The 68248-nt window shown below is 46.3% G+C and overlaps 2 protein-coding genes across 3 annotated transcripts; one reads left to right on the top strand and one right to left on the bottom strand.

Moving 5' to 3' along the window:
* Positions 1-8265: 8265 nt before the first annotated feature.
* On the top strand, positions 8266-61159 carry LOC144937558 (TBC1 domain family member 9-like). The gene is made up of 21 exons (XM_078864843.1): positions 8266-8682; positions 21598-21699; positions 31135-31253; positions 31815-32034; positions 33350-33659; positions 35769-35976; positions 36531-36740; positions 41159-41314; positions 43779-43929; positions 44460-44674; positions 45136-45253; positions 45860-46145; positions 46805-46931; positions 48229-48327; positions 48842-48913; positions 49522-49768; positions 50503-50568; positions 52055-52123; positions 54237-54355; positions 55592-56044; positions 56815-61159. Exons 1-21 carry the CDS (start codon positions 8583-8585, stop codon positions 57199-57201), a joined length of 3834 nt encoding a protein of 1277 aa, XP_078720969.1. The 5' UTR covers positions 8266-8582; the 3' UTR covers positions 57202-61159.
* A 176-nt stretch (positions 61160-61335) lies between these two features.
* Positions 61336-66288, bottom strand: RPL31 (ribosomal protein L31). 2 transcript variants are annotated; one of them, XM_078864845.1, is made up of 5 exons: positions 66188-66288; positions 64727-64830; positions 63651-63776; positions 62583-62695; positions 61336-61409 (listed from the first exon to the last, which is right to left on the bottom strand). In XM_078864845.1, exons 2-5 carry the CDS (start codon positions 64828-64830, stop codon positions 61378-61380), a joined length of 375 nt encoding a protein of 124 aa, XP_078720971.1. In that variant the 5' UTR covers positions 66188-66288; the 3' UTR covers positions 61336-61377. The 2 variants fall into 2 exon arrangements, with proteins under 2 accessions (XP_078720971.1, XP_078720970.1); XM_078864844.1 differs by lacking the exon at positions 66188-66288 and having other exon boundaries at positions 64727-64845.
* Between the last annotated feature and the right edge of the window lie 1960 nt (positions 66289-68248).

The raw sequence follows: 68248 nt of genomic DNA, 5'->3' as shown, positions 1-68248 counted from the left end.
AAGGTTTCCATCCCGACAGCAACAATGTATCAGGCAGAATCCATATTTTATATCTCCATATTTTTTCTAAAATTAATGCTATTGGTCACCCTTTACATCTGTCAATGTGTTTTACAAATATTTAACCAATGAAAAGCATTAAAAGAGCTTGGAAATTATTTTGGGGAAAAAACAGGTTTTCTTTCGTTTCCTGAAAAGTAACAGTTTTGGACATACAAGGCTTCCGTCCGACAGCGATGTTTGTCAGAGGTGGGACAAAGTCATTGTTATGCAAGTCCAAGTCGAGTCGCAAGTCATCAAATTCATGACTCGAGTCTGACTCGAGTCCAAGTCACATGACTCGAGTCCACATCTCATAGGTGGGACAAAGTCATTGTTATGCAAGTCCAAGTCGAGTCGCAAGTCATCAAATTCATGACTCGAGTCTGACTCGAGTCCAAGTCACATGACTCGAGTCCACACCTCTGATGTTTGTTCCCACCAATCGCTGAACAAGTTAAGGATACGTATGATGACGTAAGCACGTTAGTGCGAGCCCTCCCGGAACCCATAGAGAATGCATTGCAGTGCCTGCAGTTCGAAAAAAAACATCTTTGAATGTAAGTCTATGGGAACACTCTGGGCGATTCTCAGCCAGAGTGAAATCGCCCAAAAAGAGGCGGTACTCCACAGAACGTGACATGACGCTGATTGGACTATATCCAGAGGCACAGTGACCGCTAGCGTAACTCTGTGGTTGAATGAGATTGTGAATGTGATTAAAAAAGTCCCTTTCACACTTTGGTGGTGCGTCGTCCAATCGCCCTAATGAAGAAACCACCCCTGGTTGTACGGCTGCCTCGGTGTAGCATCACACAAGACGGGATGCTGCTGTATGCTTCTAGATGCTATCCACGCGCCTCCGTCTTTGGTCAGCCTGCATAACCATCTCACGTGTTATCGCGGACCATGCTTTACCATATATTATCACGCGATGTTTACATAACACGGTGTTCTTCAGGAACTGAACTACCATGTTATAGCAGAACAGATTGTTCTAATTGATGGACAGAGATAATCTTACTCCATTTCAAATAAAGATTGAATCGAACCCATGGCCTCTGGACTGCAAGCCCGATGTGCTCACCATTACATATTACACCATGGTAGCTAAATTCGTTTTTCACGGCCGGTTCTTCATATACATTTGTAATATGAGGATATATCCGGCTCACTGACGTATCACAACTCGTCATGGGGATTGGCTCTGCCGGTCCTGGTTTACAGCCAATGGGGGGAAGCCTGGGGGCGTGGCCCTGACGTGATGGAAAGATGACAGCTATGAGGATTGGTTCTGCTGGCCTTGGCCACAGCCAATGGGGAGATGAGTCAGGGGCGTGGTCCCGGGAGATGACGACGGAGCCTGGAACATTCCATGCAGGCTAACGAGGATTGGCGGAAACGTACCACATGACCCAGGTATTAAATAGGGGTGGAGACGAACGACACGTGGTCAGAACGGGAACGAACAGAGGGGGGAGGCCACGCGGGAGCGGGGCTCTGAGTTGCCACGTGGCAGTGTGTCTCTCTCTCTATATCTGTCCCTTCACGCTGCCTAGCAGTAGCGTGGAGTAACTGTAAGATAAGTTGAATAAAATACGAATTCCAGAAATCGCCTCAACGAGCTTTATTACACATTTGTAGTGACTGGGAATGTCACTGTGTGGTGCCGGGCCTACGAGGCCACAGTGGGATGTTTCCTGTTGTGTGTACACCCCGGACACGGGGTGTACTACCAGCCCTAGTGGGGGCTTGGGTGAGCGCTGGTTAAGCGCGGTGGCACTGTTGTATACTAAACCCTTCTTCCAAACTTGATATTTTTATATATTATCTTTTTACTTGATATATAATGAATGAAAACACCCCAAAGCGCAGCAAACTGCAAAACACCAGGTGTTGTTAAGTGATGAACTGGAGGAGGGCTGGGATGACAGAATTTGCAACCTTGCCTCAAGGAAAGATAAATCCAGGGTGAGTGGTCAAACGAAGTGGGTCAGCTCAAGGTTGTGTACACAGGGGGGGATGATTTAAACAACCCTGCACGGCTGAACGTGAGGGGGCCTTTGACCTGAAATTAAGAATAACACTCCCAGAGCAGAAGGTTGGATGGCCACAGTGAGACGAATAAGAGCGTTGTATATCTCAAGGATGCAGACTCAGCTGAATAACAAGGCTGCGGGGGTCACCAGAAGTTTGCGTTCGCCTAGTTAAGACGAAAAGCTCAATTATTCTGTATTGCTATTAAAGTAACGTTAAAGTCAGAATTTAACAACAGGGTAGGCTAAAGTTATTGATATTCACACCCACTCCAATTAAACCAGGCCACAAGTTACGCCTACTGAACCATCACCATCATTAAGTCAATATGAAATGTTATTTCCATACTTTAATACTTTTTATACAACTCGACCCAAAGCATATGACAATCAGAACCTTCCTAAGTCAAAATTGAATCGCACCCAGACAGGAGCGAATAGTCGATATAAGGTTGAAGAGGGAAGGAAATTAAGAGCACGGCGAACTGCAAACGTAAGCAAAAAAGCCGGGAACACACCAACCCAGCGACCCACCAGCCCAGCAACAGCGAGTCGGGCTTCGACAGGCCATAAAAGTAGAAATAATAACTCCCGGGGTCAGGGGACATCAGAAGAAGCAAGCAGACAAAAACCAGAACTGACTCCAAGGTTCAACCGCCCTCACCTACAAGGAGTGACGGAAATTAATGAGGCCTTGAGTTAACGGCGTCAGCTGGACAGCAACAACAACGGCGAGCAGAGACAGAGTGAGGCAAAAACCTGCGAGGCTATGAAATGCAACTTCATGTCAGTAAAGCCCTGACCAACAAGTTAAGTTAAAGACATCACAATACATAATATCGTACATAACATCAATGTTAACGCTATTCACCGTCAACTATATTCCGCTTATATAACCATGCAGACACCAAGGAATACGAATTCCTAGGATCAAGAAACTTACCCCTTAACCTAAGATATCGGAAATAAATTAATAATAATAAGCCTATGCATGAAAAGACAAAAGTAAAACTTATGAAAAGCCAGGATAGCGGGATAAATCACCACCAGGTCGAAATAAAATACATAATAAAAGAGCGATGTTAAAACCAGGGTCGGAGAGAAAGGGAGATCCCGGCCGTCTTTGTATCCCCGCAGCGCGGGATGGGAGTGTGTATGTGCTCGGGGAGGCACCTCCACTTGGGTCAAGCACCACGATGGGAAACGACACACCTTAGGTTACATACAGAATCATAACTGGGAAATGGTAAGGGACAAATGTTAATTTAAAACTTTTTAACCATGTCTGTGTGCGTCTGTGAGGGTCGGAGGGAGTGTGCCCCTCCCTCCAGGTCGTGCAACACGGACAGAGGCGCCTGTGAGACGATTTGTAACGTCTGTGTTTTGGTTCATGAAGAAGGCCAGACAAGAGATAATATTGCACCCAGACAGAGAGACGATTTCGAGGCAATTTGTAACATCTGATTGTTTGCTCATGGATTTTATGGAGGGAGTATGACAACGGAATATACCGTGGGTGATGCACACAAGGACACGGACGTACGGACACACACATGGACACACCTACCTACGGACAGATCCTGACACAGCAAAAATCGAAAGAAACCCCGCCTTGTGGGCAGGACCCAAAGGGATTTTTCGGCATAAAAGAAAGGACCCTGAGCATTGGAAACCAGTTCGACCAGGAGGGTCAACTCATCAGCCGAGTTCGACCAGTGGGTCGGCTCAGGAGTTCGACCAACAGGGTCGGCTCAGGAGTTCGACCAGCGGGTCGACTCAGGAGCGAGCTGCGACCAGCGGGTCGGCTCGACTCATCTTCAGCTCGACCGGGAGGGTCGACTCAGGAGCGAGCTGCGACCAACGGGTCGGCTCGACTCTTCAGCTTCTGGGACTCAGCCGAGTTCAGCCGGCTCTCGGGGCTCGACTCAAGCGGCTCCCCATCTCCTCTGCAGGCGGGCAAGACCCGCTTGACAGCTCAACTCGGCCTGCGTGGGTCAACCTCTGCCGAGTCGGAGGTCTCTGCAGCTGAAGGTCGCGGTTTGGCGACGAGGCGACGACCCAACACTGCACGCTGCGAGCGAGCTGTGGGCGCCACCTACCGACCGGGTTCCGAACTACGACAGCGTATCAACAGGCATCCAACCAATTCACCACGGTGACAGAGGAGCGACTAATACGTATGACGCGCACCGCCCCCTCACCACACGACCACCAGGCGTCTGTTTGACATAAAGAACCGACTCCGAACATTGACTATTCAAGACCACTCTTACCACTCAAACACACTCGAACCCATAAGCCATCCGTGGCTGTGAAGAAAACACTCGAGACCGAGTGATGGCCATCCGTCGTTTATAAGAGTATTCGTAATTTTATCTTTAATATTTAGTGGGCTGTACTCTTAATCGCATAAATTCCCAACAGATCCATCAATACGAATTGATTCTTGGCACCTCCTTCCGCCGAGCCACGCTCACGTGGGGAGTGGTGGCCGTGATCCAGATCCTTATCAGGTGATCTGGTCCCCAATTAGTAAACTTGATATAAGATAACGATCTTCGGAAAAGGAGCACCGTCGCAGGCCCTTACTCCGAGCCATTCTGTTGTCAGATCACCTGCCGATGTATCTGTTGAGATTGGTGCCTTTAAGAATAATAACTGTTTTTGATTGTGTTTTTTTATCGCCGTATAATCTTTCAAGTATCTTTCAGTCATAATCGCCGCACGTACTCGCATCCTCTACAGAATATTCAACTGTCCCGTGACCCAAGGTGCTAACAACGTGATAAGGGTTGCGTATGATCAATAAGGAGGGCGGTACTGCGTGAACAATATTGAGTATAATCATTCATTAAAGTTAAGGTTTTTCTTAGCATAGTATTTGCATGTTTTAACGACTCTCTCTCTCACTAACAACCATCGCGTTATGCGGGATCCATGTGCCGTTGTCAAAGTGAAATCATACAATCATTGATGATACTGTATTGATGCCGTGTTGACGTTCCGGGATTGAGAGTTCGCATACTATATCATAGTTGAGGTTGAATTAGTAATAAATTGATTAATACAGAAGTGGTTGTGTGATTCCTTCCTGAAATCTATGCATAAGATCTGCTTCTGCGTTGAGATCTGAACTTGGTGACCTTAATAAACACACATACATACTCAGTAAATGTTAAAGCGATAACGGGGTGAACCGGGGACCTAAAGATAAGCGAGAATGAGACGAACCTAGACAACGATGCCGAGTTAATCTAAGTTAATCTTGCATACTTACACCACACCTGCATAACTGCATACGATTAATTGCCTTATTCCGATCGATAACCCACCCTCGTCACCGAGGCGGGGTCTGGTTATCATAACGACTTGCATTATCATAATTACACCCACTCGCATAATTACTACGATTACCTCTCGAATTGGCATAACTAAATGTGCATAATTACATAAATTAACATATTTCCGGATAATTACACATTTGGCCAAATTTCATTTGATTATTATTATTTTCACTGAATATTCATAACCCACATATACAACATAATAATTTCACCCACTCACGCATACAACACATCAAAATTTTGATACCCAACATATACAACAGCACCACGCACAGCGTGCGGTGCGGGCTCCCATTGAGAGAGCGAGAGAGTGTCAACCATCTACGGTTACATTGGGGGCATGATACTCTGGCTGACCTGGGGACATGTGACCGGATGATACTGGAGGGGGGCCACCGGTGGTCACATGGTCCGAGAAGAACTCTCGAGAGCCTTCGGGCAAGGGTGAGAGAGATCGAGAAGGTGGGTGGGGCGAGAGGCAGAGCCAGCCCCAGCCCGGCCCGATATAAGGGGGGCCCTGTGAGGGGCTCGGGGTTCTTCCTGTTGGAGAGACAGGAGATCCACGTCAAGCTTGAAGAAGTCTCCAGCCACGCGGTCCGGGACCCAGCTTGTGGTCCGGACCGGGATAGCGGAACCGTGTCTAGTTCCGCCATAGCGTGGTTAGTTGGGTGGTCACCACCCGAGACTATGTTGTGTCAATAGCTTGGAGTATGTTGTGCTAAGAGTTAAATAAAACGTGTTGCTCCCAAGACAACGTCTGCAACTCAGTTGGACTCACTACACATTGTGTCGCACAGGGACAGCTGTTTTTGGGTACCCCATTTGGCTAGACTGCAACAGGGCATTGAAATGGTTGAGATGAGACGTAATACACTTTGAGTTGCTGAGGTATTTAAACAAGACACCCTATGTAGTACTGTAAGTGCAAATCCTTGTTTTTAGCTTACCAGGGCTACCTGGTGATTTAATCACATGCACCTCCACAGGGTTTGTCAACCTTTTAAATTCCACTCTCAAGCTTGCTCAGTATTTAAGGAAAACACCGTTTTCCCAACTGGGCACGCGCGACCGAGGGACTGCTGCGCATCCACAACCAATGGAGATGGAATGCGGGAGTTGTTTGGAGGATCGGCCACTGAATGGCACGGATAGTTCTTTCTTTAGACTGGAGGAATCCGATGAGTTATGAAGCTCTTTTTCACAGATGTCCAGTAGGGGCGGGTCAGAAAGGTGAATTCCTTTGCTTTAATTCCGACAATACCGGGACTGTGGCATGACATGTATTGCTTTACGTTCGATTCCTTAACGTGTGTTTAATTTTCACCAATGTATTAGCAATATTTAAACATATTGGCAATATTTAAAATATATTGCCATTTTTAAATATATTTAAAATATATTGCCAATAATTAAACATGCATTGCCATATATGTTAAAAGGATATTTGCAATATATTTGTGAAAATTACACAAACACATATGTATGAGCTACAAATGTCATTCTATGGGACCTAATTTTCCAGTATCAAAATTATGAAACAATAAGAGTAGGTTTTTACCTGTTCTGGCAATAAAACAGGTGTTAAGGTGTTCAAACACCAAATCTATACCTTTTGTAAGGCATCAATTATGCATTAACCACACGTACCTGTGGAAAAACATGCAAACCAAACACGCTCTAAATAAGTAATATTAAAACAACTTTTATTTTAACACGCTTTCATGAAATATACCGTACTCGTAATGGCAGAACTCCACGACTCCAGGAAGTGGACCCGAAGCTTGCCATAACGTAAGGGACCGTGGCCAATTCCAGCCAACGTCATTTGAGCGTGGACAATTAGACCCAAGCCGAAACATAACATATACAAAATAATGTTTAAAAATAGAAAATTGTATTTTTAATGATATAATATAGTATTGTCATCAGTATGACATAAGTATACCAAGTTTGCAGTCGATACCACATTGGGAAGTTGGTTAAAATTGAGTTACAAGATTTGAGGATACAACAGTGAGTTAAATGAAAGCGTGTAAAAGGGTCACGGCGAGATGTTAACTACCTCGCCTGGTATGCGGGAGGTGGTGGGATCGACCCTGACGCCTGTTTATTTGGAGTTTGCTTATCTCTCTCCCCGTGGTCGCGTGATTTTTTTCTCCGGGTCCTCTGGGTTTTTCCCTTCCACATTTAGAACCAACACGCGTTTGCAGTATTTGGCTTGTTATACACTTCCACATTGATAAGCCACTTCGTTGAGCTATCGTTTGTGATCGCTTGTCGCTTCTGAAAACAGAACTACATAGCTGAGCGGGGGCTTTAACCTGGTAAAGAAAAACAAGTGTAGTTTTAGTTTCATGTCATTCTGTTTAACACGTAGGCTTTCGCGACCAATATCATCCATAATACAAGTTTTCTTGGGTTAGATCGAATAAATATGTAAATATGTCGTTACATCTTGATTTGAAGCTTTCGTGGCTGCAGGAATCCATACTCTTTGGTTCTTTCGGTAAAGTCATTGCAGGAATTTTATTTTATACCAACGTGACTTTACCGAAAGAACCAAAGAGTATGTGTCGTTAACCCCGCCACCACCCGACAGCCAAGTTCGTCAGGTTTGTCACGTAAACAGAACGTGCCAATTCGTGACGAGCACAGCACACGGGTGGTGACGGGTTCAACAACAAATGTTTATATTTACGCGATGTAAAAAAAACCCTGTATTATGGATTCGTGTAACTCATTGCGACACAAGGAGGCACACGTGGAGGTGCCATGGGCATTGGGCCCCCCGCCCTCCACGTGGCCTTTACGACACCAACCGCGCGGCCGTAAAGCGTCGCGCGGCGGTCACGTGACGCGGCATGTGCGGAGGGGAAACGGCGGAGATCGCGAGTAGCAGCAGCAGTAGCCCCAACAACAACAACAGCAGCCACAACAACAACAAGAACAGCAGCCACAACAACAAGAACAGCAGCCACAACAACAACAGCAGCCACAACAACAACAGCAGCCACAACAACAACAGCGGCGGCAGGGGCTGCTGGTTTTCTCGAGTTTAAACGACGCCTCGAGTGTGGAGAGTGAAGTTGTTTTCTTCACGCGAGGCAGAGAAAGAAGACGGTGGGGAGGAGGAGGAGGCGGCAGTCCTCTCTCTCTTCATGCCATGTGGACGCGACCCGAGGAAGCGTCGACAGGCAGCGCTCTATGGAGCACGGAGCGCCACAACGCCTTCTTCAGCCTGCAGAAGCGACGCGCTCTGGCGGGTGAGCTCCCCTTCTCCACATCCCACACGTCCCCATCATCATCACCACCTCCTTCAACCCTTGACAACGCACCAGGCACTCACTCGAGGCTGAGTCGACCTAGGGGAGGCTCAGAGCCGGCTCGGGTAATCGCCACCGGTATTGGTGGCCGTGAGCGGGAATCGAACTCGGGTCGCCGGGTTCGTAGCGCAGCGCGCTCGCTACTGCACTACCGCACCCCCCCCCCCCCAATAACAGCACCACGGTCACACACAGAGGCTGCTGCTGCTGCTGTTGTTGCTGTACAACTTGTTGGCGAATTGGACCCGGGATCGAACTGCTGCGATATCGTTTCGCCCTCTCCCCTCCTTGATCAATACGAAGTTCCACTGTGTACGTACGGCGGCAGTAGTTTGCGAGATCGCTTGACGCGATGTTCCCGACTTTTGATGAGAGTTACTCAACAGAACGTGGCGATGTTGACGGCATCATTGATTATCGCCACTGTAAATTCCGAAATCAAGTCGCACAGTGCTTAACAAGTACTAACACAGTGCTTAACAACCTGAAGATCATGCAGATATTGACGACGCCCGACAGCTTTTCTGTCACGCCGTACATTGCCACCGATAAACTACCGTGTTACTTTGCTAAATTACAATAATTTTCCACGATACATCTCAACGTTACCCCCACTGTCCTGTACCAAGGTGTGTTTAGACAGTACAGTACTGCAGTACTTTTGTTAGCCACTATCACCGCCACACCACTGTACAGGGCCATACACAGACTAGCCATAGTGGATACATTCATAACAATATAGTGTTATAACCGTCAACATGAGCACTACATTCCAGTACTGTACTGTGTTATATGACCACTGCATTTGATTGTGTCCTGTGGTATGAAAGTGTGGTGTGGAGAGTGACCCCCACAATGGCAAATGAGGAATTCCCACCGTTTGCTCATGGAACGCCGGTGGTGATGAGCGTCCACCCCCATTCATCGATTTGGCAGGGCTACGACCAGGCAGGGCTACGACTCAGGCACATGTCCCCCCTCGTCATCTGGGGTGCCACGGTGGCGAAATGTTAACGACCTCGCCTGGTATACAGGATCCTGGTCGTGGGCTCGATCCCGACCCTGACGCCTTTACATTTGGAGTTTGCGTGTCTCTCGCCCTGTGGTCGCGCGCATTTTCCATTGGGTCTCTTCGATTTTTCCCTCCACATTTAGAAACATGCATTTGGAGTATTTGGCTGCTATACATTTTCACGTGATAAGCCGCTTCTGAAAAACAGCTATTTAGCTCAGTGGGACTTACCTGGCAAAAAAAAGTTTAAAGCGCAACTCTCTTTTCTATTGCCCATTCTCTTTCCTCCCCTCACCTCCTCCACTTCTTCGCGTCCATCCCTTAACCTTTCGTGATTCTTCTATCGCGTTCACTCATTCCTCAAGCCTTCTACGCCCCTGCCACCTAAATCATTATATTATGTCGCCGGCATGTGAGCTATGTCACGGATCTTGACTGAATGTGCTTTATAAATTAGATAATTATTTCAGGGCCCAATTGAGATAGAAAGTTTATTTGCAAGGGATACCTGCTTGGAGTTAAGGGCTCAGGGAGGAGGAGGTGTAAATACGTAACCATCACCATTTCTTGAGATGGCAAACGTAATGCTACCTGGCCCATGTTATTGGCCTTTTGTTAAGCCATGAAGAAATGTCTTCTTGAAAGCTTTGTTTACTGTTCCCACTGAGAGGCTGGGCATTCTGTCCACCTTTGAGGTGCGAAAGAAGTTCAAGATACATACTGAGTATCGATTATTCTGGGTACTTATCATGGAAGACCACGTGGAGGCTATTAGCAGAACAATGGAGAAATTACATCATGGGACCTCCTTTGCCAGTACCAAAATATGAGAATAGGTTTTCCCCCTTTTTCCTGGCAACAAAACAGGTGTTAAGATGAGAATAGGTTTTTTCCCCTTTTTTCTGGCAACAAAAAAACACACCTTTTACAAGGAATCATGTCTGCATTAACCACAATACTTGCGACCGTCTTCAGGTGAGAGAGAGAAAGCTACTGAAACAAGGTGTTATATTGGCCTGAGATGGTACAAATTGAGAAATCATTGGAAGGACGTGATTAACCAGGTAAAGTCTTAACCTGCTGTGATATCTCCATCCTTCCTGCGATTTTAGCCGACTCTGAGTTGCATTATTAGGTTGGATGTCTCTGTATTGACTGGCTGGATGTCCTTCTCGCTCAGTCACCGATGCTGCGACATACTAAGCTCGTGCTTTGACAGGCTAATCTCTCACAATGCAATAGCCACTTCCACAGCCTCAGTGAGACCATCTCTAGCCCCGACCTCTTACCCTGAGGCTGCACCCATCTCAGGCCTATCTAAGACCTTGTTTCAGTAGCTTTCTCTCTCTCACCTGAAGACGGTCGCTTGTGTTGCGATAAAAATGTCGTGATCTATTAATTTTCTATCTACGTGACTTTACCGAAAGAGCCAAAGAGTATAGTGTTTCTCAACTTCAGCCTCCCACCTTTTAAGGCTATCTGGCACGTTTCTGATAATTTGGTCATGTTAGAATGTATGTTACTGCATTATTAATACACACCTTTAAACACCCTGGCACAAATGTCTTCTGCAGGTGAATTGTAACTTATTATTACAATATTAACGTTACACTATTTTTCTGAATTACTTCAATTATTGGTTTCTTTCTGATACCAATACAGGGACAGTGTGGCTTTGCGTTGCTAGCCGGTGATCCCACACATTATTTTGTGTATCAGCATGTCATTGTCGTACAATTATTTTTGAACATGAACTTATTTTAAATATCCTCAAGCCATCCATTGTCTTATTCATGTTGAAGCAACTTGGCTGTGGCCTGGCATGTGCATACACTTTGGTTCTGTGCACCTATGGAGTATTGGTGTTTATAATTTTAAGCCCTTTGGCAGAACACGTCTGGATAAAGGCTTTCCCACACCACGTTGATCATGGTACAGTTGTGTGACCATACTTGATGCTGGTCGGTGTGGGTTGTTGAAGCTGGCTAGCGATGACTGATTCAGATTTCACTCACCACTCGTGTTAACTTAGGCCAGTAATCGAACTTGGCTTGCTGGTTGGATAACAGTACCAACATCACTGTGCGACCACTTGCGCTGTGGTGGTGAGATGTTAACTATCTCGCCTGGTATGTTGGAGGTTATGGGTTCAATCCTAACTCTGACGCCTGTATATTTGGAGTTTGCACGTTCTCCCCGTGGCCGCATGCATATTTCTCCGGTTTTCCCCTCCACATTTAGAAACATGGGTTTAGAGTATTTGGCTGCTATAAATTGTCACTGTTGAGCTATCATTTGTTGCCAGGTCGCTTCTGACAAGGAGCTATATAGCTCAGTGGGCCTTACCTGGTAAAAGAAAAACATTTGTAGTTTATTGGTGTTAAATTAACTACAATAAAGTACCGAATACATTCTTATATTTTGGCTCCTACAGAAAATACATTTTCTTTCTAGAACACCCTCAATCATTACATATGTGTTGCGTATTATTAACTAGTTTTACGAAGTTACACTGGACCTTTTAAAAATCCCATGATTGCTGCTATGGCAAGCAGAACATGCACTTGTGATTATTTCACAAGAGGCAGTGTATGGGCCTGTTTGTGTCTGCATGGTCACAGAACAAATGATCCATGTTCAATCCATATGGTTATTAGGACATGTATGCTGAGCCAAAACCGGATTTCGCTTACATTTAAGGTATGGTGTGTGGTTAATCATTTATTCAAATGCCAGCCAGAAGCTATAATTCTAGTTGTAAAATATTAACTAGACTTGAAGATGCGTATTTTGATTCACTGATTAGTAATGCCTAAATGGCTGTTTCCAAGTTTGAAGGAGTAGTGGGTTTTTTCAATATTTGAAAATGTGTACACTTGAAATGGGCCCTACCTCCGGTGAACAAAATAAATTATAAAATCGAGAAAACTACGTCTTTGCTAGGTGAGTGGAGGATTACTTGGGATTTAAGTAAAAGATAACAAACTGACAAGCCAATCAATAGAGTATTGGTTTTGTTGTAGGATTCGATTACACAGGGAATACACAAACAATCATGAAAACGAATGCTAATGTCGGAACATGCTGATACCCGTTTGCTTGCATACTAATGCATCCCCACTAATTGTAAAGGTGCACAGCATAAATCTTATTTTTATTTTCTATATGTAGAAATACCTTTTGAAAGTTTCATTGTAAACCTTGCCCTAATACTACACAGACCTAGGCATTGATATTGGCAAGCCACGCGATATGCAGGAGACCCTTGAATATCGTGGGGGGGTTACACGTTCTTGGAAAATGCTGCAAAAGCCAAAACCGCAATATTTATCACGTAAGCCTTACCTAAATAATGGGGTTCGGCACATGGCAACCAAAAATAGGCACGTCACAATTTAATTAAGTACTGCACTTTATGCCTAATAAACTAAAAACAAAGCAATAGAAATAAACATGTAAAAACGCTATAAAAAACATTCTGAGACAATAAATATTTTATTTTATACCTACGTAACTTAACCGAAAGAACCAAAGAGTTTAAATACTCTACTTACGGATGATGATGATCTGCGTGTCTGGGTGTTGGTCTGCGAGTGGCGAGCGGTAGTGCTATGCTATGGTTAGCGCACTGTGCTACAAACCCGGTGACCCGAGTTCGATTACCGCTCATGCCCAACACCAGTGACGATTATCTGAATCGGTCCTGTGCCTTCCCTAGGTTGACTCTGCCTCATATGAGTACCTGGTGCTGTGTGTAAATGTTGCCACTGGAGACGCAGGCCACCGGGCATGGTTCTGGCCACCCCACCCCCTTGTGTGCTGTGCCGGCCTTCATAGGTGCTCGCGAAAAGCACTTGCCCCAACAGTGTTAATAGCCTATACGGGGGTCTTTGTCTTTGTCCTCGAAGGTTGCCTCAGCCCATCATCCCTCTAGGGTCAAGAACATGAACACCACTTTGTGAGGATTTGAACGGTGTTTGTACTATGGACAGGAATGGTGAAACTGTCCACCTTTGGCTCAGGGCTGGAAACAGGACTTGAGCACCACCTCATTGCTCGTTTGAGCAAGACATCACTTTGACATCTTTTTGGAGGGATGACAGGTCTGAGTCGACCCAACTGAGATTTGTACTCCCATTCCTGTGACCTGCAAGTTGAGCAACCGAGACATCGTGCCACATGGGCAGATTTTGGGGTTCAGGCTGTGAGAAGGTGTATGGATGTTGAAGCAGTGTGATCTCGTCGATTTGCAATTTCTGTTGTGGTCTTTTTGACGGAGGCTCAGCGTGATGGCATGGAACCAGCAAGGGATATTTTTCGTTGAAGTTTTGCCTCGGCATGGCGATGAGAATATAACGATGTACGTGAATCAGAGGTTTATGATTTACAGCGGAGCGTGCATGATATATATGAAGAGCCTTTCATCACTCTGAAGTGTCCGTTATTTGTGTTGGCTCTCCGTGGCCTTGCAGCGTTGTTCCTCGCCTCCAGGGATGGAATTGAGTGCGAAAGCAGAAAAGCAGCATGCGTCAGCAGTTCGCTGGTTTAATGAAGTAATTTCTGTACGAGGAGGGGGTTTTTGTTTTAATTCCGCAAAAAAAAATCTAAAATTACATGGCAAACAGTAAATCATTGTCAGATTGAGTGAACATGTCTTAATAGCATTTTCATCATCACAGGTTGTGTTGCTAATGTATTGTTATCGTCAGAAGTGCTGGATTCATCAAATGAAGTTATGCTAGAGAAATGGCGTAATCTTCTTGGTTCTTTCGGTAAAGTCACGTAGAATGGAAATAATAAAAATAAAACATATTTTTATTACTATAAAAATAAAACATATTTTATTATTTCCATTCTACGTGACTTTACCGAAAGAACCAAGAAGATGAATCCCTGCAGTCACGAAAGCTTTAAATCGAAAAATGGCGTAACGTCTGCCTATAAAGCTGATATGGGATTGTTTAAAGAGTTCCATCCACCCCAGTGTTCATAATTGCGACCCTGGTGGTGTGTCTTCACGATTCCACTTGCCAGTCCCTGGGGGAACCTGGTGCAGCCGAGGGGGGGGACCGTGGAAGTGGAGGTCACCGTCCGTTGTCTGCGTTGCGACAGAGGAGATTTCATTTGGGGTGTTATATTTTGTAGAAGTCAAGAGTCTGGAATGAGATTGTGCATCTGACTGGGATGTCATTGTAATTAATTTCAGCCAGAACGGTGCAGAAGGCTGTTCCGGGGAATAATTTTGGCACTTCACATCCATCTCCGCCTTATGTTGCCCTCATGATACTGTCGTTTTGTGTATGATATTGTGCAGAACAAATCTATGCAGATAGTGAATAGTGCTTTGGGTTACGAGATATCCTGAAGGACAAAGCTTAAACGTAATTTGTCGTTAGTAAGATAAAAGTCTGATTAGTATGCACAAATGTCCGTGACTTCAAATCATGTGAAAAATATGAGGACTGCATTGCATAAAATATTGAGTGACAAATTAATCCGTGGCTGTAATTACTGGTCAGAGACAGATGTTGATGTCCACTGGCTGGTGGGTGTGGGTCGTTGACAGTGTCTGTGTGGGTGGTGATGTTGGTGATGTTTTTGTCCCTCTGCGATGCTGCTTGTCTTGCATTTGGTGGTGACACGTCATGTTGCTTTTCTGCACTTTCTATTGTTTTTTAAGGTTTATGCTTGTTTTGTGTCGATTAACATTGTCAGAGTCCAAACACACAGCCAGAGGTTGTGTTAAGAAGGTTGTGATACAGTGCCCTCGTCGAGGAGGCCGCTCTCCTATCTTACAGTTACATGCTAATTTCTCACATTAACATCACTAGCCCCGGCCACTTCTTTATGACCCTTGAGCTACACCTATTTCAAACCTTTTGAAGCAGTCTGCCTCAGCAGCAGACCATGCTTTCCCACCTGATGACGAACGCTTGTGTTGCGCCCGAAACGTCGTGATTTATTTAATTTTATACCTACGTGACTTTACCGAAAGAACCAAAGAGTATGAGAGAGAGAGAGAAAGCACTTGTTTGTTTTCGCAAACGGAAATGCCTCCCTCCCATTGTCTTACAGCAGCATGAAGTATGTTTGCCTCGTTTTGTAATTACAGCAAATACCTGCTTGGTGTTGTATAATGTGCGAAATTGTAGTACATTGTAATGCTGCCTCGCATCACGCTGGAGCATTGTAGAGTGGTACCTGACATTGCAGTGCTCTGTGATCCATGTGTAATGACGGTAGAGTCTACCTGCAGTGTGAGTGGACTAGTGGCCACGGGAGGTAATGACAGGGGAGTCAGCCTACAGTGCGAATGGACTAGTGGCCATGGGAGGTAATGACAGGGGTATCAGCTGTGAGTACGAAGGGACTGGTGGCTCCGGGAATGATCGAAGGGGAGCGTGGTCAAGTGGCGGAAGAGGCGGTAGAGTCTGCTGTTGGAGCGAGCGTCCAGTCGGCGAGAAGGTTCGGGAATGGGGGCGTGGACTCGGGGTTGTTGCAGTGAGGCCTCTGCCTGTTCAAGTGAACGTGTCTTCAATAAAGAACCATCTCAAGAAAAGTGTGTCAAGTCGTGTTTAAACATGGATGAAGAGCGCTATATTTATTAAATGTATTATTATGAAGTGAGCACGGGTTTGTCAGATTGAAACCCACCAATGTGGAGCAGTTATTCTACATTGTTAGAGAAGCTTTCCGTCTGCTTTATTTTGCTCATCAAAAAGACGGTGACATCACTCGTAAGAAGACGTGTTAATCTCATGAAACGCAGCCTATGTATGTTTTAATGTAGTCATGGTTCGGAGGTCAGTGACGAGTTGCTGAGGACCTAAGTTCGAATCCAGGTTTTATTTGCCCAGATTTAAACTGTGGCCTCAGCCTAGTCACCAATTATGGCACAAAAAACCCATCAAATAACATTTTGGTTTTACGGTTGATTTCATTTAACTTCCATCCATGAAAATTTAAAAAAATAGGATTGGTTTGGCTGATATGATCAAGTCTCATAGCAGTGCTTGTGGGCCCCTATCTTGATTTAAAAAAAGCCCACTCGGAGTAGTTTTCTGACTTCTTGTGTTGGTGGTCTATTGTGGCACATTGGTTTGGGGGGTGGAGGGACACTGCCCTGCCCTATTTCGACAAAGATCCCGCGGCACTGCATGGCAATATGCCGATAGCACCACTGAAATACATTGCCGGAAAATAAAGACGATAAAAAGTCACAACTGAATGAACGCACATAAATTCAAACTCAAAACTATTTTTTATTTTACAAGGTAAGGCTCACTGAGATATCTAGATATTTTTCAGAAGCGACCTGGTCACAAATGATAGCTCAACAAAGTGGCTTATCACGTGGAAATTTGTAGCACCCAAATACTCTAAACGCACGTTTCTAAATGTGGAGGGAAAAACCAGAAGACCCAGAGAAAAATCCACGCCACCACGGAGAGAACATGCAAATTCCAAAGATACAGACGTCAGGGTCTGGAACGAACCCACGAGTCCACGACCTGAATACCAGGCGGGGTAGTTAACATCTCGCCACCGACACAGCTCTAAATAATGGGACCTTGTCTTGTGCTTGCTGCAGTAATAATGTGCAGAGCAAGTAAACAGCTTCCTCTGTGAAAATGCCGCAAAGGAAACGCAGTAATTGGATTGCAGAGTGTGAAGGCGTGAATAAACGTAGGGCTGTGACAGCTCAAGGGAATGAGTGCTTACTTGGCAGACAGTAATTCCCGAATCCAAGTCCCGTCACTCTATCAGCCCTTGTGCATACGCGCGCAAGGGATCCTAAATCTCTCGGGATTTGCCTTGAAGACGGTTTGTAATGTACGCCCGCTATGGAGTACTGTACTGTGTTGCACAACTGCTGAAAAATGTGCATGAGTGGTAATCTAATACCTCTAACATAAGCAGTGCCGTGAAGTCACGGAGACTTCATGCATTAAACAGCGCCCGGCGCAAGGTGATGCAATAGAGGATCGGTGGCGCACGGTGAGTTTCGACAAACGACTGTGAGTTCTCATCCCATGATGTGTTTACTACTTCATTCCAAAATAACTTAGTTTTTTTTGTTATTTATTACACTTTACAGTGTAGACATAAACAAACGTTTTGGGTTGGGTTTTTTTTGCGAAGTGTGATATGTTGTAAAGTGACTTGACGTTTGGCGTGTAATGAAAAAAACACGTGTGCGTATGCATGGTCATTTCGCACCTGTCCCTTTCAACAGAGAAAACGTTTCCTCAAGGGGGAGGGGGGGGGAGAAATGTTAAATTTGTGCCGGTCCCATATGGCCTTGTGCCGGTGTTCTAAAAAATCGTTATTCTGCTGTTGGGACTTTTCATCATGGAGCGCGGACACGCGAGCGCTCACCAAAGCACCTTGCGCTGCTTTTGTTTTTTTTCCATTACTTTTCCAGCCAGGTTTCAGCTCAGGCTCACATTGCTTGCATTTAAGTTGGAGTATGCTCGCACCTTGATATGTTTTTAAATGTTTCGCTGGCCCAGGTGCCTCGGTGTGTAGAGTGCTCGACCTGCAGTTGGTTTTATGCAAGTTCAAATACCAGCCTGGGATCGATTCTGCCCATTGTTCTTCCATGGTGGACAAATGGACTGTCTCTTTGTGGTAAGTCAGCAGTGGTCCTCCTATAGTTTGACTGACTCCTGCCCTAGAAGTGTGGAATTTCTACTGCTGGCTTAGGTTTACCTATAAATGAATATTGTCACATCGCTCAATTTAACAGAAAGACAGTTGGCTTTATTTATATTTACTCGTATGTAATAGACCTGCAACATGAATAGAATGCTGTTACATACCCAACGTAGACATTGTGATACTTATTTTCCTTGAATTATATTTTACATTGCGTTTGAACAATCAAAAAATGATCGTTTGAAGTGAAGTTGTACACTGTTGAATTTGATTCTCAGGACTGTGTAAAAAAACAAGACCTAAACACTTAACTCAACTCAACATCAGTACCATCAACCCAAGCTGTGTGGGCACATACTCTGTGTTTGCCTGCGGTGGTCTCTGACCTCTGGAGAGCATTTCTGGATTCGTGGTTAGGCACGAGTGTTTGTGGGCACCCCAAAGTTTTAGAATGTATGCTGAGATAATTATGACCATAGATCATTAATCTCGGTAAGTTTTTATGTTGTTGACATATTTACAAAGGGAATAACGTTTCGTGGGCTGCCACACACACACTTTTGCAACACACTTTTGACGTATCTTCCCTGCCCCCCCTTCCAAATCTGTGCAATTGACCAAAGTGATTTAGGATATGTGAGTAGAACTTCTCACATAGGGCCCGCCTGGGACGTTAGATTAGTTGGCGTGTATGAACCTTTAATTTGATTTGGCCGAGTCTGCGGTTTGAGATTCGCCATCTCCTTCACGCTTGTCATGTGGAGGCTAGAGATAGCATCGCCAGGGGCAACGCGCAATGGGTTTTGTCTGCAAGAGAAGGGCCTGCTGGCTAGCTGCACGCCTTTATATTTGTCACACTGTTGCCACCAACGTTATGAGGCTCTTTTATAGCCACCACACCATATCCATCTTGTCCTCCTCCCTAGTGTGCCCTGATGCCATTGCTCTGCCATGCCGTCGGTGTCCCCTGGCAGTGTTGCGGAGTCACGTGTTACAGATAACGCGTTGGCATTATTAGACTCCCCAAAGGTTCTAGTTATCCTGTACTATTACTCTATGTTTGCTGTAATCGGATTACCATTGCTTCGTATGTGCCCTGTGATTACTTTCCTCCCAAAAAAACTAGTGGAATTGGGAACTTGTCATGTCAGCAGCTTCAGTTCATATGAGAGCAGCAGCAGCCAATGTGTACGCAGTGGATTATACCACACAGCTTGCTTGTGTTGTGTTATATCGGAGTTTAAAGAAAGCTGGCATGTGTTAAATTTAATGAAAACTCCCAAAAAAAATCTGATTTCAAACCTCTCTTGGATGCCTTAGCCCGAGCGGAGGCCACACATCCCGCTTGTTGCTAGAACTGTGATGACATTCTGAAGGTGGTGTCCCTGACGCTAGTGCAAAGCTGATTTTTCTGCCATCCCCTGCGAATCCCCAGCAAGGCACTGCGAGCGTGAGATAAGGGGACACAGGGAGAGGCGTGCCTTGTGACCTGCCGTGCCACGCTGCGAGCCAGCATGGCCACAGACGCGAGCTGGAATATTGTTTAGCCAATGGCGGACGTGAAGGTTGCGGTGGCCTTCTTGACAGTTGATGCCATCGATGTCCTTCACTGGGCCTCTGGGTCAGTAGGAGCAGCTGTGGTGATGCAGCACACTTTGTGGCAGAGGAGGCCACGCACGGATGGTCTTGTCAGTGATTTATGCCTTTTGTGCTTCTGCCATTTTTGAAGGGAGCCGGCTACTTTTTAAAAAGATTTTCAACTCGACAAGCTCGAAGACGAGGGCGTCTTTCTTTACTTGGGGTTCCTTTGAATTAATAGGAGGAGAGGTACTTGAAGCTTGGAGTCCTTCGCTAACTTTTCAAACTGTAATTCCAGAGGGGCACTTTCCTGGGGGGAAACAGGAGCAGAGGGAAGCCTCAGGGAGAGGGCTGCGGACAGGGCAGACCAAAACGTAGACCAGGGGTCGGCAACCAAAATAACAAAGAGCCATTTCTTTTCGAATTTGGTAAAAACCCGTATTGCAAGAGCCGACATGCATGCGGGTACGAGACTGTGGTCCTTAATTAAAAGAGTCACCAAACAGTCCTTAAAGGGCCCCATGCGGCTCCGGTGCCGCAGATTGCCAACCCCTGACCTAGGTGATGAACAGTGACGGGCCATCGGGAGCCCCGAGTGTGGAAGCAGGGGCGGGCCTGAGGCATTTTGCAGAGGCATGGTGCCAGATGACCTCAGTTCTGTGATTCTGGGATGTGGTGCAGAATGGTTTTAAGTTGTCGTGCAGAGCTTCTGAACCAAGAAGAAGAGAGGTGAAATCGGAGCTCCCCCTGGAGGCTTCTGGAAATTGAGGCTGTCTTGGTTGTTCCTGAATCATAACGGGGTTAGAACATCTCTTAAAGATGGCCGAAACGTCGTGAGAATTATTTTATTATGTTTTATATTTATTATTTTATTACTTCCCTTCTACGTGACTTTACCGAAAGAACCAAGAAGATGTATCAGTACTTTCACCTTTAAAGCGAGTGGTGCCAATGTTCCTGGAAGAAGTGTCCTACAGTACTTTAAAAGGACAAATATACAGTATTGTGTTGTATGTTTTTAAGAATATGAACATTGTAATTGTGGCTGTCAAATATATTTGGAAATTTTAATGCAAAAGTATAATTGTTTCTATATATAATTCATTAAATGTTTGAATGTGATATGGACTGTAAAACCAGAAGCATTTCTGGTCCACTCTTGCACAAAGGCGGTGTGCCTTTTACACATTTCCGCATGCTATTAAAAGCACAGCACAACCCAAAAGCACGTCGGAGAATTACACCGCGAAAACTTACACAGCAGTACTCACTTATTCAACCCCAGGGGAAGTGATGGGCGGATTCCTCCCCTAACCAGGATTTGAACCTGAGCCCTTCCAAATGCTGTGTACGGTTACAGTTGAACGCCGTAACCATACTGAGCATCAGCAGGGCACATAACGCCAGTGCCGCTTATGCTGTACGTGGATTGCGCTGGCACTGCTGCCACTGCTGCTGCTGTCATCGCCGCTGCTGCTGCTGTCACCGCTGCTGCTGCTGTCACCGCTGCTGCTGCTGTGACCGCTGCTGCTGCCACCGCTGCTGCTGCCGCTTCTGCTGCCGCTGCTGCTCCTGCTTCTAATTCCAGGATATTGCCCTTGCCGTAGGGCTGCTGGTCGGGACGCTGGACGCTGCGTCTAGCGGGAAAGCGGCCCCCTACCGCATCCTCTACCAGAGCCACTCTCAGCCCTGCTGGTCCATAGCCACAGGTGAGACAGTGTGAATCTGGAGTCACCACCGCTTGTGATCCTGTACTTGGGTTTAAAATAAATATTGTTATCATTTTCATCCCTTTTGTTGATAGTAGTACGGTATGTAAATGTACTGGGGTGTTGTTCTAAATTGTCAACAGCTTCGAACATATTCACCGGTAAAGAGGGGCTCTCTAAAGCTCCCATGAGTGGAGGTCATTTTACCAGTACAATAGTGGCGTGTTCATGCGTTGTGTCGAGGCTGCAACCTCTACCTTAACCCCGCATTATTTGGTGATGCTGCTGCAGCGTCAGTGGGGTGCCAGCACAATTAACAACTTGATACATTAATCAATAACACTGCCTTCAATAGGAAAAGTATACAACAGGCAACGTTTAGGCCGATGACCCTTCTTCACAGCACATAGAGACCATAAAGGTAGTAGAGTGGATACGAGCTGGTGACCTGGTAATAATTATATGCTAAAAGTAAAATTCCTGATGAACTATTTTTACATCACCAACTTCGGGATGCATTTCCTGGGTTACAGGTTCCTAATGCACCCATCCCCCACCTCTCCTGCCCAGTAAGCTAAAGCAGACGTAGATTCTCACCAATTTAGTTTTAGCAACATTTTATTGTGTTTGTAACGCATACCTGGGGCTTAAACCCACTCCCAGTCTAGCATCCGGCTACCGAGTAAATGTTGATGATGAGTAATCCCTGAGCGTTTCCATTCTACTACCTTTGCTTGCTGGGAATGGTGGCCTATTCCTATTGGAGGTGAGGTTGGTGGGTGATCCATAAATAGTCAGACTCCCAGCCTCTGCAGGTCTACTTTGTGGTCAGTACAGCCACTTTGTTGCTGCCCTATCTGTGATCAATTTCAAGTGTCGTCATCCCCTCGTGTGAATTATTATTTTGCCTCCGCCGGTTTTGTCTTGGCACGCAAAATACTCGGTAAAGAATTGGACATATCCTGGGCAGAATACGGATAAAAATATTCTTGAGACTCAACGAGGCTCTCGTAAATAAAGGACACTATTCTCTAAAAAAATTCTTACAAGTGTATATATAATATATATAGTGGAAAGTGATGGGTAAGTGGTTAGCGCACTTTGCTCGAAACCTGCTGACCTGGATTCGATTTCTGGCCACGGCTGACATCGGTGGCGATTACCTGGACTGGTCATGGCGTAGTCATGGATTGACAAAGGGCTGTGGAAGCAAATCTCAGGCTAACGAACAGCATTACCTCCAATGGATGGCATGACTTAAAATGTTAGTCTGCTATTTCTGTTTATGTAGGCACTGTGGCAAGGATGGTTGTCCTTTTTTTTCCCCCGTTGCGGATACAGGCTCTAAATACTATGATGAAAAGAAAATCCATTGCTCTCTATTGTATATGATTAAGTTGTTTTTAACAACCCAAAATTTGCACTTTACTCAAAGAACAATCATATGACCCCAAAGCAACATTAAAATTTATATTAGTCACATGGAAAATATCATGGAAACATACTTCCCCATGTCAAACCACATTTCCGACGTTCATAAAGTATGCATGCTTTTCTGCATTTAACAACACCACACTACATATACTGTGCCCATGCTTGTAATTGTGGGTCTCATCGGAACTTCATTGGGATAATTCGACAACTGCAAATATCGACCCTATTGGTTCCCGCCTACCCCCCGGCATGAAGCAAATCGTTGCAACCCACTGTATGTGCCAAGCATTGGCTGCTGGTAAAGGCTCCCATTCATTGGCATTCGGTTGCTGGGTGTACCACGTGCTCGGAGGCTTGTTGTGGTTTTGGAAAGCGTCACCCGCCGCCACTGAGTTATCCCCTCTCTGGATCTTGCCGTGGTAATGCCCTCCCGCTCGACGCCTTTTTGCCTAACAGAATTATGCCGAACCGCACCTACGATTTACCACGGTTGGCTACGTACTGTGGACATACATACATACGATGGACATACATACGTACGGTGGACATACATGCGGTGGACATACATACGTACGGTGGACATACATACAAACCAATGTGTGATGCGATGCTCTCAATGGACTGGGAAGATGTGGTGGGAAAAATTGCACTTCTTTAGTGGAATACCCATACTGCTGCATTAAAAGTCAAAGGTGATGTTTTGGGCAATGGTAATTGTTCACGGCACATATGGAGGCCAGAGAGGAAGAGAGGTCGACTCTGCTGTACTACTGTTGACTGTTAGGAAATGAAGTGGGGCACGGTCAGGACCCATTGTCAGAAAGGACGATGGGCGCTGATGCACGAGACGGGTGGGGAAATGGCAGCAAAATGTATTCCTTGTTGTTGACCACATTAAGAAATTGCAATGGTGTAAGTTATACCACGTCAAGTGGTACCGATAAGTGGGCTGTTTAGCAGACTTGAAGCAAGGTTTTATTTCCAGCCATTACAAGAGAAACTCTGTTTTAATTTTATAGTCCAAAGTGAGCTCAAACCGCAAGTATGGACGATTCCCAGCACTATTGGCAGCCCTGATCCAGTGATGAAAATTCAACATTTAGTTAGCCGAAGCCAGCTCGATGTGTAGGATAACCACAGTAGACTTGCCACTGATTAGTACTTGTTTTATCGACCCATGGGGGATGATAAGCGGAGTCCACCATTGACCAGGAAGTGACTTCGCAATCATCCGATTGGATGTTGAGCGCTCTAGCCACAGTGCCACTCACTTAACAGGTGCTTAAGGCAGCTTTATTGAGAGTAATTCAATAGTTTTGTTTACGTTAATTACAAAACATCCATTTAAAGTAACTTAAAAAAAATATCTAATTAATACGCACTCAATCCACTCCCAATGTAATAGGATCTTTGCATCTATGGAAATAGTGTTCACGGGCTATCAAGTGTCTGAGATGAGATTTGAACCTCGCAAAAGCTGAGTAGTTACGAGGCCACTGGTGTGCATCAGATAAAAAAACAGCCCATTGACCAGAAACGAACCAACGTGTCACAGCGGTTGTGCTTTCGCTAAGTTGTCCCCACCTGAAGAAGGACGCTTGTGTTGCGCCTGAAACGTCGTGATTTAATTTATTTTAATTTTTTTCCTACGTGACTTTACCGAAAAAAAAAAGAGTTTTAATCCTTGCAGTCACGAAAACTTCAAATCAATTGACCAGAACTGGAGCGGACTGACACATACAGTCATTGCAGTTACTGGGGAAGAGTTGTATGATGTACATGATCATCATTATCATCAATAGTGTATCCACAGCTGGATGAAGGCTTCCCCATGCCTTCGCCATTCCTTAGAGTCATGAGATGCCACAATCCGTCTGCCTCCCACACGCGAGCTCATCTCATCACTCCTCCTCTGCAGCATTCTACCTCCCGGGAATGATCTCTCTATCGACTGCCATTCTGTCACCAGTCTCATCCATCGACCATCATCCATTCTGGTCCTGCTCAAACCCACTTATTTTCCTTTGCCGTCAATATTATGTCTGTAATGTATTCCCTGTTCCATCTGTCCCTCTGTCAGTCAGTGTACTTCCAAACATGCATCTCTCCATGTTTCTTTTGGGACTTTTCATATTTTGATCCTTTTTCTTTGTCAATGTGCATGTTATTGATCCATATGTCATCGTGGGTAATGTGCACTGATTGAACCCTTTTTGTAGGCACATCAGAACGTTGATTTTCCAAAAGCACATCCATCCAATCGTTACCACAACATTACATCATCACCATCTTCCTTCAGTTAGATTATGTAACTGTTACACAGTCAGCACTTGATCTTGAGGACTGTCCTTAGAGCACGAACAATGGAAAATAGAGCACCGTTGTGGCGAGATGTTACCTTTCTCACCTGGTTTACAGGAGGTCGTGGGTTCGATCTCGACGCTGATGCCCGCTGTATATTTAGAGTTTGCATGTTCTCCCCGTGGTCATGCAGATTTTTCTCCAGGTCCTCCGGTTTTTCCCTCTACATTTAGAATCAACATGCGTTTAGAAAATTTGACTGCTATTAATTTATACGTGATAAGCCACGATGTTGAGCTATCATTTGTGGCCAGGTCGCTGATTAAAAAGTGCTGTATGGCTCAGTGGGCCTTACCTGGTAAAATAAAAATAGTAATAGGTTTTTACCCTTTTAACTGGCAACAAAACTGACACTTTTATACAAGGGATCATGTTTGCATTAACCACAACACTTGCGTTCAAAATGCAAAGAAAAATACAACTAGGATAGTGAATGCACTGTCCTTGAAATTGATTGGTCCACACCCGAGACAGCTTTTCTTAGAGCCTAGTCTCACATGGTGTTGGACCAGATGGCGCCAAAAGTTTAGAATGCGCTGGGACTGTGTAACCATGTAGGTTTGCCCAACCATATGTTCTATTCTTTCCAATAAATCTAATGCAGCTTGTATTTTTAGTAGACAATGGGTAAGGCTCACTTTTGGTAATGTAATTCGATCTCATTGATACACTGATGCGGTTATTCATTAGCAAGGGTTCTAATGGTTTAAAAGGCCTTGAATTTTAAGTGTTAAAATGTTCAGGAAACTGTGCTTTGCCATTATTTAAGTTATAATTCACCAAAACCCAGACAGAGCACTCCATTCCGATCAGAGTTATGAGTTTAAACCCCTGTCAAGGGATTAACTCCATCCTTTATCCTTCCCAGATGGTAGAATTAAGACTTAATTGGTGAGGAATCTACAGGGGTCATCCTTGACATGAGAAGGCGGAATTTCTACCACTGGCTCTGGACCACCAATTGTGGTGCGCCCACAACCCTCTTGTGTGGACCAACGTCATTTTGACTTGCCTGTATGTTGTATCTATAATCTGTACGTGGAACTTCTTTCGCACCCTACGTAGCTAACCGTGCTAATTGACGGTGCAGGTAGTGCAGCAGTTAGTGTGCCACGCTATGAACCTGGCATCACGAGTTCAATTCCCGCTCGCGCTCAACACCAAGGGACAATTATTTGAACCGGTCCTGGGTGTCAAATGAGTACCTGGTGCAGTGTGTAATCATCGGCACTGGGGAGACAAAGGCGACTAGGCGTGGTGCTGGCCACCCCCCCCCCCCCCCCCGTGTGCCGTTCCGGCCTTCATAGGTGCTCGCTAACTGCACTTGCCCCAAGAGTCTTGAAGGCTATACGTGGGATCTTTGTCTTGTTTGCCACTCTCACCTCTGAGGCCAAGGACAGCAGGAGGGGGGGAGGGGGAATTCAAATCCTGGCAAATTGTAATTGAATAGAATTTCCCCCACCCTGGTATAAATGTGCTGTGAGGGCTTTACCATTCCAGTATGCCATCTGCTAATGTGAGCCGGAGTATCAGGATCGCTGACATGTTTTGCATTAGTAGAGCATTGTGTCTCGTGTTCCCATGCGAGATATTTATTAGCGAAATATATGTATTCATTTTGCTTTGTTTTCATTTGAATATCCCGGCGTAATTTAAAGTCTCGCATTACGTTGCCGATGATTTGACGTGCGTTGAGCTCGCTCTAGTGTATTATGCAGTCCCATCGCAGTGCCAACAGTCAAATGAGTTTAGGGTCAGTGGGTTCAAGGTGGGTAATTCGATATTTTTCATTTGGCCTCATTTCACATACGTTGTGTCATGTGGGGCCAAAACTATACACTGCACCTGTGCAATATACACACGCACAACACTTATCTGTTATTCCATTTTGACTCTTCCATTTGTTACGTACAGTGAACACGATCTCACTGGCTGGTTGAGCTATTTTTATGGTCTTGCATTACACATCGATCTTAGGATTTCATGTATTATTTTAATAAGTACATTTATTTTCATGGATAAGATTCTGAAGGAAAAATATCACCAGCTTTGCAATTATTGTTTTTTTTTTATGTACAGAATCAATGAATAGAGGGCTCTGTGGAATACTGCGTTGGTTCACGGTGGACAGGCAAGCACCGAAACATTTGTCAGAGGCATCGATTCCTGAAACGAATGCGCTAAACACGGCACTAATTGCACACATCGATCGTGGCAAATTGCAATTGAATTTTCACGCCCATGTAGTTGCAATCGGCAGAAAAAAAATCCATCAGCGTTGATCTGTATACTTTAGCCGTTAATGGTAAAAACCACATGGAAACGTGAAGCAAGGATCTTGCTGCTGGTGCCTCTGTTTTATTCTGTTGCCCTATACGTTTCGTTGCCTTCAGTAACACACCACAATCTGGGACGTCTCCCTGTGTGCAAATTTGCAATGGAGAACTTCTCATTTCTACTCGTGGCCATGAGCCACTGCTTGGAAATGTCTGATTATTGTGCAGCAGCCAGTCTCTCAATAGGACAACTGCTGTTTACTTCTCACAAAGCGTTAATTGTTTTTTTGACCGCGGAGAGATGATGGGCTGAGTCAACTGGGAATTGCACCCACGACTTTTTGATTCCGACCGGAACGTGGTAAAACTCTGGCTCCACTGGGCTCGATCCTGGGGTTGAATCGAAGCGATCTGAAATGCACACGAAACAGTGTCCCCACAGCAGCTGCATGCCTTTGCTTCGGTATCTTGACAATCACAGCGGCAGGAAGCGGCGTTTCTTGTTTGTCAAGCAGCGAGCACTCCTGGGATTGTTTCCTTTGCAAGGTTGCTCCACAGAGCTGCAAGCTGCTCAGCTCCACTCTGAAAAAGGCGCTGTGAAGGTGCCCTTTGCAGTGGGAGTAGATAGGTGTGGGGTCATTCCGAACGGTGGGAGGAAAAAATGGGGATGAGTTGTGTCGTAAAGGGTTAGTAGCGCTTGGCCTCGGAGGCACGCACTATACAAGCAAATAATTGTCTACGAATTGGTTTGCATTGATCTGCACCAGACAAATTTATAACCACAGATAAACACCAAGTGTTTGGCTTGGTAATAAATAGATTACTTTAAAACCAGACAAGACCCAATTGAGAACACAATCCTCTTTTTAAGGGAGATCTGGGTTTATCTGATTGGAGAATTATTAAATACGATATACTTTTTAATATTTTGTGTTGACTCAATTGTCAATGTCACTTGCTCCTTTTAGACTGTGAAATATTTGACAATATTTAGCATTTCAATGCGGACTGATAGCGCATAGAAATTTATAAGTATTCAAAATGAGAAACAATTGAGTTAAATTATGATTTTTTTTTTTTACATGGGAATTAACTTTGCCATCTGTATGCAATCAAGGCAAATTTGTAATATAAATTTTCCAAAAGACAATCGCACAAATACACAGAAGGTACGAACACAATCTCAAAGGTGGAACAGACCCTGCATGATCATGACTTGATTGTGGCCATTGTATTGAAAATAATGAAATAGACGAATACATTTGAATTTGAATAGCCTTGGCTCTTGAAGGACTCTCCTTTCCTGCGTGCAATGCATGGATGTCATTTCCTGCCGCGTTTACGCATGGGACATTAATGGGGCCTTTATAAGAAGGTGTGTTGCCAAAAGCGTTTCAGTGTTACAGATGAATGTTAAATATAATTTTTACACATTTCTAGATTCAATTATATATATTAATTTTATATACAAGCGCAACCCCCGATTTTTATGAACGTTTGGTTGACGAAATGTCGCATAAATGCGATTGACAAATTATGGACACTTTCCGATTAACGAAAGAGAATTTTTGCGTTTGCGAAATTTTAACTCGGGCACCAGCCATGAGATGAAACCAGAGCCGCCCGGGAGGCTGCGGCATCCATCCACGACAGCGTCATTGTGTCCCTGCAGTGCAACAGTAACGCCGCCTCCACATCGCCTTGCCAGTCATACCAACATGCAGCAGATCTTTTGGTGATTTCCCTGAAAATGTAAGAATTTTTGTTTAAAATTATTCAATCTTTTTAATATTAATGTTATTTTTTAAATATTGTATTGTGAAAAGTGGCATTGATGTCTATTTTAGGTTCGGAGTACAGTTGGAATGTCTGTCTGAAACACATCCCGAATTACTTTCTAATCCGCCCCTCCTGGACATCTGTGAAACAGATCTTCGTAGCTGATTGGATTTCTCCAGGATAAATAAAGATTCGATTCTGATTCTATAAAACTGATGGGAAAAGCCTTTCCAATAAATTAAATTTCCTTTAACGTATGATTTTCGAAGAACGCATCCCTTTCATAAATTTAGGGACACCTGTGTGTATACATATATATTACACTAGCGGGAAGTACCCGGCGTTGGGGAGCGTGGCCGGCTCCGCCCTCGGCCACGCCCCCCTTCCCGATCCTTCGGGAAGGTCCGGGTCCCTTACCACGTGACCACCAAGCTCCCGCCTGGGGGCACCTGGCCCCCCTTCGTCCAGTCACATCCTCGATCGGGTTCACGCAGGGTGTCACGGCCTGACGCGACCTCGGTGACACCCCACCTACAGTACCCGTACTGTCTCAACACAGTAGTGACGTCACATGTCACTACACTAGTATCTCACCAGGCGAAGGAACCCTCATTTAGCTTTTCAGACCATCGCAAAAACATGTTTTTGAGTGAGCACCTACTATAGCATGGGATTGCACATGGTCGGGTGGTGTAACCCACACTTTGTCCAACCACCGTTATTTTTCCATTGTGATGTTCACACAATGCACCGGGTACTCACTTCAGGTCGAATTGACAAAGAGGAAGGCCAAGGAGAAATCCAAATGGTTGCTATTTCCATTTGCGTGCACACAACGACAAAGATCCCCTGTATAGGGAAGACACACTTTTTGGGTGAAGTGCTGTTTGCGAACGCTGAATGAAGGCCGGCACGCCACCCGACGGGGTGGGTAGCCAGCACCACGCCCGGTCGCCTTCGTCTCCCTAGTGGCGATGTTTACATACTGCACCAGGTACTCAATTTGAGGCTGAGTTTACCTAGGGGAGGGCCAGGACCAGTACAGATAATCGTCACTGGTGTTGGCTGTGAGCGGGAATTGAACTTGGGTGTGGGGTTTCGGAGCACGGCGTGCTCACCACTGCACTACTGCTCCCCCCCCCCCCTACATGCACGCATAGACAGATCCCCCCGTATAGCCTTAAGAGACTGTTGGGACAAGTGCTGTTAGCGAGCACCTATAAAGGCCGGCACAGCACACAAGGGGGTGGCTGGCCAGAACCACGCTCGGCTACCTTTTTCTCCCCAGTGGAGATGTTTACACACCGCACCAGGTACTCATTTGAGGCTAAGTCGACCTAGGGTAGGCCCAGAATCACTTCAGATAATCCTCACTGGTGTTGACCGTGAGCGGGAATCAAATTCGGTTTGTAGGGTTCGCAGCGCAGTGCACGAACCACTGCACGACCGCTCGCCCTCTGCGTGCATACATTGTCACAGGCACACTCACGCACGCACGCACACACAGGGGATTCGCTTTTCGTTCTGTCATGTGGCCTTGAGAGGGTGACGACAGCAGCGCGTGGCGGCGTGCGGGCGAGCGCAGGCACGAGCAAGGAGGAGGTAGAAGAGCACTGGCAGTGGCTGGAGGTCAACCTCCTGCACATCCTGCCCGTGTTTGAGAGCGACGGGGACATCACCGACTTTGTCCTTGGGAAAATAAAGGTGTGTGGTGGCGTGCGTGTGGATTTGCGCGAGTGAGTGATCAGAGGTGTGGCGGTTATTTGTTTCCTACTACGTGAGTGGTCACAGTTATACATGGGATGAACATATTTCAATTTGGAGTTCTCACAGCTAGCAGCGCACCACCCTGTGTCAGAACATGGTCGCGGAAGATGACGTCACATTACTTCTTCTCAAGTCACTAGGCCTCGTTTATTCACCCCCAGGGGATCTCTGTTAAGTGTCATTGCCGCAAGTCAATAGTAATTTGTTATTTTTCAGAGCTGGAATAAGCTGTATTGAGTAAAAAAAAATGTGTTTAATGAGCGATTTTTATATCTACTTGGCACATCATGAAGATATTACCCGGCAGTCCTGCTTGACTGATATAACCAAGGAGAAAATTTTGATATAGTAGTTAACAAACCTTCAATGTGGCCATGCCCAGCCATGATGCTGCATTTACCGTAGCTGGACCAATCCTTATATTCAAATTAAATCTGGCTTCGCTTTGTTCCTCGCCAATCTGTGCGTCCCCCGCACACACAACGTGTTGGCCGACAGGGGATAATTGCGGAGGAGATGAAGGGCGAGGGAGACGGCGCGGAGCGCACGCGCGGGGAGGCCCTCGTCCGCTTCCGCAAGTTCTTTGCGGCGCCCAGCACCGAGCTGCTCGTAGCCGCCGTGTCGTGCAGCTACTGGAAGGGACGCGTGCCCCGCCAGGGCTGGCTCTACCTCAGCGTCAACCACGCCTGCTTCTACTCCGTGCTGCTCGGCAAGGAAGGTGGGGCTTTGGCGGAGAGAGGCCTAGCGATGCCGGCCCTGGTGCCCGGGGGGGGGCACGCGGTCGCCGCTCGTTGCAGAGGCTTGTGGTTGGAGCCGAGCAGGCTGCTTTGGTTATTACTGCGGGTGTAATAGCCGTGATAATACTGTGCGCCGTCGGCTCCCACGGTGGACGTTTAAATATCCCCTGACATCATTTGCAAGAGGAGGCCATTGTGTGCCAGTGTCCCAAATTTTCCAAACTTGAAAATTACTTTATTGGGATTGAACGTCGCAAAAATCGCCCTCTATTGGCAGGCTTATGCCCCAGGTCACTCTAGCAAATGAGACTTTCCTGGTCTCTTGAGTTCTCATCTAGTTTAATAAATAAACTTGGACGTGAATCTTGGTGCTTGTTCTATCAATTATTGTTTCAACGCTGGCCCACGTGGAGCGGTGATTGGAGTGTTCGTCATCATTACCCCATCTTGCCTTAGTTCCTCCGTCGTTAATAAACCAGTACCACTTGGTGGGAAATGAACAATGGTTGTCATGTGGAGATTCTGGTCAGTCATGGGGAATGTGAATTTTCCACTGTTGGCTTCAGATCACAAAGGAGATGAGCGCTACGACAAGGCTTCCTTTTTCTGTCTCATCACTATAATTCTGCTGGCACCGTTAACCTAATTGTGATGTTAGAATGTAATTTTCTTGTAATGTGCAGAATTACTAAGTATTTGATTCTCAGGTACAGGAATCTATGCGTGTTTCAAAAGCGGAAGAATCGGGTTTTACTCTGAACTGCTGCGCATCGTTCAGGTCATGATTCACTCCTGGCAATTTTAAAGCAATCTTTGATGGCAAATGTCACCAGCGACACATTAACCATAAGCGGCCATGGCAATCTGGTGGCCAATAGAATTGAGTGGCATAGTTCTTTCTTGCCAATGCAGAGAGGACTTTGTTCGAAAGTGTGGCTTAAAAGTTATTGGTCAACAGATTGGCCATTAGTCTATTGCTCAAATTAATTTGCTTAGAGGCCCACCATGGCCCACCATGGCCCATCACACCACTGACTTGAGGCCGCCATTTCATAGCTAAACAGGGTCTGACGTCAGGCAGTCATGTGACCTCGTGTGTGTGATCCAACTTCCCACGAGAGCGAACTGATCAGAGTTACTTAGATAATTGGGCAATTCGGCATTTAAAGATCGCAAATGCTGCGGCAACCGTTGCCGTCGACGATTTCCGGCTCCGATCGCACTCTTAAAACCTTCCCCGGTGGATCAAGGCCGTTGGCATTTCCCCCTCGGCGCGTGTTTGTATCTGCGCCACAGCCAAGCTGGCGATCCCGTGGGTGGACGTGGTGCGTCTGGAGAAGAAGGGCTCTGCCCCATTCCCGGAGGCCGTCGTGCTGGCGACGCGGCACGTGCAGCACAACTTCTCAATGTTCCTCAACGTGGCCGAGACGCACGTGCTCATGGAGCGGCTGGCCGACGCCGCCGTGCGCCGCCTGCTCGACGGGGAGCGCGTGGAGTTGGGGGACGACGAGCGCGACGATGCGCCAGCAACGTCTCCAGCAGCGGCGCCGTCAGGCGCCGTCGGCGACAGCCCCGACAAGCGCGGCGGGGCCACGGCGCTTAAACGGTGCCTGAACTAAACAATACTCGCTCACCCACTCACTCATCCAGATGTAATGACAGCGTTACACCTGCTGGCCTGGGAAGGGATTCACGGGTACGGGCACAGAGGTAACGGCCAATCAGGGAAGGAGGTGTATCTGGGGCAAAGGTAACAGGTGGGGTGAGCCGAGATGCTCCGGGAACCTGCTCGAAGGTTTCACGAGAGGGCGTGGCCGGAGGCGGGCCTTAGCCACGCCTGGGGGGATATAAAGGGGAGCAGACCCGGAGCTCGGGGCTCGAGTGGGGTCCTGCCTGTGCCGCTGTTCACCGGCATCTCTCTCCGTCGTCCGGCCACGTGGAAGATCTCCTGCATGAGTTCCATCGCCGTCATCGTCACACCGCCAGCCAGCGGCGGAGACGAGTGAGCGCGAGGGGACCACGCCGAGTCATCGGCTGTGCGTGTAGCCAGTGGAGGTGTTATTGCCCAGAGTTATATTCAGTGAGATGAAGAACCAGTGTTGGCCTGTGTTGTGCCCAGTGTGAGCATAAAGAAGTGCCCTCTATACGATATTCGTAGAAGTCACTCATTACACATACACTCATCCACCCACTCACCCTGCCACCCACCCATACTCACCCAAACACTCATCCACCCACTCATTCACCCACCCACTCATTCACCCACTAACTCACCCAACCACTCACCTCACCCAACCACTCGCCTCACCCACTACCCACGCATATACCCACATACTCACCTACCCACCCTCACTTTCTCACCCACTAAACTAAAACTATAAATTGTCTTTATTTGACCAGGTAAGGTCTGCTAAGCTATTAGCTCTTTTTCAGAAGCGACCTGGCTATCACAAGTGATAGCTCAACAAAGTGGCTTATCATCACGTGGATATTTATAGCAGACAAATCCTCTAAACGCACGTTGATTCGAAATGTGGAGGGGAAAACCGGAGAACCCGGAAAAAAATCCCCGCGACCACGGGGAGAACATGCAAACCTCAAATATACAACAGGCATCATCAGGGTCATGATCGAGCCCACGACCTCTTGCTTACCAGACGAGGGAGATAACATTGCCACCACGGCGCCCCTTCTCGCCTGCTACGAGCACCCCCATGCATCAACCCACCACACATGTGGCAGCGGTCGCTGGCGACTTGGGCATGCTGTCATGGATTGGACAGTGTTCACATTTGTCTTGGCCGTGTCAGCATTGATTGAGCAGTATCACCATTCACTTGGCAGGGTCATATTTGGCGGTGTTAACTAGTTACATGGCAGTATTCACTTTAAACATGGGAATTTTATCATTCATCGGGCAGTGTCAGTGGTAGCATCATCAAAGGCAGTGTTCACATGGATGTGGCGATTTTCGATTTTCGCACGGCAATATTCGCCGCTGTACAAAATAATTTCTGAGCACTTTTTATTGATTCATGGGCAGTCCATAGATAATTATCATTGGGGAATTTGTCATTGTGATACGCATAACGAATGTTCAGCTACGCACACATTCGCACGTGGACATCTTCACACCACGTGCCTGCAGCGGTACGAGGAACAATCAACAAATCCGTGGCCCACAGGAGTGGTGTACTCCAGTGGAATGTAAACCACAGTCTATTCATTCACCGCTTGTATGTAATGACAGTATATGTAGTAAACATGCTTGTAGAGGTACGCTTATATTGCGCGATTTTTTTTTTTACAGCTGACGTCCGCTAACTCATTGATGTCATATCCAGAATTGCACAATTCAGAATGGAATAGCCATTTGTGGGATTCGACCACCAGTCTCGGTGGTATCATGCAGTACTAATTATGCACAATTAACCGCACCTCTGTGTCTCCGCACTTCTTCTGATGCTGAGTAATTGGGTCACGACTTAAATCCATGCTCCGGCAGCTTTGGGCTGCACGACGCTCTGAAAGTGATTAATTTGTGTCCTGGCTGGCAGCGAAGCCTTAAGTGTACGAATTGGCTCCGCTCCAGTCGCGATTCGTTAAGCCTGTGCTCCTTGCAGCGAGACTTAACCCCGTGTGTGTTTTCGCCTGTGGCGGTTTCGAGGGCCAAGCCTCCCGCTGTAACGTCGTCCATCTGTTCTCTCGCGTGCAGTGAGCTGATCGGCCGGGCGCAGAGCGCTCGCTTCAGGGCGCAGTTCCGCCTCCCGCGGTCGGAGCGGCTGGAGGTGGAGGGCGACTGCACCGTGTGGCTGCCCTCGGACAAGTCTCACGTGTCCGGCCGCCTGCACGCCTCGCAGAGCTACATCTGCTTCGCCAGCCGCGACGACAGCGTCTGCACCATCGTCGTGCCTTTCCTGGAGGCAAGTGATGTCACGGCTGCCCGCTCGGCTCGCTCACTCGCTTGTTCACTCGTACCCTCGTGCGTCAAGGGATTATTAATTCGCTCGCACATTTGCCAATTCGTCTACTCATTCACCTCCTCTCCCATCCCCCCCCTTCCCCCAATTATTCCCTCACTCGCTGAAAATGCCCACTTACTCGCTTGTCATCCTGTAGGGCAGTTACCTTCATTGCAAGGCCCACAGGCCACTGGCCACCTCTGGTGGCCTTTAGTACGGCCCCACTAACGTGCGGCCCCTAACAATACACAAATGTTGCTGTGGCCGCTCGCACGTGAAACACTCCGTTGAAAGGAATTGACCAAAAACACCAATTCAAGAGCCCCTTGAAAAAGTCTTGACACCGATTGAGGCTTTTCCGTATTCGTAAATGACTTAATCATTTTCAAGTTTCGGGGGTTCTAATTGCATTGCCTCACGTAGGCGAGTCATTGCAAGTGTGGTGGCTCATCGAAACTGCGAAAGGGGGTTGACGTTTTAACTCGCGTTATGACGGTGGGGCGGGTGGTGCGCAGGTGGTCGTCATAGAGGCCGCCACCAGCTCCAGCGTGCTGCCCAACGCGCTGGCTGTGAGCACGCAGAACCGCCTTACATTCCTGTTCGCTCACGTGCGTGAGCGCGACTCGCTGCTGCTGCACCTGCGGCAGGCGCTCGTGCGAGCCCGGCTGCGGAGCGTCGTGCGTGAGCGCTGCGACGACGACGACCGCTGCAAAGCCGTCTGGGAGGTGAGTGCCGTTGCCGCCGCTGATGTCGCCACTGCTGATGCCGCCACCGCTGATGCTGCCACCGTTGCTTCCACGGTTTCTGTACAGTCTGTTCTCATTTCACGCAATTGTTGCGTTCCTGAAGAACACCGCTTTATAATAAATAATCTATAATAAAACACTGTCCGCGATAACACGTGAGATGCGTGTGCATGCTGAACAATGCCTGAGGCGCGTGGGTGGCTTCTAGCAGCATTCATCAGCATCCCGCCTTGTGTGTACGGCTACACTGAGGCAGCCGACGTAGTTCTGTTAATGCAAATGGCGCGATATCCAATTTGCATCCGCGTTATGTGTTCTCTAAATACATTCATTGCGTTTTATCCAATTGGCGTTATGAAAACACGCGGCAGTATAGGAGAACAGACTCTGTATATGTTGAGCTTCTTTCACACGTACGTAGCCAACCGTGCTAATCGCAAGTGTGGGGGAAGGACACCGAACTTAAACACAAAAATCAAGCGATGGATCCGGCGCCGCAGAGTCGAATTTCAGGAGACTGTTACTTGAATAATTCAAGGGCCCTTGCCTGTGAGCGTACGTCGATTTACCCAGCGTTGGTTCAGGCAAAACCTGACTCTGCTGATGAGACACTTGAGTGTCAAATAGCGGTGCGGTGTTTGCTTGTGTTGAACCAATGCTGGTGAAATTAGGGCTGATGGAATGTAAAAAAAAACGTTTCATTGAAGGGGCAGGAGGCGCATTGTCAACCCTTTTGTTGTGTTATTTAGAATTCAAGGAGTCACCGTCGCTCTGGAATAAAGCCTGTTAGAGCACTGGATCTGCACGGATGAAATTGGCTCCTCAGGTTTAGCAAGTTCATGTTCTCATCCCAGTGACTGAACAAAACAAATTTCGAAATAACATTTGTTTGTTTTTTGTTTACATTCAGACTAAAGGTTTTGCTTCGTTAACAAGGCACATAATCAGAACCTTTGATTATCCTGGTGAAATCCGATGAGCTATGAAGCTCTTTTTCACAGATGTCCAATCGGAGCTGGTCATGAAATTATAACAAACAATGAAAACGAAAGGAGTTCAAAGTATGGTAAATGTAAGCAAATCACTATGAATAAATAACCTTATAACTCTACTTTTTATTTTACCAGGTAAAGCCCACTGAGCAATTAGTTATATTTGAAAAGTGATGTGGCCACAAATGATACCTCGACTCAGTGGCTTATCACGAGAAATTGATAGCAGCCAAATAATGACAGAGACCTGGGAAGTAATTTTGGGATGTCACCTGTTTGCGAATATTCTAAAACATGGTATGCGGTGTTTATTTTTCCTATCAAGGGACCAAATCAATACATGGGATACAGAGCGTGGGCTGCCCAAAAGTGCTACTCTGTTTATTGAACCCAGAGCGATTAAGTGTTGAGTCAACCCCCTCCAACTGGTGTTTGAACTCGCATCCTTCCAATTGGGAGTCGTGCCGCTATCTTCCAACGAAACTCCCAACTGCTCTATTGACATGATGCAGTGATGTGGATGAAAGTGAGTTCAATCTGGTGTTAGTGAGAAAACGATTTCACTTGGCCTGTACTTTAACCCACCAGCATGAATCTACCATATGTATATTGTGCTCCTGTTTTATTGCTGAGTGGGTAGAGGCTGTGAAACCCATGGTGAAATTTGTTACAGAGTCTAATCCCATGCCGAAAGATTCTGTTCCAGTGCGCTCACAAATTACCTTTTATCATCAGTTACAAAACACCGCAAGCTACTCCTCGCCAGGATACAATGCAAATGGGATTTGGCCACAGTTTGAGCTGTATATAGCTCAAACTTGTGGGATCTGACAGAAGGAACTAAGCCGTAGCCAGGTGTAGTATCAATTCTAGATTTGAAGCTTTCGTGACTGCAAGGCATCATATTCTTAGGTTTTTTCGGTAAAGTCACGTAGGTAAAACATCAAAATTAATGAAAATAAAATAAAAAAAAAATCACGACGTTTCGGAGGCAACACAAGTCTCCGTCATCAGGTGGGACCGTCACAGCCGAATTAGCTGCATCAAGTGAGGCAACGATTCAAGAAGTAATCCCTTATAAGTAAGTTGAAGGGGGGGGGAGAGGGGGGGGCTCATCAGAATGTGGTAGCCAATGAATGGAACGTATCGGGAGGGAGGGGGGCGGGGCTCAAAGACAGCACGGAGTGCTAAGTACAACGCATCGGGAGGGGGAGGGGGGGGGGCGGGGCCAAAACAATGGACGACGGCTTGGACGCGGTTGCTGCTGCACACGCCAACACAATAGACAGAGAGGGGGGAGGGGAGGTCTGATACACATGATAGACAAAAGAACGAAAATGCCCATGTTTATACCAATGCTGGCTGAACAATGAAGAGAGCACTGCCAAAAAATAACTGGGGATGTTAACACTCGGTGAAGTAAAGTAAAATAGTGCCTGTCAGATAAGATGGTCCAAAAAAGTGTAATTAAGTCTTTTTTGCGTGGTTGATAACATCTTTCCAATGATTACTAAGTTTGTACCCATCATCACGGTTGAAATTATGTCTGTGTTTGTATATTTGTATGGCTTCGTGTACAAACCTTTGATGGTAGCCGGGAGGTTTGCAGAGAACCTTGGTCTCGGAAAAGACAATTTCATGAGAGCCCACCGAGTTGTAGCAATGATCGGCAACGGCAGAAGAATCAGTTCTGCCGTGTTTCAGATCTGACTTGTGCTCGCGGACACGATCAGAAACATGACGTTTCGTTTCTCCAATGTAGCAATCACCACAAATGCAACTCAATTTGTAGACTCCAGGATACTGTAAGTCAGGAACGACATCCTTCACAGATGGAATCAGATCACGGATTTTATGCACTGTACTGAATCGGACTTGGATCTTATGTTTGTTTAGAATTTTGGAGATCTTTTTGGTCACGTCTGCTATGTATGGTAACGTGATGGTTTTGGTCGGAGTTTCAAGTGGCTGTTTCTGTGTGGTGGGAGAGACAGCTTGGCGGATAGTACGGTCAGAGTATCCGTTCATCCTGAGGGCCCGATGTACATGTCTTAATTCACCGGTCAGGTGGTGTTTGTCAGAAATGCCATGGGCTCTGTGGTATAGCGTTTTGATGAGAGAATTCTTTTGAGATGGGTGGTGGTGGGAATCCGGTTTCAAGTAGGAATCTGTGTGGGTGGCTTTCCTGTGGACAGAATGTCCCAAGGATCCGTCAGGCCTCCTCTCAAACAGAATATCCAAGAATGGTAGTTTACCGTCTTTCTCCACTTCCATGGTGAATCTGATGGATGGGTGTCTAGAATTGATGTGGTCCAAGAAGTGGTTCAATGCTGGGAGGCCATGTGGCCAGATGACGAAAGTGTCATCCACATACCTCTTCCACAGGGAAGGACGCAGGGTAGATGTCTGGATGGCGTCTGATTCAAACTTCCATTGTTCAGCCAGCATTGGTATAAACATGGGCATTTTCGTTCTTTTGTCTATCATGTGTATCAGACCTCCCCTCCCCCCTCTCTGTCCATTGTGTTGGCGTGTGCAGCAGCAACCGCGTCCAAGCCGTCGTCCATTGTTTTGCCCCCCCCACCTCCCGATGCGTTGTACTTAGCACTCCGTGCTGTCTTTGAGCCCCGCCCCCCTCCCTCCCGATACGTTCCATTCATTGGCTACCACATTCTGATGAGCTCCCCCCCCCCTCTCCCCCCCCTTCAACTTACTTATAAGGGATTACTTCTTGAATCGTTGCCTCACTTGATGCAGCTAATTCGGCTGTGACGGTCCCACCTGATGACGGAGACTTGTGTTGCCTCCGAAACGTTGTGATTTTTGTTTTTATTTTATTTTATTTTCATTAATTTTGATGTTTTACCTACGTGACTTTACAGAAAAAACCTAAGAATAGGTGTAGTATCATTCATGTTTTTGGCCTGGATGACATTTTGTATCTTGACTTGGTGATGGCTCACTAACCATATTGATAAAGTTGGAAGTTCCCCTATCTGTGAATTTGTAAACTGACTCGCAGTCCCCAGCGAACCTGTTGGTAAGATGTTAACTACCTCGCCTGGTATACAGGAGGTTGTGAGTTCGATTCCGACATTGACGCCTGCTGTATACTTGGAGTTTGCATGTTCTCCCTGTGGTTGTGTGGATTTTTCTCCGGGTCCTCCGGGGTTTCCCTCCACATTTAGAATCAACATGTGTTTGGAGTATTTGCTGCTATAAATTTGCACGTGATAAGCCACATCGTTTGGGCTATCGTTTGTGGCCCAAGTTGCTTCTGAAAAAGAGCTACATAGCTCAGTGGGCCTTGCCTAGTAAAGTAAAATTAGTTTAGTTTATAGTCTGTCTCATGCGGTGTCTTCCGCGATCGAGTGTTACTGCCGTCCTGCTTGAAATATCCGATAGGTAATTCCGTGCGAGAGCGACAGCCGCGACGAGGAGGCGGGAGGGCACCAGCCACGTGGGTCCGAGAAAACCAATGGCGCCGTGAGCTTCACAGGGACACAGCCGCTCCTGAACGTCTTCTATCAAGGTGGCTTCGAGGAGCCCAACATAAAACTGGTACGCAATCTCTGCTTTGAAATGGGAAAGTTGCTCGCAAGAAGATGGCGAGATGTTAACCGCTCGCCTGGTAAACGGGAGTTTGTGCATTCCATTCTGACCCTGACGCCTGCTGTATATTTGGAGTGTGCGTCTTCTTCCTGTGAGCTCGTGGATTTCTCTCCGGGTTCTCCGGTTTTTCCCTCCACATTTAGAAACATGTGTTTAGGATATTTGGCTCCTCTAAATTTCCACGTGATAAGCCCCTTAGTTGAGCTATAATTTGTTGCACGGTCGCTTCTGAAAAAGAGCTATATAGCTCAGCACTCCGTTGAAATAAAAATAGTTGAGTGTATAGTTTACTAATGTGACATCTAGGCTTGCAACACAACATGCAATGCAAGCATTGTCTTCTATTATTGATCACCGCGGGATAGCACGAGAGAGCACAGCGACTTACAGAACAAAACAGTATGGGTGGAACACGATATCAAGGACCACAAGTGGAGTTGAGTGCTTGTTTGAGAAGATGTTACGTCATTTAGATGTTTGTATTCTCTTTGCCAAAAGCAATATTTTCTTTCTCTACAGTTTGTAGTTGCAGAATGACAGGCAGCCTAGATAACTGAAATTACAGAAGTGGCTCTGGTTGCTGTGCCATTGCTTTCTGTGAACTGGCAACCGATAAGGACGTGCAGCTCGTCATGCCGTGCCCCATTAGTTGATAAGCACGTCCTGCCAATGCCAAAGTGATGTAATTACGCTGGTGTCTAATGGTTAGGCGAGATGAGAGAATTTTAATGAAATATACCAACAGTGCTGATGTTGAATTATTACCTCCGAGTCCCCCCACAATTGTCTGCAATGTTAAGTTTTCATGGCACAGGTTTAACTAATGGACATATTAGTGTCTTGTCTTTCAATGTGTCCAGCGCATACTCCGTGGGACAATCAATTGGCAGGGTGTAGCTTATCTTTGTCAGTGTGTTCTAATCAGGAGATTGAGTTCTTTAGCGATAATCAAAAGTGGTTTTCCTAATGGAGAAGTGGCCGCAGGCGGACATAAGTGAAATATTCACCACCATTTGTTTCAGCAACAAAAACACAGAAACTTGGCCCACACTGCAACCCACCTAAGACGGAATGTTCCAACGTGCAGTGAGTGAGTTTGGCTGCATGCTGCACGGATTGAGATGAGTTTTCAAAGTGTGTAGACCACGTCATAGAGATCGGATGGACTCCCGGAATATCATTTCAAAGAACGAGGAATGTGCTGGTTGCTGTCGTAGAGACACGGAAGTAACTGTTGAAGTGATGAGAGAATGGTTTCCGTGACAATCTCAGGTCGATGTGTCATCTGGCTCATCTTCATAATCAGCCTTGAGCCAGTGGCATACATCGCACATTCTCTTAATAATTTTTACACGGTCTTTGCACAGGACATGAGAGGTGCCACGGTCGCGAGCTGTTAACTACCTCGCCTGGTATGTAGGAGGTTGTGGGTTCGATCCCGACCCTGACACCTGTATATTTGAAGTTTGCGTGTTCTCCCCGTGGCCGCGTGGATTTTTCTCCGGCTCCTCCGGTTTTTCCCTCCACATTTAGAAACATGCGTTTCGAGTATTTGGCTGCTATAAATTGTCACTTCATTTGTGGCCAGGCCACTTCTGAAAAAGAGGTATCTAGCTCCGTGGGCCTTACCTCGTAAATTAAACAAGTATTATAGTTTAGTTTATAAACTCGGCACAGCGTGGTTGCACGTTTCAGTGACACAGGAGGGATGATGGGCGGAGGAAACTACCCGACCAAGATTTGCATCTCACAAATTTTCGACCCTGGGTCAGCACGGTTGTAATAAGTGCTCAGGCAATAACAATGTAGTGGATTGGTGTGGATTTGCTGTCTTGTGGAACTGCCTGCCCTAACCGTCACTCAATAAACAAATGAATTATTATCTTTATAATGTACAATTTACTGCACAGGACTCTCTACACAGCCTCAACAAGCACATTTATAGATGTACGTGTTATGAACTGCTGACGTGCTCGAAAAAGACAATTAAATCAATATATATCCACTTAAAGAAATTACCAATGTAAATCTAATTAATTCAAAATGACGATAAAAGTAATATTTAACTGGCGTTTTAAGATTTGCCACTCTTGCAATTCGCTGTGTTTTTCAGGGCTCTGGATTGCGATTTGATTCAATAATCGATATTTTTTTTTTTACATTACAGCGAATTTGGAGCATCAAATTGACAAATTGATGCACCTTTTGCTAATTTATTGCATAGAATGTGTATAAGAAATAAAATGGGGAGGGATATTTCTTTAATGTGCTTATCAAGGTTCCACTGATTGTGATGAGATTTGCATGAATGACGCTGTGCAAAAAAAAAAAAACGTCATTTTTATTTGATATAAGACCCCCCGGTCATCAAAACCGGTTGACGCCTCAGAGTTTGGCGCGGTGCCTTTTGCAGTCGAAGGAGGTGTCAAAGGAGGAGATGTGGCGGAAGCACTTCCAGCAGTTTGGCCGCGCGACGTGCATGTACGTGACGGAGCACACGCGCCACCTCGTCATGCAGGGCATCCCCGTGCGGCTCCGCCGAGAGCTCTGGCTGCTCTTCTCAGGTGCGGGCACGCGACCACTGCCAGCTACGCGGACGAACATGAAGCGGACTGATTTTTTTTGCGAGGCTGTGGCTCTTCTTCAGAGAGAGCGGTGGCCATTATTCTAGACCAGCGTTATCAGGCCACTGCCGGCGATCTTCGACCGCTCCGTTATTTTGTTTTTACGTGCGCACGTCGCCAACGAGAGTGAAGTGTTGCTTTTAAACCATCAGGTGGCTTCCGGTCATCCTCCCAGCGGCTTTTGTAAAGCCATCGAACAAAGACGGTCACTGCATCGCACACTTTCAGATGCGCTTCTGCGGCCGTCTGAAACGTGTGCTTCCCTCCGATATTAGGAAGCCACTGGAGCTATGCACTTTTAAATCATCTAGATTGAAAGCTCATTTCTTTATAACTGCTTTTTACGTTTAGCTTTTTGTCCTTTCCCCGCCCCTCCGATCAGCACAGTTGGCTACGTACGGCGCGAAAGAAGTTCAACATAAATTCAACATACTTTGCGCGCGTTGCGATTTGTGGGGACCGCCGCGTAGGGGCGGTGCACGACATGGGCACGCATCCCGGGCATTACGCGGAGCTGGTGGAGCGCTCGCTGGGCCGCGCCAGCATCGCCACGGAGGAGATTGAGCGCGACCTCCACCGCTCGCTGCCCGAGCACCCGGCCTTCCAGCACCCGCTGGGCATCGACGCCCTGCGCCGCGTGCTCACGGCCTACGCACACCGCAACCCGCGCATCGGATACTGCCAGGCGAGCCCAGCTGTAGTCATGCACACGCATGCGCTCGTACGCGTTTGCATGCGTACGCACACGCTCTCACGCGTGCGCACGCGATCGTGAGAGCACGAGGCAGCAGCGCCGCTCGTAAATGCCACCTGCACGCAGACTGTCGGACCTGGAGCGATCGATCGATTAAAATATATTTTTACATTTACGATACAGGCATCGAATTGTGTGTGCAAGAATCGATTATTTATATTACAGGCTACAACACAACCATGGTGACCTGTGCATGTAACCGCCATGCGCAGACTAGGAGGTCCCTTATGTAACACAATCGCTAAGTAAATGTACTACGTCCCATTAATCAGATGAGCACTCTTAACCTATCGTGCATTCCGTATGGTTGCAAGCGAATGTTCTCGCAGTTGCCATCCTGCCGACCAATGAGACGACAAATGACGCCGGCATCATCGCACGTTCTTCTGCAGGCCATGAACATTGTGACGTCAGCTCTGCTCATCTTTGCGAGTGAGGAGGAGGCTTTCTGGCTGCTGGTGGCTCTGTGTGAGCGGCTGCTGCCGGACTACTACAACAACCGCGTGGTCGGTGAGCGCTGCATGCCGTGTCCATGCCGGGCTGGAGCGAGCGGGTCAAATGGGCAACCGCTTGGCCTGGAAAAGTGTAAGGGACGGCAGAATGATAGAGGCCGCCAGAACCGGCACTAACGGTGGACAACTAGGGTGGCTGAGTTGGTGGACATGGAAAATGAGATCCATTTTATCATGAACTCCCGTGCTTCCATTGGTCAGGAAGTAAGCGTATCTGCAGAGGTTGCTGTAAAGCTATTCTGTACGTCTTGTCTTGGCTGGCAGAATCGCCATTTGTGGCTGTTTCACACGTTAACTTACACCTACGTGTGTGATCATTAGATAGACAACAGCTTCCCTGTTGCGAGCCAAAGCAATTTGTAATAAGATTATTTGTCAACGGGTTAATCATTTATTGACGGTGAACAAATATCAACTTGTGAAAAGTTTTCTTAAAGCGTGCACAATTGTGGCTTCAGTGTCTGGGAAGGATTTTTTCTTACCGAAACTTTCTCTCATTTTTAATCTGCAACGAGCCTAGCTTTGTTGTGAGCTTTTTGTTTATGTTTCGTTAAGACGTGTTCGGCTTTTGACGAAACTCATCCGTGCCTGTCCGTGCCTGCAGGTGCCCTCATCGACCAGGGCGTGTTCGAGGAGCTCATCGCCGAGTTCCTCCCCACGCTGCACGAGCGCCTTCAGGAGCTGGGCTTCATCGCCACCACGTCGCTCTCGTGGTTCCTCACGCTCTTCCTGTCGGTGCTGCCACTCGAGAGCGCCGCGTGCGTGCTCGACTGTTTCATGCTGGACGGCGCGCGCGTCCTCTTCCAGCTGGCGCTCGCCGTTCTGCACGCCAACGCCGAGCCGCTGCTCGCCTGCCGCGACGACGGCGAGGCCATGATGCTGCTCGGACGGTCGGTGACTCCGTTGTCGGGCAGAGGTCGGGGCGGGAAAGGGGGGTGGTGGTGGTGGTGACCGCTTGATCTCCACTCCCTTCTGATGCCGTCGGCCGATAACCGTGAAATGTGGCGACCAAGTGACCTTCATCCAGAAGTGGATAGGGGCGCCATCGTGGCGAGATGTTAACTACCTCGCCTGGTATACAGGAGGTCATGGGTTCGATCCCGACTCGAACGCCTGCTGCTGTATATTTGGAGTTTTGGCATGTTCTCCCCGTGGATTTTTCTCCGGGTTCTCCGGTTTTTCCCTTCACATTTCGAATCAACGTGCAATTAGAGTATAAGTCTGCTATGATGTCCACGTAATGATAAACCACTTCGTTGAGCTATCATTTGTGGCCAAGTTGCTTCTGAAAAATAGCTAATAGCTTGGTGGGCTTTACCTGATAAAAAAATAAATGTTTAGATAGAACGTGGCTGATGATGAATTTTAAAAAAGATCTTTAATGGCTATATTCCCGCTGAGTTACTTATTTTTAATTGTGGAGACGATGTGTCGGCTTTTTGTTGTTGTCGTGATACTGCATCGTCCCATTTAACCGAAGCGTGTTTTGATGCAAAAATAATTTAAAGGAAATACATACTTAAAAGGAAGCGACGCATCCGCCGCACAGGTACCTGGACAGCGTGGTGAACGTGGACAGCATCCTGCCGTGCGTGCCCAGCATGCACGCCTCGGCCAACGTCGAAGAGCCCCTGGCCCCCATGGAGATCTCGGACCTCCTGCACACCGCCTACGAGGTGCCGCTCACTCCCACGCGGCCGTTCACCCCCCCCCCCCACCCACCTGCCTTACTGGGACGAGAGTGGCCACAATGGTTAACAGAGTCCACAGCAGTGGTGGGCGACCTTGTGGTGGCCTGGTCTAAGTGTCTATCGGGTGACGCGTGGGGTCATGAGTAGTGGACAAGCACAATGTCACACTTGCGGCCCGCTGAGGTGAATGAGGGCCGCTCGTGTGGCCTGGTCTCCGTGTGTCTAGGGTGACGTGTGGGGTCATGAGTAGTGGACAAGCACAATGTCACGCTTGCGGCCCGCTGAGGTGAAGGAGGGCCGCTCGCACGGCCCACCAACTCGTCTGGGTTGCCAGTCGCCGACTGGTCAACACGCCGTCTGTAGATTAATATTGTACATTGCAGAATTAATTAGTGATGGTGACGCAATGGGATTGATCATGGCTAATGGTTATGATGACTCACTTGTGTCTCAATGGAAGAAACAACCCATAACAAATAGTTGGTCAGACCATTAAGTGCCCTAACCCAAAAATCAACGATGAACTAAAAACGAGTAATGGGTCTAATCTTGTCATCTTGTCAGCACACACTTGGACTGTCTAACTGGAGTTTGACGCTTCATTATTGTGAAATTCTATATTATCATCAAGGTCATTCACATTGTCATAATGCTCTCATGATGGCCATTGCGTTGACGTGTTAATAATGTAGGGGAGTGACGGCACAGTCACTTGACTAATGTACTATGATGGAGCATCTGAGCAGGACTTTGCAGTGTTTTTGTCTGATAAAAAAACTCATGTCGGGCAGCGCTGGACACGTGTCCACAATATAATGGATAACGTTTTTGAGTCATGTCTTTTTTTTGTACTGCTGTGTCAATCTGTAGACTGATATATAATAAAATAACATGGAGCATTCACTGGCAGAAATCCTGAATGCCGCCTTGTTAATCTGGGGGTGCTGCCTACGCATCTCTGACTTTTATATTTTTGGTTCTTTCGGTAAAGTCACGTAGAAGGGAAATAATAAAATAATAAAAATATAAAACAATAAAAATTCTCACGACGTTTCGACTGCAACACAAGTGGCCATTTTTTTTTTGCTGTGGATTTCACACCTGATGATGAGTGCTTGTGTTGCAGTCGAAACGTCGTGAGAATTTTTATTGTTTTCTATATTTTTTATTTTATTATTTCCCTTCTACATGACTTTACCGAAAGAACCAAGAATATGAATCCCTGCAGTCACGAAAGCTTTAAATCAAAATCTCTAACTTTGTTTCACCGTGATTTTTGCAGAGGTTTGGCAGCATCAAATCGGAGCTGATGGAACAGATGCGTTTCAGGCAGAGGCTCAAGGTGATCCAGTATCTGGAGGACACCACCAAGCGCAACGTGGTGAGGACGTCAAAACCCGCGCCTCGCGCACCGAGCCCACGCGTGCTCATGATTTGGCCCTCCCAACACCGGCCACCGCAAGGGGACCCCTCCACATATCTGCTCCTGACCCTCTGACAGCTGCACTCGGGAACACTGGCCCACGCCTACTCAATCGCAGCTACGCGAGGCACGCTTAGCCGGGCGAGGTAGCGCACACCCGCAGTCCAGAAGGTTTCTCGAAGGGGCTTGGTGAATCGCCTTTGGCTTGCGTGCCTCAGAAGTCCACCTGCAGGGGCGGTGAGGTGCCCAGTGAAGGGAAGTCCAGCGAACAGCTTGGTCACCTCTCGGAGCTATAAACGTTCTGAGTGTTGCTCCTCCTGCGCACAAGAGACTAACACTAAAAGGAATTGGACAAACATCCCAAGCGGTGCACTCGTGAGGAGAATCTTGACGTTCTCCGTGGCTTTCCGCTGCATATCAAGACGTTGTTCACGTTAAACGTTCTTGACTTTTTTTGTCGTTTGCTCCGAAGGTGAGGGCAATCTCAACTGGGCCCACTGGCTTCACAGCAAAAGTGCTTGAAGATCTGTTTGATTTGTTCAAGGTGAGTTGTACACATCTGCAATGCTTGTTGATGCCAAGATGTTTGGCGCGGAATGTGAAAGTTGTTGTTTCTCATTTGTTTCTTTTTGTGCCGGTTGGTAAATATTTGTTGCGAGAATGTGTTGTGGTTTTAAATCTGTTTTGTACTGTACAACTGCGCGGTGCCAGGGATGTGTGTGCCAAGCCAGCCCAGCACGGCTCAGGAGGCACTAGGTTATTTTTCACTGCAGAACCAGAGCCGTTCTGCTGACATCACACACATTGTATGACAAAAAACTATTAACTCCTGGCCCTGTATGGCCCTTAACCAGATTCTTGTGAGGCAGAATTTCTCGGTTTGGTTCTGGAACAGTTTGATAAATAGCCAGTGTGAAAAACTACCCGGACCGAGAGGGGCGCCCCACGCTGGGATGGGTCAGATGTGCAGTGAGACTATATTTGAAGTATTTTGCTGCTTTACATTTCCACGTAATAAACCACTTGCTTGAGCTACCATTGGTGGCCAGGTCACTTCTAAAAAAAGAGCTATATAGCTAATTGAGCCTTACCAGGTAAAATAAAAAAAATATTTAGTGCAACAGCAGTTAACCTGTTGCCGTTTTGCAACAGCTCGTTCACGTGCAGAGCGTCTACTGGGCCACCGACGGGGGCCGCGCCGCGCTGGGCCGCCACGACCCGAGCCTGCCGTACATGCAGCAGTACCGCGTGTGCCGCGAGCAGTTCCTCCGCCTCTCGGCGCACCTTTCGCCGTGGGCGTGCGGCGAGCACTCGGCCTGCCTCTTCTCGCGCGTTTTCTCCGCGATGGACGTCGCTCGCACCGGCCTCATCAACTTCCGCGACTTTGTGCTGTGGCTCGGTCAGTCTCGACGCAAGGGAAGGCCACACGAGCCGTCGTCCCACCACGTGTGTTTGTGCGCCGCGGGCGGGCGGAGGCGCGACACGTGCCGTGTCTTCCACGGGTCCCACGGTCGAAAGACCTTTGCAGCGTACTCCTGGAGCGTGTGTGACGTCCACCCTCCAGCCATGCCGTTGTGTGTTTAAATGCCAAATGTATTAAAACTAAACTATTTTTATTTTACCAGGTAACACCCACTGAGCTATATGGTTCTTTTTCAGAAGCGACCTGGCTATCACATGATAGCTGAACGAAATGGCTTATCACATGGAAATTGATAGCAGCCAAATACTCTAAAAGCATGTTGATTTTTAACGTGGAGGGAAAAACCGGAGGACCCGGAAAAAAATCCACGTAAACATGCAAACTCCAAATATACAGGCGTCAGGATTGGGATTGAACCCACAACCTCCTCTATGCCATGCAAGGTCGTTAATATCTTTAGAATTTGCCCAGATGTGGCACTGTGGTTCAAGCTCTTGACTCCTTTATCTAGATTTTGTGAGTTACCAATCTGAAGGTCTCTATACTAAGTACAACTGTGGTAAGTCTCAGAGATGGTTGCCCTAGGCAGAGTGGTGCACGCTATGGAAATATTGATTAATTTTCAACCACTCTTTAAGGGCCTTCAGCATCGATGAACACTGCCTCCATTTCTCGTGTTTACGACTGTTTTTGTTTTATGCCCCTTCCAGGTGTGCTTTACAACGGAGACTTGACAGAGAAGCTGCGAATGCTGTACCGACTGCACCTCATCGAAGGTATTGCCAGTGGACTTACCCATAATTACCTTCAATCGTTCTGTTATGCAGCAACCAGGCCAGTAATGACAATGGACAGATGTTCCCTGGACACACTGCGTCTCTGTTTTCTCCACCTATTTACTGCAAGGATGATTTTTTTAATTTTGGTTGATTATAGTGTGTCTTCACCATCTGTCTTCTGACTAGTTCATATGCTGATTGTATTTTTGCCTACATTGTTGTAATATATTTAAATTTGGATTTTTAACTTGGGGTTTCGAAATGGAAATTCTATGTTTTTTTCTGCTGAATTCCCCTGGTGGGGCCACCCTTGATTCTACCTCAGAATGCGCGAGTGAAAAATCTAAAAAGTTGCAACGCCAAATATTCGTTGACAGTTGACTCTGTTCGTTCCCTTTTTGAAGTTCATAAATATGAATACCACTTTCATCTCTGCTTATCATATCCATAGGCCAGGTTTCTTTAGTCACGAGGAGATGAGACTCCTGCAATGTAATGAATCCATCAGCGCAGAGCTGTGAGTGTTCTTCTTTCACGTCGTTGGATTATCCCCAGGTGTCCTAGTTTCCTCTCACAAGTCAAACGCCAAATAATTAATGGAATGGGCTCAAAATAATATTGAGGCTTTGGTGATGCTTGCTTGCATTGTTGGAGCAGGAAAACAGTCTATTTGATTTGTTCTAACCACGATTATTAATTTAGCATTCCCAACTTCTGCTGTTTCATTCTGGTCTGTCTTAATCTATTTCATAAATGACATTCCCGTTTCTCTCCATCATACCTTCCTGTCCTATCATTTCTCCTTGCTTTCTCCTTTTCTTTTTGTTCCTTGCCTCCTCTCTCTGCTTCCCTTCAACTCCCCTGCAACCCACTCCCTTGGCTCCCTCTCCGTGCCACAATCTCTCATGCCCGCTGCCTGGGCCCCCCCACTCCTCACAGGCGGAGAGGACCTAGAGCTTTTCTCTCTGCCTCCATCCAGGGGCTCCTCCTTGCCTCCAGCTCTTCACACGCTCCTGTGCCCTCTCTCCATGTCTGTGACTGGCTATCTGTGAGTTTTAAGTTCATTATCACTGCCCATTACTCCATGGCGTTCTCTCAGCATCTGCATCTATTCACACTCCTTTATTCCCCTTTTTATCGCCATATCCGCCTCGGTTTGTTCTAATCTCTTTTTGCCCTCACGGTGTAGTGGTTTCTACCTCTGAAATAAAGTTACTTGGTGCGGACCGTCCGCATATACTGTTAACATTAGATATAATAAAACATAATTACATTAGCTTTTAATGTATTAGATCACACAGCTAAGAGATAAATATCCGTTTGCGCACTTTACCCATAATGCAAGTACATTCGAGAATGTGTATCGCTGTGGTGTTGAGTGGCGTGATGCACGCTCGAGTGTCCAGATGAGTTGAGTGCCGATCGTTTTGCCACCAGCAACTTCATCCTGTAATGTATCCACGTGTGGGATGTGTTCCCGTAGATTCGGATGCTGCGGATCACAGTGACGCGGAGGATGGGTTCATCAACATGGACGCACAGAACAACCCTGGTGAGTGGGGTTTCATGGACTAAATAAGTAATATTTAAAAATACTTTTTAAAAAACACGCTTTAATGAAATGTACCGTACGAGTAATGGCAGAACTCCACGACTCCAGGAAGTGGCCCGGAGGCTTGCCACAGCGTAAGGGACTGTGGTGATTTACAGCCAACGTGAGTTGAGCATGGACAATTAGACCCAAGCCGAAAATAAGATACACAAAAGATTGCTTAAAATTTTTTATTTTTTATTTTAATGATGATAGAATATAGTATTGTCATCAGTATGACATACGTATAAATTGAGTTACAAGATTTGAGGATACGACAACAGACAAAGTTGAGGATACATCAGACAGAGTGAGTTAAATAAAAGCGTGTAAAAAATAGATAAAGGTTGCAGCCATGTATTTGCTTGCTCATGCCACTGCTGGCAGAAGGGCCTCCGCTAGAGGGTATTCTGTTTATTCTATCGTGTTGACTGCTTAGATTTGCAGATCTGATGAGATTTGGTGCATTTTGGGGTGATTTGACCAGATACATTGTTTGATGCCATCTCTCGATTGTACATGGCTTTCTTGCCCAGGGTCATAAGCGAATTGTCCGTGTGTGAACACACAGGTCATTGTGTGTGGGTAATCAAGTTTGAATGGATGTGCATTTGCATGAATCAAGAGTGCTATGCACAACACACTCCAACAGCCGGGCAAGTGGGTCGTCAGCTGTTGCTCCCATGATGACCTATGGGCAGGTGTGGCAACATGGCCAATACGAATGTGCGGTTGCACTTGGCAAAAACATGGGAGGTGCAGTGTATCCGGCTTTCGCAGGTCACGCAGTTCCATGGTTTTCCCTTCGGCAAGCTGGGTTCCACTAACCTCTCGGCTAAACAGGACAATTGTAAGCAGGTTTATTTATACATGGTCAGTCGTGCTGTTGTTATTGAAGCCCCCTGCACAGGCACTAAGCCAGTGTGCAAATACACTTCGGTGGTTGGGTGCTGTTTAAGCTCTGCGGCTCTGCAAATCGATGCAGAGAGGGATGTTTTTATCTCTCCAACCCTGAGCCGCTAAGCCCTACGACCGTCTTGTGTGTTACATCAAAAGTTAATCCGATAACAGCTATAGCCCTTGCTGTATACAGGCGAACAATTGTCACATTCTTGTGCATTTCAATCGAAACAATTGCACAGAGAACATACTTCTTGGAAAAATCCAGGGCCTTCAATGAAGAGCAAAACCTAAATAGAAAACCACCAGTGTCTTTTTATGTCCTTGGGTAGCTGCACACACAGTGGTGCATTGACTACCTATGCACTGAGCGCGCACACTATCATACGTGCATCTTCAGCACTGACAGAATATACCACACCTCCAATTAGCACGGATCGCTATTTACGGTGCGAAAGAAATTCAACATACATATACACACAAGCACACACTTGTGCTGATGGCACATGGTGCCTCTGCATTTAGTGGCAGGCTACACATTATTTCAGTGTATGCGGCAGTGGCGGTGGAACGATTGCTGCGTGGTTTACGCACCGTGCTATAAAAGCTGGTGGGCCGAGTTAAATTCCCAGCCACGGCTAACATCAGTGGCGTGTGTTCTCCGAATTGATCCAGAACCTTCCCACTTCGCCAACCTGCTCTGACCAAATGTGGTGAAGTATGGACACAAACGGTTAGCATGATCGACACGGTGTGGGCGGAGGCCTTCCTCCAGCATTGGAGTGATAAAGTGACTGAAATAGCTCTTGTTATTATTCTATCATAGCGATAGGGTATATACATACCCTCAATTTGAAAACCCATCTCTTTTAAGTGGCCTTCCCTCTTTAGTTTGGTCGGTTGCCCTGATTCTAACGAAAGCTTCAAATCTAGAATTAATGCCCTGATTCTGTTTTTGTGTCCTGCTTTTCATGTAGTGCACATTGGGATCCTTGGATGGGAATGTGCATTATAAATTCGAATTATTATTATGATGCTATTATTTTATGCTGCTAGTATTATAGCGGGGACAGGCTGTACATCCGGAGTGGGTACATTTAGCTGTAGGCTACGCATGCGCCCCCCGCATCTTGCTCGGGGTTAGACTGCTCAAGTGCGTGTTGGTGTGTGTCAGCTGCAGACAGGAGAGCGAGCCAGAAGGAGGCGGTGGACTACAGACAAATGCTGCGCAAGTGGGAGGAGGAGAAGGAAGAGAGGGAGAAGTCCCTGAAGGAGTTGCCAAAAATGAACCAGGTGCGAAGGAACCCTTGCCGAGTGAACGATTGGAATGCTGTATGTGTGTGAAGGATCTACACAAAAATGTATACATGTTCACTTTGTTTATTATTGCCATTGCCAGTTGAGTTGGAATGTCTATAATATACATGATGGGGCATTCTTCTGTGGCCGCCCTCACAGTCGGCCATATTTAGAGAGTGCAGCCGGCCTTGCCTAGATTGCCCAGCCGGCCGAGGTGGCACCGTGGCCGACTGGGCCTGGGCCCCCCTCTCCACCATCCCCCCGCCCGTGCTACAGTAGTAGTATCTACGGACTACAGTAGTAGTATCTACCGAAGGGAACATCACACTGTGAAGAATTAACCTCGGCGTTGTTGTTTTTTGCTGCATTTTGAACGCTAATGAGAATTCTCCCTCATGCCCACCGATCGGGTGTGGGTTGCTAGGGGCAACGGCCACGAGTCAGCGTTTCGCGCATGCGCAGATGCGTGCTTTGGCGCCGCGCTCAGCATAGTATTATAATAATTAATAGTCATACATTGTTAATTTCACTACTTTACATTTGACGGATGGGAAAAAAAAATAGCGTTGTTTCGTCCGGGGGCTTATTGTATCGTATATGTGTGTAGTTTCTTGAAATGTAAACCAGCAGTTTGTCAGTTAAAAGCGTCACAAGGTGTGTCCCCCACACACACACACAAAGAGACACACAAACAGACAGACAAAAAGTGACATAGGTAAGATCAGACAAGTGTATAGCCAAGGCTCTACACTTAATAATCAAGTGTAATACCAAGTGAATATCCAAGCCAAGGCTATACACTTGGCTGATACATTTCACCTTGCCTTGGCTATACAGTCAGCTGTGGCATACACCCTGGCCTGACATGGGTGCAGGTAAGGACCTTGCCAGGGCCAGGCTCTACTCGGCCATCCATATCTTCATAACTATCTTGATTTGAAGCTTTCGTGACTGCTGGAATCCATACTCTTTGGTTTTTTCGGTAAAGTCACGTCGGTATAAAATAAAATAAATCACGACGTTTCGGGCGCAACACAAGCGTCCGTCATCAGCAGCAGACCATGCTTTCCCACCTGATGATGGACGCTTGTGTTGCTCCCGAAACGTCGTGATTTATTTAATTTTATACCTACGTGACTTTACCGAAAAAACCAAAGAGTATTCATAACTATATCGCTGTCCTACGCTAACTTCTGTCGCCGTACATGCGCATCCCTTTCTTCCCCGCAGGGTCAATTCATCCAGCTGTGCAAGACGCTTTACAACATGTTCAGCCAGGAGCCCAACGAGCAGGAACTGTACCAGGCCATCGCCATGGTGGCCAACCTGCTGCTCAACATCGGCGAGGCTGGGCGGCGTGCGGGACCAGCCTCGCAGTCACGACCCGCCGCCTCGCCGGGAACCGCCCCGCATCCGGACCCTCCCAATTCAAGAATGAGCCAGACAGAGACTGACGCTTCGAGGACCGACCAGGCAGGAACTAGCGAGGCACAACCCGCTGAGCTGAATGCCACATTCTCGAGGACGACCGGAACAAGAGATGCCGAGCTAAGGACGACGCAGCCAGGGACCAGCTGTTCGAGGACGACGCAGGCAAACCTGGGGGATGCAGCGTCACCCAGTCCAGGGTCACATGGGACGGGACAGCCGCCCCCCAATGTGGAGCCTTTGACAAAGTGTGAGGTGAGAGTGCTCCAGTGGTTTAACGGCCCAAACTCAAATCCAGTAATGGGTCTTCCACATCCCCCTTGGGTGCAGGCTCGTCTCAATGGCAATGCCACCGTTTGATGTCCCGCATTGGAAATATTTAATTTTTTACCCCTGATGGAATATGGGCCGAGTTGATCCCTGACCTTGATTTGAGCTCGCAGCCATCCAAATGCGAGTCGGGCACTATACTTGGAGCACCGCGTGGTTGAATTTTTATTTCAGAAATAAAATACAATCACCCTTGTTTATACTCGTTTTAAATACCATTCCTTAAAAGTTAATAATATATTGATGCGAGTGTTGAATATCGGTACATTGATTTTAGATGGTATTATTAATCTGTAGTTCTCGGTACATCTTGACTGCCCTAGATATGCGTCTTGAACATACCCAGAGATTCCCTATTTAGATATATACATCGTCAGGGAAAGCGCAATGAAGTCGTACTAAGGGGGTGGTTGTGGCCAGTACCAAACCAATAATTATTTGTATTACCAGGTAGTTTTATCATTAATTTAGTTCAAACCAAGGCCAGGTATGGATACCAATTGCCACTGATGTTGTTTGTATCCAGGAATATAACCCATTTGCCCACGATCGTAGTGCAGTGCAACAGCCACTAAAACCGCACAGTCTTATTTGTAATTGTAATACAATTACCCGTATGAAGCGGGAGAGATTTACCTGCTATATTGCTATAAGAGGATAACTGTAAATCTCAAAAGTTGCTCTTCCTCCCTCAGACGGATGCAGACGAGCCCGAAGACCCCAATACGCCGCGTCTGGCGGCTTCTTCCACCTCCTCATCCTCCTCCTCTACATCCACCTCCTCCATACCATCCTCGTCCTCCACCTCATCGTTCGCGTCCCCGGCCTCTTCACCCTCTACGACGTCCCCCTATTCCTCGCGCGGCCCCTCCTCGTCGTCGTCATCGTTGGCGAGCGGCGAGGTTGCCTCCTGGTCCATCTCGTGCGAGCAGTTCCTGGCGTCGCTGCTCACGGAGCCCGCGCTCGCGGCCTTCTTCGAGAGGCCCTGCGACGTCGAGGCAAAAATCCGCGCCGCCCAGGCCGCCTCCACCATGGGCAGCAGCTCGTCCTCGCTCGGCGAGCCGCCCTCGTCCCCTCCCTGACGACGTCGTTAAACCCCCAGCCCCCTCATGCGCGCCGCACGCACTTTTGCGACGCTAAACCCGTGGCCTTTCTCACCCGGGGGTCTCGCGAGCCGTGCGACCTCGCGCGCGTGACCGCGAGCGCTTGAACAGCTATTCCCCTGGTTGTTGTTGTGGTGGTGTCATGGAGTTGTTATTGTTGAACACCAAACTGCGCGAGCGACAATCGCAAAGCACAATCGCTGTTTGTTGATGCACCGCTATGAGCCGATGAATGTAAATAGTCCAATGGATTGGGAAATGGCTGCAATTTGTTTCTCGAATAATTATACCAATTATAATTGCAGTTGGGTGTGAGTGGGTCAGGAAGCTTGAATCGCATTTGCATGGATGCGAGTTCAAAGCCTGATCCAACGCCAAAAGCCCTTCTTACCATGTCAAATTATTACCACGTTGTGGGAAGTCATTAATGGTCATCCTATGGATGGAATGGCTCCCACCGTGGGAATGTGAAATTTCCACCATTGGCTCAAGGATGACAATGGAGTTTGAGCCCTCTACCCCTGCGATTTTAAGAGCAGAGATTATTGATTTGGAGCGACGGTAAAATTCACGCGTAAAGTCACGTAAAGTGATTGTGAAGGGGTTTTAAGTGAAAACTTGCTGCGCTGCAAGTTTTTAATTTAGCAGCGCTCCCAATGCTCCTACTGAGGTGTGGCACGTGAAAATTGCCACTGCTGTCCAGTTTGGGTACGATGCTCCGCACTGCCCTATTGGGCTTGGTGTTTGCTTCGAGTCCTGCTGGGTCCGCCGGGCAGCTTAAAATGCAGCAAGTTGGAACGGCGGGGGAACGACTGGTGCATCTGCCAGGCATCTGAAGTCGGTCGGCCCGTGGCGTCCCATCAGCGAGGCTTCTACACTGAACGCGTGGCACAGGCGCCGTGGTGACGTCGCCGCCACTTAGTGGCGAATGGCAGCTCTTGCTGCTGACGACGATTGAGGTATCGCATTTTGCATGCAAAGTGATGCATTAATTGTGCACAAGCACAGTCGTATTTATTTTTCTGCTACATTTGGAAAGTGGGAGAAAAAGCACTGCACATTTTTGATAAATGTGCCAATGTTATTTCACCTTTCTTAAGGTTGGTCAACACATTTTTTTAAATATATAAAAGGCCAAAACAACGTTATTCTGAGCACTAACAAATGTTAGCATGCGTCTTTCATTCAGGTTAGGGCACGAGCCCGTTGTTTCATGCTATGCATAAACACGCACTTATAACTAGTATCTCAAGTACGTGCCAGGACTGCTCTTTGTGAAGTCTAATTTGTGCACTCGTTAGAAACTCGACGTGCGGGTCTGACACTGGAAAAAGGTTTTTCAGCTTTCCAACCAGGAATTGTCTTAACTTTGTTTAAATGTTTAACTCGTTGTTTCTCGAGTCTAGTTTTGTGTTTATTGCTGTAGTGGTGAAACTTTTAGGTGGTAATGTCGCAAACTAGTCTGTTGGTAGATTTTTATTGAAGTTTGGTGCGATTAGTTATTATTTATGTTTGAGCCTGCAGTTAGGTTTTATTGAGGCCGATGGGGTTTGTTTAAGCTCGGCCTATCTTGGTAGCCTTTACTGGTACACTTGCCTTCAGGAAAGTGGATTCACTGAGGAAATATACTGTGCTTGGATACTTTTTATATCATATACATAACCTCTTCGACACCATCAAGGGACGAGGGAAATGTAGGTTTAAGTTTAGAATACGCATCCAAACTTAAGTGGGTCTTTCATGTTTAAGTTAATACTGGTAGGAACGAAGTGGACCAGACCACCAATAGATTATATCGTCCGTCCGTGTATCAACATCGCCCCCTACTGCAAACACTTGGCAGGACCCTACAAAAACCTTTTGACTCAGTGGGGCTTTCCTGGCTTAACAAGTGTAATAATACATTGTTTATATTCTTTGGTTATTCGTTCCTACCAGCCCACCCCGCAGGGTCCTGTTTCAGAATTCTAGTACGCATAAGGCATGGACAACTTAATCAGATCCCTTCGCTCCCATCAGCAACAATCATTCATATGTGCATACTATAAGTGGGTCCTTTGGTGGAGACGAGGGTTGGTGGACCATATATTTGTGAAACTTTACATTCAACTGGGTTGCAAGGTGGCCAGATGGTACAGCAACAACTCGATGTATGAACCTGTTAATACCTCTCCCTTATGCTTGGGAGTTTCTCCAGCTACTGGTTCCTCTTTCCCACACTTCAGACACTTACTACAATGGAGTTAGCCAAACATACAAATGCAGGGCCCTCCTGAAATCTTTTGGAGACGCCATATGGTGTGTTTGTTTCTGGATAAGCCTGGAAGCAGTACAACAATGTACTGTATACTACAATCCCTGGAGTAATTTATTGTAGTTCTAACCGTGCACTGTAATTGTACATTCCGTGTCTCGGGAGCTGATGGGCTGAGCAAGGCCCGCGATGAACCTTTATCGGTCCCTGAACTTGGAGATTACAAGTCGGCACAACTCTTCATCTTTACATTGTGATGCACTTAGCAAGATGAAAGTAACTTTTGGTCCTGTTCATGCACAATTGCTTGCCAAAACCTAGCCTGAAAAATATTTTTTAAAGCATGAGATGTCTTCATTACGTAAGTTTAATTCAGGGGCCCTTGCCTGTTTGCATTTCTCGGTGATGTAGTTCACACGGCAAATGGCACCTCTGCACATATGGCTCGACTGTGTTGCAGAGGCCACCACTAGAACTTGGCAAACTGCATGTGCTTGCACAGCCGACCTCGAGTTAGTTTCATGTCAAGTGTTGGTTATTGCAAACGGCAACATTTTAGTATACTTGCTGGTGAGGTATACAGACAGCAAACCATTATGCTGCCAGCTTCAACTTGTTTTTGATGTTGCGGTCAATACTGTTACCATTCTTTCAGTTTTGAAATTCCAAATTTAAATTGCTATAAATTTTAAATATTTTGCAGTGTTCCTCTACTGTAGTGGCTTTAAATGCATTGCTGTAGTCCATGCTATCGTCCTGTTCAATATGCCTATCCTTTGGTTGAGTAGGGTTGACACCTGTCCTGGGGTTAAGACCTGGACATTCGGGGAATTGGCATTTAAATTGCACGTGGCAGGAATCGATTTGTACTAAGGTCTGGTAGCATTGTATTCAACTTTACTTCAGTATACTGTAGTTTCGATAGGCCCATGCCAAGTTTTGTGAAAAGGTGGCAACACGTCATCGGTTGCCATTTATACCCATGTTAACCACATAGTGTTCATCTCAACCCTAATTTCACTTGTGGCTCATTGTGGAATCCATAAAAACTCAGCAGTGGTTATTACAGAAACATTTGTAAAGGTGATCACTTAAACTGTATCGAGACTTGTAAAAGAAATCCAATAGACTGAAAGCACAGCAGTAAGAGCATTTATGTAGGTCATCTTATTGCATTAACTTTCAGTTGTAAAGGGAAAATTTGAAATTTCCATGCTGTTAAATGTATTCAATGACAGTGTAGATTTCTTCCAGTTTCTGAACATTTCAAGCCATACCTTGTCAATGTAAAGCATCCAAATGTGTGCTTAGGGTAAAGTACATCTTGACCATCAAGTGTTAATCGTATTGAAAGTTGGGCTAATGAACAATATACACTATTCAGCGACCTTTGTTCCATTACTGAAGGGATTGTAAATAGGTTTTTAAATTGGTTTGACTTAGGTAGGTAGGGTTAAGACTGCATTTTAAGTTTTGTGAATTTCCAGTGTACACAGCTATTTTCCATTTTGTATAGCTTGTACTTTGTTCAATAAGTAAAAAAAAACTGCTTTAGATTTGTTTTTAATGTGCAATCCTGTCAGCTTTATCCAGTCCCTTGCCTTGATGTTATTAAAATGACTTTGTATTTACACAAAGCCTGGTTCTTTTATGGCATAATCAGTGTTGTCATTTAGCCACATTTAAAAGCCACGCAAACCTGTGCAGTCCTATATAGTAGCATTTTCATCTGATTGTATATAGGTGTAAATGTGCACAACACTATTTCAACTTGATGGTATGCTAGCCATTCTGCACTGTCTGAAATAGGCTGATGGAAACCATAATTTTTCCTTTCAACAATGAAACGCACAGTCATGTGATGGGGAATGACAGTTTATTCATGTATGGTTTGAAAATATCTAACTTTCATCCACATTGACGGTCTGGAGACCTGTAAAGAGAGGGAAAAAAAGTTAGGCACGCATAGCAGAACTTTTCTACTACTTGAGCTAAAAAAAAATCAGTTTCATTCATTAGGTGTAGGCCTGTGAGCCATGCGGCTCTTGACTCGGTTGCTACCGCAACAAAACATGAACAAAGAACATCTTAAAGTGACGACGAGCAACAGAAACATCCAGGAAAAACCAGCTAAATTTTCCAGAAAAAAAACTGCATATCAACGCTATGTGAAAAAATCCCAGTGGGATGCAAGTCAAACAACCATAAGACAATTTATATTCAACAAACATGGCTTAACCATACGTTTTCGAAATCACTAAAATAAAGCTATAAAACAATGTAACAGTGATCATAGGAACTGATTCAAATTTTACAATAAACGATATACATAACATGTGCAATCCATCTTTGCAGCCATAGCTGGCTGCATGAGTTACTCCATAACAGCAGGAGTATCAACATTTTTCAATGCACCTTGAAAGATCAGCAGACTATAATCAAAACTCAAGATCATACTTTGCAGCGGACATCCGGAGAGATGCATTTGATTTGAGGCCACTGCATAGCAGTGGCAGTTTTGAGTGCAGATCTCACAGGTAATGATCCAAGTTGCAGTTTATTGGCGATAGCATTCCAGACCACCCACATTGAGCTTGTAAAAGTTACAGCGAACTGCTGACTTTATACAAAGCAGGTGATCCTTTTATAAGTTATAGTTCATCATACCATCATAATTTGTACTTGGGATTGAAAACTACAGGCTTAGGCCAAGTATATCTTGACATGTTCCTATAACTAAAGCCCCAAATACACCGAGCATCATGTCCCCTTGTTTCAATGCATATGCACCACTTTTTAAAAAATCCCATTTGTGCTTGTATGCCTGGCTAGCCACGACATTGCCATAGAAATGGAGAGATTTGGTGAATGAACAATTTCGAAAAATAAGGAAATAGACCAACATATGTTGAACTTCTCGCACCGTAGGTAGCCAACCAAGATAATCGGAGGTGAGGGAAGGACAAACTGCATTCTGCAAGATTTATACCATGCTATCAACACTTATTTCCATGAGTGTCCATTACTGATTTTCAATAGCAGAGCTATCAATGTATCACTGGTGGTTGCTTAGTGGCTGACAAAGGAGGCAAGTGCACAACTTTACCTTTGAAGGAGGTGGTGGGCACGAAGGTGACAAGGGTGTACAGCTTGTTTGGGGAATCTTCATCCTCATTCCTCTTCCTGGAGAGCCGCACACGGATCCGGTACGGCACGTTCCTGCAGGGTAACAGCCCATAGAGCTTGTTTTAAACGTTTCCCCAAATATAATCCAGAAGGGCATCGTGTCACGAGACATTCCATCTGCAGCTAGCAGTTAATTTATTTTTGTAAAGCTTCATCAACATTTAATGCTCTGCAGTTCAATGGTGGAAATTGAGCTCAACTTGCTTGACAAAGAAATTAAACTTCAATAGAGAAAAGTTATAAACCAAGTTCTGCTTAGAACCACATCAATAAGTAAATATTTCAACTATATTACAATCCGCACTCAATCACCAACACTCAAACAAAGAGAATATGTAACCTAACAACTAAATGACAAACCAACTACCCACACAAAGCAATACCATAAAGCACACCAATCATAACTTCCAAGTCCTTTGATTAAAATAAACTTTACAAATACCTGAAATAACATTAAAACCAAATAAAAATAACTAAAATGTAAATTACCCAAACTTTGGCAGTTAATGTCACAGCAGATACACAGCACTTTATTTCCAAGCTCACTATCTGATGAAGCTCAAAGCAGTGTGCAAAACATATATTGATGTTGAATTCAGACATGAAAAGTCCCAAGCCACTGGTGAAATGTATCCATCAATTTGATCAATACATTGGCTCGAATAAGTAATGTTTATAAACGTGACATTTGTATCAGGTGGTGGAGAGGAAATTACAAAAAATTTGCATTCAATTATTGTGGCCCAACCCAAAAACATGGATCAAAACTGTGCAAACGAACAGTGCACAAAGGCCCATTATCATGTTTCAATTTCACAAGGATGACCGACTAACCCAGTAGACAATATCCACTTTCAGCAGACTGAAAAGGGGTTTCCACGTCAGGCTAAGTGGGAAACCATCAGACTGATATTTTTGTGTCTAGCACAGGCGTGGTTGGAGGTAAGTTGGGAGTGCGTGGGAGTGGATGCAGCAGCAGCAGCCTCACCGCACACCCTTGCTCCACACCGCCTTGTTGAGACGAGTATCAATGCGCACGTCGGGAGTGCCCATCTCCTTCTCGGCAAACTTGCGGATCTCCTTGATGGCGCGGGGAGCACGCTTCTTGAAGCCACTGTGGGTCCACAGCATGCCATACTCAATTTAAAGCTTTCGTGATTGCAGGGATTCATCTTCTTGGATCTTTCGGTAAAGTCACGTAGAAGGGAAATAATAAAATAAAAATAAGTTAAATAAAACAATTATTATGTTTTATTTTTTATTATTTCCCTTCTACGTGATTTTACCGAAAGATCCAAGAATATGCTATACTCACGTCACGTTCATCACCATCCACTCTCATGTCACCCCAGTCAAGAAACTCTTTAAAATATGTATATTAAGCCAGCAGTTGTTAAATCTCCAGCTTTTAACATATTATGACGCCTGCTGTCCAACAACCATCAACCTGGCACGTCGCGTAGAATGCAATATTCAGTTAGCATTCATACACACAAAAAGTACATAACTGTCTCTAATCTATAATGACTTAATTAAAGTCAGTCCTAAAACCCAGGAGCATTCTGGATTGTGGCATCTGGTCACGCAGCCAAAATATACATTTGCATCACCCCACCCTACATTTACTGTTATTTTGAAATCAATGTCAATTTACCCCAGTAATACACTATCGGGCAAGTGCCACCCAATGCTCAAAAGAGCTCTAAAGAGCATTGGATGGCACTCGCTTGTTTATCATGTATAAGTCTAATGCACCCTTACTGGATATTAAGAATAACATCCATGTAAAGGAGTCAAATAAGTGTGAAGAAACTGGGGAGAGAAATCCTTGAGACAACAGCAAACTAAAAAGAGAGATGCATTTTTAAATAGGTGGGGGTCTTCAACTGGGACTTCCGATGTTGACAGCCCTGGACCAGTTAAGCAAATTCCACAGAGAGGATAGTCTCTCTTCACATTTACAACTGGGTTATGTGACATGGGATTGCTCAGGTGTTGCCATGAGCCACAGGGTACAGCTCTCCCAACCATGCCCCGCATGTGCACACCTCCAGTGAGACTCACATGCCATGGATGCGCTTGTGGACGTTGATGGTGTACTCGCGGGTCACCACCTCGTTCATGGTGGAACGAGTCTTTTTCTCGCCACCCTTCTTGGCTGGCGCCATCTGTAACACACACATCCACCATGAATCATTACATTACGAGGCGTCAATCTCACTCAAACAGATTAAGGCCTGCCCACCTCCGATTTGCACGGTTGACTACGTACGGTGCGAAATGAGTTTAACATACTCTGTTCACGTGCAATCACAAACCAAGTTTTCAGTGACCTAATTTTTTATCACTCTTCATCGTCTTTGGTTCCACGTTCAAAGTGTGTACACTTAAAGTGCTGGTCCCGTATAGAATTGCCATCACTGGTACATTCCATGACTCTCCAGTGATATTACAATCACTTAGTGTCATCATACGCACAGGACATTCGAGGTTGTAAAACGCCCTCAAACTGTGAATATTTAATATGCATCACTGGCTCGGGACCAACAGAAGGTGAACGCTTTCCCATGCTTCTTTTACACAGGGACACGTAAATATCTGGATGTGTTAAGACCTATCATTGGGGGAAAATTATAGCCATTCTGAATCCACTCGTTGCTTCAGGCCTCCATCAGTGTGGTGAAACCATACTTCACCACAGTGATCAGTGCGGGTTGGTGAATGGGTGGGCTGGATCGATTCGGAGCAAAATTTACGAAACTGGCAACAAGTCTTGAAACATTAAGGGTTGATTCACTTTTTTTTTTAAACGCACAGCTTTGCTTTTGGGTTTGCATTATCTTTCACAATCATAACAGTTCGTACCGATGACATCGATTCTCGTGAGGGCCACTCATTAACTTGAGATAACTGTTAAAGAGTTCAATATAATTACCCACGCCGTAAATCACAAATGTATAGCCTCTTAACGCACAAGCTCCACTTCAAATAAATACAAATCGAGAAACGTGGCATGTATGCGATAACCCTACAGATTGTTGTTACTCATTCCATTGGTACAATGTTCGTTGCTCTTATAACCATTTTGACTCACTGGAACCGCACTCACGAGAAGCCTTCGCTAGGCCTCAATATGCACCACTCTCATAAGTCAACATTACCGGCCGCATACACATTTCATGTCTAACCTAAGCGACATGTTACGATTACACAGGGGTACAGCACACGCGCTTTGCTCACAAGAGGTTCACCATTACACGAGTTATAATCAAGTCAGAACCATTTCACCTCGCAGCCGGTCCGGAACCCCAACTACAACACAGACCCGCGCGCGCATACACGGCGCCTCCATCACATCGCACAGCATCCAGATCCGATGCGACAATCGTCCACCCGTCAATACACGTCTGCCGCGATGGACAACGTTTCGAGACGTAACGGGGATGGAACTGCGAGGGAATTTTGTGCGCGGGGCGAGCCGATGGCGACGGATTGCGACGGCGCGACGCTAGGCCGGCATCTCACCTTCGCCGCCGCTGATGTCGAAGAGAAGCGCAAAGGATTGTGGGAGCGGGGTTATGCCTCGGGGGCGGGGCTGACGGGCTGGGTCGCCTTGCCAGAGCGGAGGTTTTACCCTCCAGGCATCTCACTGTTGTAGGGAGTCCTCTACTTACGAACGAGTTTGGTTCCAGACGTCTGTTCGTAAGGGGCCGTCCATAAATGACGTCACGCACCTAGGGGGGGGGGGGGGTCAGACATTTGTGACGATGTGTGACGAGGGGGGGGGGGTTGAGAAATGTGACGTCACATCAAAATGCGCAACTTTAAATAAATATAGACAGCACGTTCTACTTAATAAAATAGACTTTTGATAAATTCTAGATTTGAAGCTTTCGTGACTGCAAGGAATCATATTCTTAGGTTTTTTCGGTAAAGTCACGTAGGTAAAACATCAAAATTAATGAAAATAAAATAAAACAAAAAATCACGACGTTTCGGAGGCAACACAAGTCTCCGTCATCAGGTGGGACCGTCACAGCCGAATTAGCTGCATCAAGTGAGGCAATGATTCAAGATGTAATCCCTTATAAGCAAGTTGAAGGGGGGAGGAGAGGGGGGGGGAGCTCATCAGAATGTTAGTACAACGCATCGGGAGGGGGAGGGGGGGGGCCAAAAAAATTGAACGACGGCTTGGACGCAGTTGCTGCTGCACACGCCAACACAATGGACAGAGAGGGGGAGGGGAGGTCTGATACACATGATAGACAAAAGAACGAAAATGCCCATGTTTATACCAATGCTGGCTGAACAATGAAGAGGGTACTGTTAAAAAACAACTGGGGATGTTAACACTCGGTAAAGTAAAGTAAAATAGTGCCTGTCAGATAAGATGGTCCAAAAAAGTGTAATTAAGTCTTTTTTGCGTGGTTGATAACATCTTTCCAATGATTACTAAGTTTGTACCCATCATCACGGTTGAAATTATGTCTGTGTTTGTATATTTGTATGGCTTCGTGTACAAACCTTTGATGGTAGCCGGGAGGTTTGCAGAGAACCTTGGTCTCGGAAAAGACAATTTCATGAGAGCCCACCGAGTTGTAGCAATGATCGGCAACGGCAGAAGAATCAGTTCTGCTGTGTTTCAGATCTGACTTGTGCTCGCGGACACGATCAGAAACATGACGTTTCGTTTCTCCAATGTAGCAATCACCACAAATGCAACTCAATTTGTAGACTCCAGGATACTGTAAGTCAGGAACGACATCCTTCACAGATGGAATCAGATCACGGATTTTATGCACTGTACTGAATCGGACTTGGATCTTATGTTTGTCTAGAATTTTGGAGATCTTTTTGGTCACGCCTGCTATGTATGGTAACGTGATGGTTTTGGTCGGAGTTTCATGTGGCTGTTTCTGTGTGGTGGGAGAGACAGCTTGGCGGATAGTACGGTCAGAGTATCCGTTCATCCTGAGGGCCCGATGTACATGTCTTAATTCACCGGTCAGGTGGTGTTTGTCAGAAATGCCATGGGCTCTGTGGTATAGCGTTTTGATGAGAGAATTCTTTTGAGATGGGTGGTGGTGGGAATACGGTTTCATCAGACGCCATCCAGACATCCACCCTGCGTCCTTCCCTGTGGAAGAGGTATGTGGATGACACTTTCGTCATCTGGCCACATGGCCTCCCAGCATTGAACCACTTCTTGGACCACATCAATTCTAGACACCCATCCATCAGATTCACCATGGAAGTGGAGAAAGACGGTAAACTACCATTCTTGGATATTCTGTTTGAGAGGAGGCCTGACGGATCCTTGGGACATTCTGTCCACAGGAAAGCCACCCACACAGATTCCTACTTGAAACCGGATTCCCACCACCACCCATCTCAAAAGAATTCTCTCATCAAAACGCTATACCACAGAGCCCATGGCATTTCTGACAAACACCACCTGACCGGTGAATTAAGACATGTACATCGGGCCCTCAGGATGAACGGATACTCTGACCGTACTATCCGCCAAGCTGTCTCTCCCACCACACAGAAACAGCCACATGAAACTCCGACCAAAAACATCACGTT

This window comes from Lampetra fluviatilis, chromosome 19 (genome assembly GCF_964198595.1).
Source record: "Lampetra fluviatilis chromosome 19, kcLamFluv1.1, whole genome shotgun sequence".
NCBI lineage: Eukaryota > Metazoa > Chordata > Hyperoartia > Petromyzontiformes > Petromyzontidae > Lampetra > Lampetra fluviatilis.
Note: the sequence above shows the minus strand (reverse complement) of the source record. Positions and strands in the feature narration are given on the sequence as shown.

Coding starts and splice junctions, on each gene's coding strand:
- RPL31 (XM_078864844.1), bottom strand. CDS start 64,845: ATGTGTGTGTTACAGATGGCGCCAGCCAAGAAGGGTGGCGAGAAAAAG. Junction 63,777..64,726: donor CACAAGCGCATCCATGGCAT/GTGAGTCTCACT, acceptor GTGGACCCACAG/TGGCTTCAAGAAGCGTGCTC. Junction 61,410..62,582: donor GCCCACCACCTCCTTCAAAG/GTAAAGTTGTGC, acceptor CTCTCTTTACAG/GTCTCCAGACCGTCAATGTG.
- LOC144937558 (XM_078864843.1), top strand. CDS start 8,583: ATGTGGACGCGACCCGAGGAAGCGTCGACAGGCAGCGCTCTATGGAGC. Junction 44,675..45,135: donor CGCGCATCGGATACTGCCAG/GCGAGCCCAGCT, acceptor GTTCTTCTGCAG/GCCATGAACATTGTGACGTC. Junction 54,356..55,591: donor AGTTGCCAAAAATGAACCAG/GTGCGAAGGAAC, acceptor TCTTCCCCGCAG/GGTCAATTCATCCAGCTGTG.